This window comes from Manduca sexta, chromosome 20 (genome assembly GCF_014839805.1).
Source record: "Manduca sexta isolate Smith_Timp_Sample1 chromosome 20, JHU_Msex_v1.0, whole genome shotgun sequence".
NCBI lineage: Eukaryota > Metazoa > Arthropoda > Insecta > Lepidoptera > Sphingidae > Manduca > Manduca sexta.
In genome coordinates, this window is record NC_051134.1 from 1,145,181 (window position 1) to 1,217,269 (window position 72,089).

The following is a 72,089-nucleotide window of genomic DNA, read 5'->3' on the forward strand; positions in this document are numbered from 1 at the left end:
CGTTGAACAAATTGTTTAAGATCATAATGTAATGTTACAATTAAAAGCTGAAAGACCTAGCTCGTGTCAAAAGTTGTATATTCCAAGGTGACATACTTTTTTTATGTTATTTATAATGTAAAAGTATTGCAAACTCCTACCACGCTACCCACGCTTTTCCCCGAAGTTTCTGAGCAGAAATCTAAAAAAAAGCAAATCGGAATTCGAATCTACCTATAAATAAAGTTTCATAACAAAATAATTTAAGTATTCAATTGACAGCGAAACCCACAGAAACATTCTATTATGATTTATTCATTCCATATTATACTATAACCATTACATAACATTATTTATTAGTTTCAATATTCATTAAATAATTTAAATTAAATACTAATACATATAATATCAAAGCGACAATATCTATACTAAGAGATAAAGCTGAAGATCTTTTCTTTGTTTCAAAGCGCTAATCTCAGGAAGTACTAAACCGATTTTGATTTGTTCTCACGAACCGGAAGTTGCATTACTCCTGAGTACTATAGGCTAGTTGTTATCCCGGAAAAACTTTGAAGCAGACGGAGCCGCACGCAAACGCTAGTATAAAAAAATAAGCTAAAACGAAACAACCTCGGTAAATCTAGAAAAATCTTGGATGGCCCAGCCACAGGAAAGGATTAAATATTGGGAAAACCTAGGGATTCTGAACTTCAGGAATCCGCAGCAGACTGACATCATTTTTGTTTCCTGGGAGATATTGACGCTCTCAGGAAACAAAAATGTATCCAGCCGGCTCATTAATAATTCAAGGTTTTGACAAACATGTCTACAGTATGTCTACCACGTCACTTTCGTAATAATAGAGTTCATTTTTCTAAACTTTATGCAATGACTTTAAAGTGTTTATATTTTTATTTTAATAAAAAGTGTACCGAGCAGCATACACCTTTTATAAAAGTTTTATTATGCGCAATTAAATAAAACATTTACCCCGACCACATCAGACGCTTCATTGCATTATGAAACGCGGTTACATACTTCTATTATAACGTTATAAACTTGTGAGCACTCAAAATACAATTAAAAGTATCACAATAACATTTGTTAATTATTGTGTCAAACAGTTATATTTTCTGTTGCCAGTTTTTTTAGCAAGACTGCAGTTTAAAGTATTTCTAGAATGGAAAAGGACCAAGTCTCCAAAAGATCTGACAAAGTACCTACCCACATATTTCCATTGGAGCCAAAACATGAATTAAAAAGAAATTGGCCCACACCTACACGTCTCATCTCCAATGCACTCTTTGATAACGTGAATACATATTTAGTAAAATAGATTAATGTATTTCCAGCTACCTTCAGGACCTCATCGCATTAAAAAATTGGCTCAGTTTTAACGCCCTGACTGGTGCCTGACGATAACACAATCTGAGATTTAGTGCCGCAAAGATGTTTTTATAAAAACTGACTTGATATCTGAATTGGGTATTGAACCCGGGAGTTTTAAGTGCACAGCCCATATCATTATCACTAAACTAAAGAGACTTTAGTTGTATAATATATAGAAATGTATAAGACCGACCGCATACTACATACTAGAACAAATATTATGATACAAAATCAAATATATTTATTTAATTTATACAGTACAAAAAAATGGCAATAAAATATTATAATAAGGAAAATAACTGCATGAATGCCAAAATAAATTTTCACCCTGTAGGCCTGCGATTTATGAAACGAAAATACAATGGCCCCATTTTTGGAATCTCGATTAAATACAGTGTAAATTGAAATAGTAAGCCCTTTAGTCAGCTTTAATCTTTCGTTTTCAATAAAATCATTTTTACTTATACGAGAAGTAGAGATTATTATTGAATACATGATACGTATAAAAAATTATAATGAATTTTACGTAGGTAGAACTTATCACATAGTTATATTAGTTGTTTCATTTTATTAGAGTATAGAGTTTCTACAAACTATCTCCAAAAGTTTACATGCTTTACTCTTCAAATTAATTAAAATGAGTAGGTTATGCATACTATATTAATTAATTTCAATCACGTGCAGATAGATGTACTTAGTATTAATACGTTATTACATATTAGCAAATGCAGAAATATTCAGTTCGAAAAATAATAAACTTAAAGTAGCATGAACAATAACTCTTTCATTTTAATACATAAACCTAAGCGTAAACATAAGAAGTCATTATATAACTTTCTTTTATTTAAAGTGTTAAAAATAATCCCCGTAGGTTTTTTCCTCCTTCATGCGAAATTTGCTTTAAGAAAGTTCGGATTGAATTATTTATTATTTCCAATATTGGAGCGTTTAAATAAGCTACCTGGGGCGGAGGAATTTATTATTATTGCTTCGCTAGGACATTTTACGCGACATTATAATGACAAAAATATTGACCTTATAATTTGTTGACCTCACAGAATTATATGATCAAAAACTATACCGCATTTCGAAAATTCGCTTTCACTTATATCAATTAAATCTAAGTTACAGTTAACTACGTCAATGTCCACAGGCCTTGTCTTTAAGAAAAGATAAATGTAAGTGTTCCATCAACTGCCAGCTTGATTGATAGCTCAGATGTTGGAACAAAGACCCCGAACATTTCCAGAATCTCTTTGTACCCATATCCAATTATTATGACGGTACAGGCTCAATTAAAACACAAGTATATTCCTTCAACGTTATTGTTTTTCAATGTAAACCACTCCATTGTTGCTTGTGGCCAATTAATTAAAACAGATAGCTAGATTTCATTTGTTTTATAAGTATTCTTGATTATCCTCCTCTAATTTGCCTTAATCAAAAGAAAAATCGATACGGTACCTTAACAAACTGCCAGCAGATGCGATTTTAATGAATAATCCCTCTAGGTAAGTAGGCATTAAATATATTTTTTCTGCGGTGTTCACAAGCATATTAAAGCATTCCTCGAAACCTTTGCTGGTATGTTAATTTTAATTCTGGCATCGAACCAAAACATGCGACGTTTTAAACGAATTCTTGTGAACGAACATGTAGGAAAAATGTAAGCTCTTGCAGACTTAACGGACTTCTAACGCAAGTTTTTAAAAACACAATTTGCTAATAATTTCTCCAGGTATTTTAGTTTTTAATAAGAAATATCCCATCTCAAATATACGCATATAACATGTATAGGGTATAGAAGAAACTTCGTCGCCGGTCGAGACTACAATAACGTCATTGTCCGGAACATTAAACTGAAAACCTTTTTAGCGCGCTAATAAAAATAACAATGTAAAAAATAATAAACGTTTAGTTGTATTTTGTATTCAACAAAGTTTTTCTCTTGTAGATATTTTCGTACTAACCGACGAGTCACAAACAGGGTCCGTTATATCAAATTCCGATATAACACACATTTCCAAAGTGTTCATCATTATTTACACAAATTCCCCCTATATTTTACGTGGAATTAGTCTTATTAAAACAATCGTTATAACCTGTCCATAAAAATTTTAAATCAAGATAAACGAGCTAGTAAAAAAATCTAAAAATAATAACAATTCATGCACAAAACATCCAATTGTTGAACTAGGTGAAATCACTTGGGTACCATCATTCACTTAAGCACATTACGGCGGACTGGGTTGGTCCAACTTTAGGCCCGGAGAGGTAACAGCGAAAACAATTGTGGAGCCATGGGAGCTAACTTACGAACCGCTACTGCAATAGTTCGGTGAAAATTGGCATAGAGTTTGTTACAAATTCTTTCGTAATTAGAATGCGGGAAATTAACCGAGAGAACTGTGGCTGAGGTTATATCTGCTAAGATTCTTTACGGCCTCATTTAGTTTAATGTTGCAAGTTGGTAATTGGTATCAGAATTCATCAATAATGTAAACGGTTTTCTTCAAAATGTCAAGAGTCTAGAAGATTAGTTGCTTATACATCCTTCAAGTTTCACAGGCTAGCCTCCATCCACAATGGTAATACTAAATGGACTTACTTCTCATTCGGTTTCAATGAGCAACTACAAACAACTACTCCAGACGAATCGGCAGGTTGATGCTATATTTGAATACTAAGTCAAAAGTAAATTATTTGTCATCCGTGACAAATAGAAAACTTTTCTTTCTTTATTTCTCTCCTTTCAAATGCCTACAACATTATTTTCTCACTATAATTTGCATTCGTAACTTGTTTTAAAAGATGTTTCAAATTAATATACTCAAATGTAATAACATTGAGGTGTTTTTCATAATATTCTTCGTACAAAGTAAAGATAATGCTTTACATTCAAAGAATGCCTGAAATGCATTTTATGAACCTAACTGACGCTAATGTATATTTTTTACGAAGTTAATGCAATTCGTCTTTGTATTTATGTCGCCATGTTAATCTGAATCTTATTGTCATATTAAGTAAATAAAAAATAAGAAAATACAATAGGAACATTAACCTCAAAAAGTTAAACCGCAATACCGTGAATGGTTTAATGCTCGTTTAATTTATAATTTTTTCTATGCAATTAATCACATTACGCATTTTGAATGCGTGGATCTTGGAAATCAAAATCGCCTTAAATCCTCAACTTAAATATTTATACCGTTCGACTACATTATTTTTGTTTAATTGTAACTTTTTTTTTACTTTTCCAACCAAAGAAGCGCTTTCAGAACTGTTTTCGCAACAAACTTGATTTAATACCCATACTCGGATGTCGAATCGCATAAATGCTATTCAAGTCTTGTTTGTACGGAAATCAAAACCGTGACGTACGGCTTTTCAAGTATACGCTTCTGCATTGTAATAAGAGAGCTCGTTGATATGATGTCAGATTTAGGAAATATGATTTTACAATTATGATAGACTGACGAAAAATGTAGACCGGCTATATTTTGTATCCGACTACATAATAAACACCACATACAATAAACAACGTAGATAGTGCCTTAGTATTTTTATTGTATTGCTGGGGATAGGATATATTTTACATTCACTCGGATAACGACCACCTTACACAAAGTGTTAAAACCCGCTACAGTGGCCCATGTAAGAGTATCGCCTTCCGGGATCGGCCTGTGTATATCCAGTTCCAATAGAACGGCATAATTGTGTCGACGACCAAGGGACAAGCATCTTTCGTCAGTCGACACTCTATTGGACCTCACTCCACTTACCACCAGGAGCAGAAGGGTCATTTTGCTGTGCTCGTATAAAAAAAAAAGTCAGTCAGTATACATACAAGGACATGCTTGTATAATTCTGGCGATCAACGATGCACGATATCTCTTATTCTACATTATATATAGGCTTTGTTACTAAGCATTAGTCTAGTAAGGTCACTGTACCGCGCCGAAATAAAAAGGACTCACTATCGGAATTCCATAGTTAAATCACGTTTCAACAAAAGATTGTTCAAATCAATACTATCCTCTAACGAAAACACTCCTATTAGATTAATAAAGAACTTCCTTACAAACTGATACACGCTAGCGAGGCCTTGTAACCGCCTTATTAATAACATAAGAAGTTATTTACTTGGCAACTATTAATTTGTTTCGGGAAACATTATAAATGGCGCCAGTGATTTGTGAAATAAGGTTGACGTCATGCAATTCTTTCTATTTATTTTTAGGTATTTGTGTTATAAAAAATCAGGACGCCACCGAAAAAGGATGCCAATGGAGAGACAGCGTTTTGAACAGATTTAGATAAGAAAATTCATTTAACGTCCTATCAAAATCTGAATTCATTATATTATTATCTTTGTTACAGTACTAACAATGGTTTTGTCTTTTTGAGGTATCTATGTATAAAATTGCTCTGTTACGTGAACTATTCATAGATAATAAAGTCGGTCACTTCTTCACGGATCTTCGTAATTGTTTTAATACTTAACAATCAATTTAATTGTTGAATATAAAAAAATATATTAAATATATTAAAACATATAGACATTATATATTTATTTCTACATCTAGTAATTGTTACATTATAATTTAGGTATAAAAATATAACAATAAAAACAAAATTCAATTCACAGCATTCTAAGGTGTCAGTGGCCACATCATGACGTTTTATGCACATTATTATAGTTATCATATACATCGTTAGTATAAATGTAAAGCAGTTATAATTTTAAGTATAAATAGTAAATATGACATGTGAACGTTACAAACCGGTTGACAATTTCTCAATTAATCTGAAACAGTTAATCATTTATTTTGAATATCCTTTGGTATGACAACATAATAACTTTGTTATTTCGATAACAATTTAATATAATTAAATAAATCCATCATGTGGAGATAACAATATTGCACCCAATATCATTATTAATTTATTTCATATCTGTAACTAATTATGAATATGCTGATGCCACGATGTAATCAAATTTATCTACAGTATGAATGCATAGGCCCCATCGGCATAGCTTCACTATGTCAAAGAAAACCCATAATTTCTTTGAGGTTAAATATGTTCACGGTCGGAAGTCACCACTTACCATCAGGTGAATTTAATTGCTCGTTCTTCCCTACGATTGATTTTCACAATAAAAGAACCCTAAATATCCCCTAAACTCACCTGCTTATCTGTACCTACAACAAACTATCAGATTATAAATAATAAAACTAAAATCTTCAACCAAGGATAAAAAAACAAATAACCATTTAAATTATGATTCACAAGTATTTCGAAAAAAGGAATGAACAAAAAACTAAATGCTCCACCTTATGTAATGCTGGCATCGCGTGACCAAGAACGAATTGTAACTGATGCCTAATGGAACGAGAATCATCACATTTACCGGGAAACCGCTTTTTACCTATCATCTTTAGATAAATGGGCGAAATAATAATAATTTCCTTCTGTAATGTGTTTCTGATTATCTCATTTTGGAAGAAAAATATCAAAGTGGACAAGTGCGTGCCGACCGTGCATTAACTTACTTTTCTGCTCAATTTAATACAACTTTCTCGAATAATCTTAATTTTTTATAATTTGTTTTGCCCTTTAAGTTCCACTCAACCTCAAATTGAACTTCATGCTTTTAATTAACAATGGGTTTTATGATTAAAAATCTCGAAGCTGTTTTTCCAGAGTTATTAATTTTAATTTATATCGCAGTAGTTAAAATAACTTTATTTATTGAGAGGTTCGTATATTAAAAGATCGAAATGAACCTGCGTATACTATATTAAAATTTATATATAGATGCTAATAAGCTAAAGTTTTGTTTGTTTGATTAATCTTTAGAGTAACTGTCTCGGAAAATTTTGATAATAATAAACACAATGCCAACATGATGGTCTAAGTCTCACTAAGATAAGAGTCTTGTGCTCACATAAAACAGACACAGCGCTTGTTTTCTTTCAAATACTGTTATAAAATTGACGTATTATATGCATTAAAGTCTCAACAAATGACTAATACAGCTAACGGCTTTACATGGCTTAGTGGAGAAACCCAAAGTAAACAGATGAATTCGATGAAAATCCGTGTGAGTTTACCTAGATCTGAGTAAAATGCATGGAATACTGTCATATTTTTTTAAGAATTTACTATTATAATTGGTAAAAACGCTTTATAAAGAAACGTAAACGAAATATATAACAATTTACTGAAATAGGAAACCACAACGGAAAAAAAAATCTAATTTTAATCGTGGCAAAGATTAGCTACTAGTCTATCTAGGTTCTGGAATCGTTTATCAGTGTTATAATTATTTTAATAAATTTCAATTGCATTAATCTGATCTGAATTTGTCCTGACAGAGTGGTAGACACCTGAATGTAGACTAGCCGGAATTTCTTTGCGATATGTATAAGTTTTTATGTGCCTCTGCCTACCTTTTCTTCAGTACATTGGACTTCGTTACCCAAATACATGGAATATGAAGTGATTATTCGAGTTAAACCTGACCGTAAATCATATTATACTTACTGTTGGATTTTTAAGAAATACTATTAAGCACTATGTAACCACTTAATTTGTATGATTATGAGACGGAGTATGGCTTAGTCCACCACGCTGACCTAGTGCAGACTGGCAGACTTCACACACCCTCAAAATTCCTATAGAGAACTTCTCAGATGTGCAGGTTTCTTCACGATGTTTTCCATCACCGTTAAAGCATGCAATAATCTACAAAAAATACACCCATAATTTTAGAAAAGTCAGAGGTGTGTGCCCTGAGATTTGATCCTGCGGACATTCGTTTCGGCAATCCGATCCACACTCACCTAGACTATCGCCACTTTTTTAAAAACCACACTAAAACAAATACAATAGTAGTAAAAAAATTAAATAAATCACTAATAAACAAGCGGAATATAATAGTATCAACATTTCAAAGTGAAAACCGAGAGCGCTTGCTACGAACGTTTTTAAAAGTAAAATGCGCTACCCCCTGTGGATTCAGAGTTCTGCGTATATCAATAGAGCGCAATCACAACATAGTTACGAGCTTTTGGTACTTTACTTAGCACCGGGAAGTATGCAAGTTCAATATTTTCATACAGAATTTGAACTGCATAAAAGAACCTTGTGTGTGAATGTTTCCGTATTTGCATAGCTTTTGGTCTCGGTTTAAAATCTTTCTTTATAAAATGTTATAATTTAATAAAATTTGGCATTTTTAATATTTGTACAATAACAAAAGAGGAAAAAAAATTGTTGTCGACAATCATTTTTATATATGGAATTATTGATAAGATCGTGATTCACAATACTATAGGTACTCATAAATTCCTTTTAAAGAAAATAAGATAAAAACAAACTAGTGGTTTCAGTTAAAATTGTGAGCTATATATTATGTATTACGGTTAAGTTTCAGTTACTTGTTACTTTTTCTAAACATCAAGCGGTCCGTTAAGAGTCGGTTTTGAAAGCACCCTATTAGTCTTAATATGTCAGTAGAACGAACCTTTCAGCTGTAACTATTCCTCTAATCTTATTATTTTCCTCAGGCTAGAGTCCTACGCCTCAAATAGCCAAGGGTCACTGCTCCTTTTGATTACGTAAAAATATTCAACTATGCCCAATATAAAAATAATCGATCAACCATTTACCAATTTAATTTTCGAACAATAAAATCTAGAAAAGAACACGTGAAAACCCTATTATAATAAATAAAAAAAAAACAATATAACAATGTCGCATTGCCGTGAATAGCATTTTGGGACCAAAACGGTTTGTCGGCCAGCCGGTGATTTCGATATTCTACACCCACGGCAATAGACATTCGTCAGCCGCTGTAGTTTTACTCCACTGAACTTACTTTTAAAAATAGTTTTAGTTCCATACACACACACATGCTTTTTTTATCCTTGAAGGAGCATCTAGGCAATATGACGTTTGTAGTCAGTTCAAAGTGTCGATAGCCTAGTTGGGTGTGGAACGGACTGCGGAGACGAATGTCCGCACTTTCAAAACACAAGGGCAAAACATCTGAGTTTTCCAAAAAAAAAAAAAATATGTAAGTATGTATTCTTTGTGAATTATCGCTCGCTATAATGGTGAAGGAAAACATCGTGAGGAAACCTGCATACCTGAGAAATTCTCTATAGGAATTTTGAGGGTGTGTGAAATCTACCAATCCGCACTAGGCCAGCGTGGTGGACTAAGGCCTAATCCCTCTCAGTAGTAGAGGAGGCCCGTTCCCAGCAGTGGGACAGTATGTACTACAGGCCTGATACTGATGAGTCAGTTTAATGATGCAAAAGAATCGAAACTATCATCATGTCGGGCACATATTCCAGCCTGATGAACCCCTAAAACCAAGACCTTAGCATAAAAGTCGTATCCTTATACAGAGGTGTAGTTGAACCACCAAGGTTTAATTCTATTGTGAGAGAATATTACAAAACTAAACTAATATAATAAAGCTAAAGATTTTGTTTGCTTTAACGCGCTAATCTCGGGAACTACTAAACCGATTTTGAATTTGTTTTCACTAATAGGAAGCTATTATTCCTACTAAGTGTTAAGTATAGGCCACTTTGCCGAAAAACCCTTTGTACGCGAGTGGAACCGCATACAAAAGCTTGTATAATATATATAAACCTCAAAGCAATTAAAATATGCGGCTGCGAATTCAGGAATCTTAACTCGCCAAGTTATGTGTAAGTACCTCAGCATTCTCAACGATGTAAAGCAAAAACCATGTCGTGTGTCTTTTCAAGCTATTTGTGTAAGTGAAGGTAAGCGAAAAGCAATGCTCCCGCAATTTCGTATAGGCTTTTCTTTAATGAATATTCATCAGTTCATTTGCTTGAAGAAGCGTCATACATAACGGTAGCGAATGCCGGGAAAATATTAGAACTTTGTCGTTTTCTACGTTTAATTCAAATGAATATGTATAAAGTGTTACAAATACCACTATACATATTATAGCGGTTAACAAAACTCGTGGGTTTTTTACTAGTTATTTGTTGTATTTTTTATTCATGGTTATCGTTTTAACAATGAAATAATTTCGTTATAGGTTTGCTATTCATATCCCATTAAACGACATCGATTAGAAATAAGATTAAGTTATTTCTTAGATATTACTTATAGAAAACACGAAAACTAAAATCCCACTTTATATAAGTGTATATTTTTAACATACAAAACTTAAAAAATATATACCTATGTGATTCTACGATGCGTAAAATCAAATTCAAACATTTTCGACTTTCTTACAGATTGTTTACAAAACTATAAAAAAATATTTGACTTATTATTATAATGACATAGTTCAAACAAAAATCAAAACATACGAATATTTTATAATTGGCAAATATTTTATGAACACAAATGTAATGGGCAAATGGCACGAAGACTCTTTTAGCCTTTTCTAAGGTACTGATCGAAGGCTACGGCTCATTATAAGCCTTGTTATATGGATAGGGTTATGCAGTAATACGTAACAGGTTTATAAGAATTAGCTTTAATTACAATTTCATAGTTTTGATATTTATGTTATGTAAAACAGGTATTTATTAACACATAAATTAATTCTAAAACTTCTGCATTTCGACAACCGTCATTATGTGAGGTATAGTATATTATACATATTAAAGTTGGTCATTACATGGCAAGTATGGGAAATACCACAAAACCTATAGACATAATTTAAGTTATGATTAGATATATGTTTAAATTTCTGCAATTGGTTGGTGAATATACTATAGTAAGTCAATTACGTATATAAATATCAATTCAGTACGTACATAAAATGTACCCTACATTAGTACATATTTTACCTCCTTGGTTTAATGGCACCATTCAATCTATAGGCTACGGACCAGAAGTTGCTGATTCCCAAATTGATAATATTTTGTATGGGTTTTGAAATATGACTTAACTGGGATTAAATCTTTCTAGAAAGATTTGACGATCAAACGGAACAAAAAATATAAACTAAAATAATTCTACTTCAGTGTTTCGCTATTGAATTTGTAGATAGAAGATTACAATTTTATATAGAGTCGGCTTTATATTTTCATATTAAATAGAATTTGACTTTATCATGTTTAGTATAAAAAAATGATTTTACCACCTGGCCTCCTTTAAACAGTTAAAGTATCATGAATAAATTTTAGAATGAAGTTTAATAAATGTCAAGAGAGATAAAATAAATAGAAATCACGAAACTTACATTTCGTTATTTAAATTTCACAAATAATTTAAACTAAATGCAGTAAAATCTCATCAGATATGTTAAACCAATTTATAAAACTATTTTTATACTTTCTTTTTTGTACTTTTACAGTATCAATTATAAGCATTTTTAATTAATATTTTCGTTTGGAAACTTTGTGAATTATTTATCTCCCTAACAAAATCGTATTATACCTAAAATAAAATTCCTACAAACACAAATAAACATAGGTATAACACTGCTAGCATGTTAATTCATGACTTTTGTGTCCGTTTGAATAGAAAATAACTATTTTAACTATGTATGTATTTCATTTCATAAATCTTAATCTTGTCTGCTAGTTGAATAACCTCATTCCACGGCAAGTGTGCACCGAAGCGTTGACCCTTGATTCGGTCTCGATAAAACCCAAAAGTACTTTGTCGACCAGCATACCACAAAATTGGGTCGTATAAATAATTTTATTATGTTACCTCAACAACTAACAACCGACCCTTATAGTTAAAACCTTGCAGTAAAGCCTAGATCATACATGATAGCGGGTTGAAATGAATATTTCTTTGTAAGTTTGTAAGTTCGAGGGGATTTATCAATACATAAAATACAATGGTATTGGTCTCTAAAGATATATGGTTTAATATCTTGTTACCTCACCAGCGGATACTAAGATAATATTCACAGGTTTCAAATTTTCTTTTGTCTGTCTGCCTGTTTTTTCATTCAAGCGAAATCGGATCTGGTTTACTAATTTTGGGTGTTTTAGCCTGGAAATGGGCCATCTGGTCGTTAAGTAATATCACTTGCAAAGAACATACCTTAAATTGGTTAAGCATGATCGTCATCTTTGACGAGGCAACCCCAGTCCAACGTCTATACGCTTAGTAAAAAGTATACACTTTACGATTCCACAGTCTACAATCCACATCGAGTGAGCATTTGCCTCGAGCTTAGAATAGGTAAAAAATCCTTTTAGGAGTAAAAACTCTACGTCGAAATACGTTGTGGACTTCTTCCAAAAACAGCTTTTGATTTCGATGACATACAATCCTGTGACACTTATCTACCTTAAGCCTTACCTAAGGTATAAATAATTAGTCTTGTGAGTACAAGAGGGGGAGGCACATCTTTTTAATTAATATATAGATAATATTGTTAGAGTTTTAAGTCATAACGAGATAATACATATTTAAATTATTATTATCATTAATTGATGGGACGTTCAATAGATTGTTGATATGACCTGGCCATCACGCTATATATATTCTTCAAAACTATGGCTGAAATGCTTTGTTTGAAACCTGAACACAAAATAATTAATGTTGAGCTGATATAATTTTATATTACCCAAACAATTTCATAAAGTTTTTAATTAATTAATAATATAAAGCGATGTTTATTTTTCAAGAAATAAACACGACCATACAACGTGTACATTAAATGCCGTTCATAAAACAATTTATACGTTGAAGAATGTTTTATATATTCCTTTGTAATACGAGTATTATAAGCCGAGATACTATTTTACGAGTCATAGCAAATATGCATAACAAATTTCGAAAGACGGACGCCTCACATTACCATAAAAAGAAGTATGTAACGTATAAAGTTGGCTTAGTATATCTTCGCATATTTTCACGAACATAGCTCAATTACTCGGCCTGGCTATTTTGCATACAATTTCTTTTCCTGAAACATAGCGGTGCACTTTACTATTAAACATAAAAACGAATCTTTTGTAGGAGTTATAATGGCTATAAAAGAAATAAATTACACAATAGTTATAAACACGATAATAAGCTACGAATGTTTCACGTAAGAATTATTGATTAAACTATTAAAGGTGGCAGTTAAATGAAATTTACGCACATACCAACAGTAATGTATAAAAATGTGAAAGTTATTAGTTTTAATATTCTTAATTGAATTTAAATATTCTCATGTCATTCTATTTCTGCCGCCAAGCAGCAGTGTGTAGTCACTGTTGCTTTCCGGTTTGAAGAACATTGTAGTCAGTGTAACATACTAAGACTTAACATCTCATGTCTCAGGAGGCGAGCGCAGTAGAATACATAACAACTTTGTAATTCAAGGTGATTGGATGGTGTTTCTACTGTTTAAGCTTACCATCAGGCGAACGGCAAGCTCGTCTCGTCATTCAAAGCAATAAAAAAATCGATTGCAGAAATGTTGTTTTTAAAAGTGTTCGAAGCTACTAAATTAAATTATGGATGCTGATCCTGTCTGAAATGTTAGAACGTATTTATAGCCTGACAAGGAAAATAGATTTTTCAATGAAAATAGTTGCCGAGATTGTTATTTAAAAAATGTTGCACTCATTTCGTTATTCGTTGTATTGTTGGCTCTATTCTAGTCCTAGATTAACTAATTGAATGAATCTTACTTGACGGGAGAGGTAATGTCCGATGCTGCTGAACCGTATTTTAAAAGTATTCCACTAACAACAAGCTACATTATACCTAAAACCATCCCCCGAGCAGACAGGTTTGAGCACTCATTCCATACATTTACGGCACACTAGTTACGGGTGGGAATATGCAGATTTGTGAATAATTTATTCAAAAAATCATTAAAATATTTTAATCTATTAAAATGTTTCTTATTAAATTGTCTATATAATAATTTTGGTGGCAAATTAATACAATGTGTACTTTAGAAGAAGATGCACGGAGTTAACAATTTTCATGACATTTTAATTATGAAACTAATGAGACAATCCACATTATAAAAGACGTTAAACAATCAAAGTAAAGATAACATATTGTAGACATGATTGTTATTTTTTTTATTATTATAAATTTCGAGTAGCTTCTTAAAATACGGTTAACGCTTCGTCTTACCGCACTACTATAGGTAACAACTATTATTTTGATTAGTTATATGATAGAAAAATATTGTAATATTAGCACAACTACAAGCAAGACCTGGTAATTTATAACTTCTTTATCCGTCTTCTTTTAATCTTTTTCCTACGGATTATGTCCTTTCAACACGATCGTATGAATAAAACACCTATACCTGATTGTCGTAAAGGTCACAGTATAAAATATTAACTAAATATTTGACGAAGATCAAGGAATCAAGTGTTACGATCTGATATCGATGTTAATAAGTCAATAAAATGTCGGCGGACTGGAAGCAATCTCTTTTTATGAGTCCCGAGACGATAACTGTTAACATTCAGCCTCTCAAAACACATACTAATACGTTATTTGATGTATGTTTGAAAGAGATCACTTACAGGAATCTTTTAGTATTGTTAAAAGGCGTAATTTCATGTCATCTATACATGTAATCATAGATAGTTTATAAATTTATACAAACTCAAGATAAATATTCAGTATAATTTTATAAAACTTTGTATTATTAAGAGTTAATAAAACGGGCCTAAAATGAGTTTACCTCAATTAACTTTTTATTACCGCTTACGTTTCTTGAATTTTTATTTATTGCCTCGATATTTAACGAGACAAAAGTTTACCGAACAATATACAATCCGAGCAAGTCCAGGAGCGAAGTTCGTCAGCTAATTAAATGTTTCAGTCAATTGACCTACTCCTTTCTTTATGAGACTGCAAAAAAAAACTATTTGAATTACCAAAAAGTCATATGCCTCCTAACCTCCCCTTTATTTTCTGAAATGTTAGGAATTAAAGTTTTTTTTTGTTAGGTATTTGTAGACGGCAGTGATCGGTTATCATCAAATGATAGGTATATGTGGTAAGGCTTGTGTGCAAAGATTTGTCTCAGTACGAGCTATCACAATGTATATTTCCTTCGATTTGCAGACCATTTCAGCCGGCATAATTACTGGGCATTATGAGACAATTTGGTTTCAGAGTAACGAGTGCAGTGCTAAGCAGTTCTTTGCAACTCACAATTCTGGTAGATATAGCTACTGTTAATATCTTATCGCTTATCATCAGGCGAGTGGTATGCTTGTCTCATCATTAATTTGTATGTAAAAGAAGTTGAGTTACATGTTCGACCTACTGTATACTATAATGAAAGATAAATAACAGTAATAAGTAGTAGTCGTATAATATTCGTTGAACACGTAGAAGACGCCCGAAGAGCAACTAGCGTAATAGATTTTGTAGACTCGCCGCTGATTCCCCAGAAGAAAATTGTAATTTATTCATCCCGTTAACAAATTAATGTAACCGTTGTTTTTACCAGGGAATAATTGAATTTCTAGCGCTCTTAATTTTTTTATTAATCAAACTCGAATATTGTTTACTATATAATACCTAAGGCATAAATTGAAATATATTAATTTGATAAAATATCAATTATTCGTGCTTCGGAATTGTTCTGAAACATTTAATTTCGAAGTTTATTGATATTGAACGTATGTGTGTATTTCTAATCAAAATATTAATATTACAACTTTACCAAATTGATCTCTTAATCTGTATATTGTTTGTACGTAGGCACAAACCTACGTGGAGAATGTTGGATATGTTGAACATATAACGAAACAATATCAAGATGTTGGACATTGGATATGCATGTTCGTACATCCATATGTTAATATTGACAACGCAGTTAAGCTCTGTAATTAATCGAAGCAGGGATACAATTTGTCTTCGTCAAGGAGCAAATAGCTAATTCCCACACATTAGGAACACAATGGTCCGACCGCCAGCTCTTATTGATTACCACCTATTGTTCGCTTTCGAACGCCTTAAATGATACACTTGGCACGATTTACGCGACAACCACTGTCGTTTATAGATTAATAAACTAATTAATGACTGTCGTTTCTAACTTTGCCGTAAATAGATGTTGATCGACGATATCTAACATTTATACGACAATACATGTGATTTGCAATAGTTTTGTAATGATACTCGAATTTCCGGATACAATAATTTTATTGTAATATAAAAGGATACTTAAGAGCTCGTATTATTATGTAAATAGGCATCATACTGTTGAAATTACTTTAGACATTTTCACCGTCACATCGCAAAATTCACGCCTTTCCGTATTTGGCCAATTGTCTTATTTTATGATTTAGTGCCTTTCCCTTCATCCGTTAGTCAAGAATTGTATTATTTATACATTTTACTGTATTTTACAATTTTACTTGGTATTCTTGCACAAACATTGTAATCTTACTCATAACCATGTTTGGATATTTGTTAGAAGTAAACGCAGAAACCGCTACATGGTTTCAAATTAAATTTGATACATAAACATAGCATATGTGAAGATATTAAGTATACTATATTATATTTTAAATTGATAGAATACTAGCTTTTGCTCCCGGATATGCCCGCCTAAAGGAGGTTTTCGGGATAAACGTCCCTGCTATATAATATTTTCCCATGATATAAAGTTGCCTATAACCTTCCCAGGGTATCTCCATACAAAATTTCATAATATACCGTTATGTAGATTTTGAGAAAATCGATAACATACAAACATGCAGAAAAGGGGATTGTGTTTTATAATATGTATACAAGTAGAAATACGGCAGTGTATATCTACAACAAATACAATTATAGTCAAGGGGCCCCATACCGTCTATTATAATATCAGCCCTGTATTATATACTTGCCCACTGCTGAGCACGGGCCTCCACTACTACTGAGAGGGATTAGGCCTCAGTCCACCACGCTGGTCTAGTGCGGATTGGTAGACTTCACACACCTTCGAAATTCCTATAGAGAACTTCTCAGATGTGTAGGTTTCCTCACGATGTTTTCCTTCACTGTTAAAGCGAACGATAAATTCACAAAGAATACACACATGATTTTAGAAAAGTCAGAGGTGTGTGCCCTTGGGATTTGAACCTGTGGACATTCGTCTTGGCAGTCCGTTCCACACCCAACTAGGCTATCGCCGCTTATACCATACCGTCTATGTGGGCATATTCATCTTTTAGGAATTACGGGTGTTTTAATCGAAGGACAACTTTTATAGTCATACGGCAAAGAGTTATAAAATCCCCTATTTACGGCTATTAGAGCTGATCTTCAATTAGAATGATTGTAATGGTAAAAATACAGATTAGCCCCTAAGACGGAATAAGGCCCTGTGACATTACCTATGGCAATCAAATCCATGCAAAAACAGATTTTCACTGTATACCAGGGCTACAATACGACATTATTTACCAACAATCAACGTACAACATCAATTAAAACAAAATTAAAAGAATATAACCGTAAAAATTCAACGCCGTATAATAGTAAGTACATATAGAGTACGTGCCGCGTAGAAAAGCTGTTTATTTAGAAGAGTGGCACGGGCGTGCAGGATCACATTAAGATGACATTATTTTGGAGCGCCACACCCATGTCATGGCCGAAGCATCCGATTACAATGACGTCAAGACGTCAACACGGCATACATCGTGCTTAAATATTTCATCGTCAATTAAGTTATATTTGTCAATGTAAAATCGGTAGCTTAGAGTTTCTTAGAAAAGACCGCTTATCAGATTGATTTACAAACAATTGAAAAGAAAACAAAGATATATATTATAATCTAGTCATAATTAAAATTATAAAAATATTTCTCAAAAAAAATTGATACAAAAATCCTCCGAGTGCCTTCCCACGATCACATCTTAAATCACATCATTCCATGTAAACTGGTGAGGTCTGCCGGCGCTGCGATTTAATGGTTGAGTGCATACCCAAGCGAAAAGAATACTCAGCATTCTTCCTACCCGAAGGTTCCGTAACGAAGACTTAGTAAGTGTACCTTAACTCTTATTATTGTTCGTAAGCGTGCACACAGATTAAGTGCCGAAACATAAATCACCGTACATAAGTAACTTGTATTCGCAATACTATTTATTTATTTGTCCGACTCGATACAACTGAGTCTTGGAGAAGTAGAAAGTCTTATCGTGCCACACAGCGACCCTGATCAAACTTTATTAACCTGCTCACGGACTATTTACCGGATTTATTTGTCCTTACTTATGGTAATGTTGTGTGTTATTAATCACTGGATATTAAAAAGGGGCTGTTTTTTATTTCTCTAATAGACACATAAAAGTAAATTAATAAGTTGCTATGTACATAATTATTACATGTTATATTTTGTAGCAAGTATAAATTACAATTTAACGCGCAATTCTAGCGACTTTTATTAATTAATGTTCATTGTTTAGAAAGTAAAATAAAATTAGAGCCTAAAGAAACAGCTACAAAGAAAAACTATTACATTTTCTCAGTAACAATGGCAAAGAAGACATGCTTTTATAAATATTAGTCGAAATAAGGTGAACTGCACAGGGAGTGTAATAAGAGCAGTCCATTTTTCTATGCACTACTTTGAAAATATCTAGAACATCGAGGATACTTTAAATGGTTCTTTGAACGCTTGTGAAGTTTAAAACTCTCGCGGACTTTTTCTATTTAAAAACGGCCCTTGTCTAACGGCACGTGAAGTCCTCGTTTGTACTCTTAATTATAATGATGGAATTGAAATTAAAAGTTGGAATAACTCGATGTTAAATGTTGCCTTAAACAGCGGTTGCGGAAGAGTTGCGACAACTCGGGCGTGCCATTCAAACATTTCCAACACTTTACATTTCAACGGATATAAAGCCGAGCAATTTACCTTTAATGATCGACCGTGTAGACCTTTTTTTCCCCAATATATTTCACGGAATCCCAAGTTTTTATGGCAAGTGAAATACAGAAGGGATAAAACGGAATTTTCATTGGTTTTTACCTCATAATATTCATGTTGCTCAGTCGAGCAATTCCAAGTTGATAATCCAGGGTTTTGTTTTAATGAGGCCCGTGTTAACCCCTCAGATTTACAACTGCGCTTGCATGGTGTGTATGATTCCATTATATCCCTTCTGGTTCCGGTGGTTTAGGAATGCGTGCACCAAAAAGCGACGGAGCATTCAAGCATCGTTGGTTTATGTAGTAATCATCCTGTTTGTATTTAATAAACAGTTTAGTTGCGCGAATACGTAATCACTATCAATCTATATTTATTTGTAAAGGAATCCATTGGGAAAAAGTTAGTTCCTCAAGTTGGCAAACTAAACTTAACTAAGTGAATGGATGTGGCCCTGGGGCATCAAAACATCAAAACCACATTACGTCACTTAAATTAAACCAAACATAACCATAAATAGGTCGCTGACATCCAATAAATTTAATTAAAGACGATCTTTCGACTTCCTTGCATACAATTCTTCTTGAATAGTATACTGGTCTAGTTAAAATTTAATAAAGTTACTAAAAGTATATAACACCTTCTAGAAACAATGTGTAAGTACGTGATAAGGAAGTTTTTAGTGTTCAGTGTCCGCAAAACTTATAAGTCATTAGCAATACAACTCGACGCGACGTGAGCATTGACGTACTAGTTTGCCGTCTTTTGATGCATCACGTAAAACTACCGCATAGAATTTGTTATTATTTCATATTTCCTTGGCTTTGTTTGGTGCGATACCGAGAATATATAATAGAAAAGTAGACTGCAACGAATATTCCGTTACTTTTCGGTATTTGAAATGTTCGACTATTTTTATCCTATTCGGCCGAATATCGAATACGTATAGTAAACAGTTAGATAGTAATTTTTTTTTATATATAATAATTATTTGTCTTATAATGACTAAAGTAGTTAATATAATCAACAAAAAAATAACAAAATAATATCTATGGATTAGTGGGAAATAAGACTGGCAAGACAAAGGTCTCGGGTTCAAGTTTAGCACTCACTTCTGATTTTCGAAGATATGTGCATAGTCATTATTAATTAATTCCTTAGGTACTCCCTCAAATCTTAGGTCTTTAACCATTTTTAAGAACACATCTTGAGGAATTTTGCATACTTGAGAATTCTGAATATTTTATTTTATACCATCGCCATAAAATTGGCAGTAGCTTCAACTAAATCGGTAAACCACTTTGTCTTACAAAAACTATAAAATAAACCGATAACTGGAGATATTAGCGTAAAATTGTTTAAATCTTGTGTATATCTTGATATATAGTATAAACAATCTTTGAGGTGTAATTACTAACTATATTGAGGCAAAACAATTACATGTTATGGCCTAATCGTCTTACCGCAGGCACGCCTTCCACACACGTAGAGTGAAACACCACGATTCACGAATAATTTGGTAAATCAAAATCATTTGGCTTATTTGACGGATTTGTTATTTATGACTATATTTAATAAATAGAGACATAATAATGACAGATCTAACCATACTTAGACTAGACTTAGATTGCCTGGTGGCGTAGTTATATTACGGCACTACTGCAGTGCTGAGTTCTCGGGTTCGATCCCCGAGTCGAACAATGTGTTCTTCTGTTATGGCGATTGACTGTTCCGATATGGCGATAAGCTCGCACCCTATCACATCACGGAACGTAATGCACACAGCAGAAAATGGGTACACCAGTTGCGCCTCTGCCTACCCCTCTGGAGATGGGCTTACGCCTTTCATCCCCGAAGCCTTTAATCGTCTTCTATCCTGTCTCTATATTTTTTTTACTAATAAATGTCACTATGAATAAATTTTGTTTTTTAATCCAATAGACATAAACCACATAAGAGATGAGGTACGTACAGAACAAATCTGTGATTTTTGTATGGACTGGTTTTAACTGTGGAATAAGCACAATAAGATATTTATTCCTGAAAAGTTCTCGCTGACAAAACCGCGAGCAAATGTACATACCGTAAGCGATCCTTTGTGAAAAAATTAGTATTAGGTACCATATATAAACATATTAACGACACAAAATTACCTACGCCGAAAGCCCTTACTTGTGGAATTTTTACATGTTTTGTACAAAAATAATTTATGGATTTGTATGGTGCTTCAGGCACGAAATAAGAATAGGTATTGTTATTGAACCAATGAATACGCCGCGCGTTCCGGGCACCTTGCCACACGAACGAATTCTCCGACTTACCTACTACTTAGTGATAGTGCAGCTGCTGTCGAAATTATTTATTGTATCGTGTAAAAAAATATTTAAGTCAACATGTGATTTATAATATCTTTATTTGCACGAGCGTGTTAGTTTTAGAGAATTATTTGTGACCGAAATCCCAATGGTAACCCTTCGGTGGGATTTTTTAGTTGCTGCTGAAGTTCTGAGTTTCATTCTACAACATTGCATTTCATGTAGTTTATGCTGTAAATATGCATGACATGAGACATCCATTATAAGACAGGCAGTTGATTTAAACTTATTTTTAATATCAATAGAATGCAGATGCCGAGTAATTTAAAAAAATATTTTAACATATATACAAAAACCATTTACATGCTCATATATATAATTTCTTTGAATTTTCTTCGTCTTTATATTTTTTACCCAGAAAACTGCGTTCGTATCTAGGTCTTCTAGTTCTTTGTAATTGATTTTTCGGTCACCCCCGTATCCGATTAGAGCTGAAATAATGAAAGTATTTGTGGTTCGGCTGACATAACTGTTTGCTGCGCCATTGACGTAATTTGATATTGAATAAAAAGTTGTTAGGGTGCGTACCAAAGCCTGGGATTTCTTACTCGCAATGAATATGACAAAGGTTATTCGTTATTTTACTTCTAAATTATTGTCATTTAAAAGATTTATTTGTTTTCTTGATGTTTCTGTATAAAATTATACTTACCAATATATCTTGCCAAAAGTATTACTTTATGTAAAGTCAAGTAAACCGCGGCACGTTGGTTTATTTTTGCGTTGCATTATCGTATTACAATGATGTGATTAGTCAGTAAAGAGTTTCATAGAGGTAATAATTTTGATAAATTAATACATACCGACATGAATTACTAAGTTACTACCAGACCCGTTTAAACAGTTTTATTTACAAGTATCCGCCACAAAAGGTTTACAATCTCTGTGTCTTCTCTACATTAATATGTAACGTTCGCTAGAAAATCCCAAGTTATATAAATAGAAAATAGAAAAATACACTTTCCATGAGTAACATGTGCATGCTTTTATTTACATTAAGTACTACTTTTATTCTAGAAAAGAACAGAGCAAAGTCAAGTGCAAATGTGACTTACTTTTCTATAGTACATTAAACCTTTCTTATTGTCAAGAACACATTTTCTAACACAATTTATCAAACTGCAAATGTTATATTACGCAATCTGATATACGACTCCCTAATCCAATAGTTGACGTATCTATCACAGATCTGTGTTCGACATGGTATCGGCTATTAGAGGTTATATTACATTCCAGTGTCGTGTCGATTTATTTTCGTCGCTATACGACGGCTGAAATATGTGGATTGTTAATGAAATCGCTACGGCCAAAAAGGTTAATGTATATAAATCATGATACAAATAAATTAATTTAGAAATGTATGTTAGACAATAAATGAAGTTCGCAAAAGAAAAGTCAAATTAAAATTACAAGTGACAACCACATTTGTTACAAATTTTGTTTAAGTATATATAAAAAAAATATGTAACAATATAATGTATTGGCATGTATTTAATTAATAATTTTGGGAACTAATTAAATGAAGCCGAACACGAATAATATTCAGTGCGTGTTTATAATAGTGATATTGCGTACTGCTTTTTCGTATTCAATATGGCTAATAAATTTTGTTTCAAAGGTTATTAATAAAATATTATCAGTTGTGAATAAAAGCATAATTACTATAGATGAGTATAGATAGCTCAATGCTTTTTCAATCTTAGTTATGAAACATTAGAATTAATTTACAGATAGTTTTAACAAGGGCTCAATCCGGCTAATATTGTTTAAAAAAACCGGACAAGTGCGAGATGGACTCCCGCACTGAAGTTTCCGTACACACTTGCAGATAAGGTATCTAATTATATAAGTTCAGACTTGACAAATTTAACTTTGTCAGTTGATGTCTAAACATGGTTAATGGACCAACCGATAATGATAAGTTTGTAATAGTATTATTTTTTTTTTTGTTATTAAAGTACATATTTACAGTTTATATTTTTCCTTTACAGGTGCCGTAAGACTTGTTTCTTGCCAAACTTCACCCTAAAAATTAACTAAAGATACTAGTTTTGCTACTTTTAAATGGTAAACGAGCTCCCCGGACACACAACTTCCTCCTTATACTTTGTATTTTTGTATATTCGTCCACGCCTAAACTTCTGTGATAAACATTGTGGGTGTTCATGGCCCAATACTCACTTAGCATAAATAAAAAATTACGTGTTTAATAGTTGCTAGCCTTCTTTGTAAAAATGAATATGATTAACCCCACGATAACCGAATAACCAAGGTAAGCGAAAATATTTTTTCTACTATCAAGACACTATCTAAAAAGGTTGCATAGCGATGTCTCCTTAGAAAGTTATGTGGACATATTTCTTTTGAAACCTTTTAAGAAGGTTGCAGAGATCCAAAAGTAAAAAAATACATTACGTACTATGCAACTATACCTGAATACTAATCATTATTATACCTAAAGCCTATAGAAGTATCCATAGAAGAACCACTTTAAGATCCTAGCCCGTGAGGTAGCTGAATGTTTGCCGGCAAACATTGACAGCTAGGCGTGTTACGGAAAAATAACCTTATTATGTAGTATATATTATGTAGTATATAAGGTTATAATCCCGTGACACACGCAAATGTCATGTAGCTGTCTTGGCTCGCCGGCGAGCCACGAGAGACCAAGAGCTAGTTTTAGTTGTTGTCAATTGGTAACAATAATTTATACAAGTTTGAAACCTCGAGCAAAAGTCCAATTGGCCTGCATAACAGGGTTGCTAAGTGACAGATTGTCCAACCAAACCTAAAATAAAACCAAAAAACACAAATTATTACTACCACCGACGTTTTTTCCATCAACAAATTATTTGTGTGTGTTGCGTTTGTTATGATTTTTTTATATATTATTATGAATGTGGCTGTACATAAATAATACTGGCCAACCATTAAAAATCTTATGCGAAATTGAATTGTTTCAAAATGCACAGCATACAGTGCCTAAACACTTCGTAACACAGTTAAATATTCTGTGTTTGGATAACAGCCCCTTGAGATCAGTGAAACAAGCTGAGACCACATCTAACATGTAATTACTAATTACCTATTCCCATTATACTGTTCCAGATCAATTAATAAATCAAGTTCAACCAATTTAGATCTTTGATATTCTGAGAACTTTTATACTCAAATAAATCAACACTGTTTAATTATTATTTGCATTTATATTAGCCTCAATAACCTTATGTATTGTTAGTGTAAAACTGATAATATGTATGCTATTGGTATACCCATTGCATATTTAATATTTAAAATCATCGCAAATAACTTGAGTTAGAGAATTCTTCCAAAATTATAATGTTTGCTTTCGATATCAACTACAACCGATATTGCTTGATATTAAATATGTACACTAATATAATTTGTTTAATTATAGTTGTTCACCAACTTAATGCAAATAATTTAAGTTTGTTATTCATAAAAAAAAAAAAAAAAAAGATAAAAAATCCAACCGAAATGAGATAAGCTTTTTGGGTAGCATGACATCACGATTTTCTATTATTTTTCAAGGTACAAGTAATAAAGTAACTATTTTAATATCTTTAAAAAAACAGGCGCTGCTCGCGAATCCAGCCTCATGAAAAGTTTTCCCCGTATAAATGTCTCACAAGGCCACAATATAATTTTCTGGGATAAAAAGTCTGAGACATGGAGTATCAGTGTGTCAAATTCATCTAAATCTATTGCGCGCTTAAGGCATTTACTTCTAACAAACGTCCAAACATGTTCTCAAACTTAAGATCCGATTTAGACAACAAGCGTTCGACGCGTGTTAGCAAAACATGCAACAACTAGATACCTGTAGCAGCGCGCATTAGTATTTGAACGCCCCTATACAAAATAGGTGTAGTTTCGAACGCGTTTTTAAACGCAAGTCTAAAGTTTGTCATCTGAACGTGATCTAAGCTTTAATACAATTTGCAAGACTGCCATATTTTGTAATATATTTAATTCATAGACCCCATCCTCACATTATATACACCCGCATGTCACAGACCGCGTAATACTGGTACACATAATGCCATACAAGCTCACACGGTCCTCGTTTCCTCGAAGTTCCATCGCGTAATCCGTTGTAAGCAAATTGATAAGATCAAAGAGATACACGCTCCGGTTACGTGTAAGAAAACTAACTGTAAACAAATCTTTAACACCTTGAAATGACGGCGGTCTTATATGCAAAGTTCTTGTCGGAAGATATTTTCGAGGCCATGTTACCCGATGCCCAAAGAAAGATATTTTTTTCTTTATGCCTCTTGCAGGCCCGGGAACCTGGGCGGTTGTCCCTTAAGACTACCCCTGCCTTTAAATAAACCTGGAGTTCCATTTCAATGTTTATTGCTAAAAGGTTGATTACGTAAAAATTAAATTTGCAGGCTCAAGATGTTAATTAAACACAAATATGGATGCAATTTAATTTATTTTGGGAAGCAACAGTGGTCCGCAATTGTTTTATCGACAATATTGTTTAACAAAAGCCTCATTATGAGAATACTCATATTACATTTCTAAACGTTTATAATAATTAGTCAGCTACAAAAGCAGTATACAGGTTAAAGATAACATGAAATGTTACCAATATTAATTCCCGTGCTGGTAATATATTTGCAAAAGCAATGAAAGCCCACTGATTCGATATTTCCCCGTCATTATGTTGATATAATTGACTGCCATTTGCAGATTTTCCCGGAACTTAAAAAGCATGTACAAATCTATATTGATGTTACTACATAATTCTTAGTCACATACATACATACTATGTACAAGCTTAATATCTCAGAACTCAGTCTATATTTATTAATACTTTATTAAACTTATTTAGATATTAATAATTCTAGATTTATAAATATCTACATTTTGTTACCTTAGGTGTATCAGAGATCTAATAGATATGTCATTTCAATTACACGTTTCTAAAATTCTAATCTAATTTACACCATAGTTAGGTAAGTACATCATATTTATCAAGAAAACCTAGTTACTATTAGCATTAATCTATACATTTTCCTAACACCTTAATTATTTTATGTATTTCCTAATGCAGCGTCACATTACTAGGAAGATATACTAAATTGCACTTATTCTATTGACTTGCACTTGTGACTCAAATTAGTTCTATAACATGCTTAATTTAAGCTCAACTGTCTATTCGATATGTTGATTAGGTAAATTGAGTATTAAAATTAGCATCCGCGCCTAGAGTATTACATAAATTATTTACAGGCAAATAAAACCATATTATTATGATCAATCTCGATAACAGCGGAACCAGAAAGTTGCATAATTTTATGTAATGACATCTGAATAACCGCCATTTTCAAAAAACGATCCCATTCGTTGTCTTCGAACCTATATCAAAAACTGGCCAATCTGAGCAAAGATTTTGTGACATTCTTATAAATGATTTATTTTGATTGGTTCATTCTCGAAATTGGAATGAAGATTGAGATTGGGATAGTTTATTGAAAATGCAGTTAATAATTTAATAGTTTAAGCGATGTTGAATTGAATACGTTTTTTTTCCATAAACAAAATAAGAAATTATATCTGTACAATTAAATAGTTTATACATAACACAAAATATAAAAGCAATATTTGCATCTAGCACTGATCATTTAGATAGCACTGTACAGCCACATATAATGAATTTATTATTTTTTCAACAGAAATAACGCCCTCAAGATGACATTATCTTGATTAAAATTACTAATGATAACAAAAAACCGTAACAGAACTGATCCTGCGAGACCGCCCTGTTGTAATCTTGTAACCTGAAATCTGAAACATTTTACTAATTAGCCCGTGAACAGATTTTTTGTTGAATAAATGCGCTGGAGTTTCTTATATTTGATAATTATTAAAAGTTACACAGTGCGTGTCTTTAAGAAAATAACCTATCCTTGTATTCATAACCATTCATAATCTATGAAAATATCTCAGAATACTGAGAATATGTTTATTACTGCTTAACAATATGTATCGTAAACAATTTTGATCCAAATCCTCGAATGTATGTGAATTTGAACACGTGCACTGCCATTAACGTTTCTATTGTAGTTTGACACTAATCATACAAATCACGATTGGCGGGCACTTACAACGCAAATGCATCGCGATGCAATGCAATCTGATAGATACTATCGAAGCGGCCACGATTACACTTAATTGCACATCCACATTTACTTACCCTGGGTGCCGAATGGCGTACTCTCCGATGATTTATCTGCCACGATATTTAGCCTCTGTACAACTGTGAAATTCATTATTAAAATATATTCTTAATAATAAAAAAATTGATACGACTGCGATGGATTCTCATCAACAAAAAAATTGAGGTGACATGTTTTAATATCAAAACTTCCCAAGGTTAAATTTTGTATTATGCATTAATATGAGTAGGTTATGCTATAAACATAAATCGCTGTACTATTATGTTTTAATAGAACGAATGCAGATGTAGTTTCAAACGTACCATTTCTGTTTTCCATCGGCGGAAGTGGCATAGCTGTAAACAAAATATTGAAATATATATTGAATTATCGCTATGAATAGCGAGTGTATTGTAACTTTAATTATACCTTTATAATTAAGACTATAACTTAAGTTTTCTATTTTATTAGACGAAAATTAATTACTAACATCTTCGAAATAAGTCGTAAAAAGTTATTAAAAGGAGGTCGCAAAAGCACCAAGCGTAAAGCATAGAAGGCCGTCTGTCTAGTGTGAAAATATAGAATTAATGAGACCTTCAGTAGGTTTTATGGTATTAGTATGCCAGCTTATGCCTGAATCTATTAACGTTCGTACGTGGTATATAAATTTAATTTTATGGATGCGTTACGGAACCCAATAAAGCTTTTTAAGCAGAAATCGGAACATCCTAATCTATACTATTATATAAAGCTGAAGAGTTTGTTTGTTTGTTTGTTTGTTTGTTTGTTTGTTTGAACGCGCTAATCTCAGGAACTACCGGTCCAAACTGAAAAATTCTTTTTGCGTTGGATAGCCCTTTGTTCTTGGAGTACTATAGGCTATATATCATCACGCTATACCTAATAGGAGCGGAGCAGTAATGGCTAATCTCAGGAACTACCGGTCCAAACTGAAAAATTCTTTTTGCGTTGGATAGCCCTTTGTTCGTGGAGTGCTATAGGCTATATATCATCACGCTATACCTAATAGGAGCGGAGCAGTAATGGCTAATCTCAGGAACTACCGGTCCAAACTAAAAAAATATTTTTGCGTTGGATAGCCCTTTGTTCGTGGAGTGCTATAGGCTATATATCATCACGCTATACCCAATAGGAGCGGAGCAGTAATGGCTGATCTCAGGAACTACCCGTCCAAACTGAAAAATTCTTTTTGCGTTGGATAGCCCTTTGTTCTTGGAGTACTATAGGCTATATATCATCACGCTATACCTAATAGGAGCGGAGCAGTAATGGCTAATCTCAGGAACTACCGGTCCAAACTGAAAAATTCTTTTTGCGTTGGATAGCCCTTTGTTCGTGGAGTGCTATAGGCTATATATCATCACGCTATACCTAATAGGAGCGGAGCAGTAATGGCTAATCTCAGGAACTACCGGTCCAAACTAAAAAAATATTTTTGCGTCGGATAGCCCTTTGTTCGTGGAGTGCTATAGGCTATATATCATCACGCTATACCCAATAGGAGCGGAGCAGTAATGGCTAATCTCAGGAACTACCGGTCCAAACTGAAAAATTCTTTTTGCGTTAAATAGCCCTTTGTTCGTGGAGTGCTATAGGCTATATATCATCACGCTATACCTAATAGGAGCGGAGCAGTAATGGCTGATCTCAGGAACTACCCGTCCAAACTGAAAAATTCTTTTTGCGTTGGATAGCCCTTTATTCTTGGAGTACTATAGGCTATATATCATTACGCTATACCTAATAGGAGCGGAGCAGTAATGGTTAATCTCAGGAACTACCGGTCCAAACTGAAAAATTCTTTTTGCGTTGGATAGCCCTTTGTTCGTGGAGTGCTATAGGCTATATATCATCACGCTATACCTAATAGGAGCGGAGCAGTAATGGCTAATCTCAGGAACTACCGGTCCAAACTAAAAAAATATTTTTGCGTCGGATAGCCCTTTGTTCGTGGAGTGCTATAGGCTATATATCATCACGCTATACCCAATAGGAGCGGAGCAGTAATGGCTAATCTCAGGAACTACCGGTCCAAACTGAAAAATTCTTTTTGCGTTGGATAGCCCTTTGTTCGTGGAGTGCTATAGGCTATATATCATCACGCTATACCTAATAGGAGCGGAGCAGTAATGGCTAATCTCAGGAACTACCGGTCGAAACTGAAAAAATATTTTTGCGTTGGATAGCCCTTTGTTCGTGGAGTGCTATAGGCTATATATCATCACGCTATACCCAATAGGAGTGGAGCAGTAATGGCTAATCTCAGGAACTACCGATTCGAACTGAACAAATCTTTTTGTCTTGGATAGCCCTTTATTTGTGGAGTGCTATAGGCTGTATATCATCACGCTATGACCAATAGGAGCGGAGCAGTAATGAAACATGTTGCAAAAACGGGGACAATTTATTAGTTTTGAGAGCTTCCGTTGCGTGCGCTGCGTAAACGGTTAAAGTTATGCAACAATGATGTATGACGGGATTGTTCCTCTTAAAAAGTTCTAAAAAATCTATACTATTATATAAAGCTGAAGAGTTTGTTTGTTTGTTTGTTTGTTTGAACGCGCTAATCTCAGGAACTACCAGTCCAAACTGAAAAATTCTTTTTGTGTTGGATAGCCCTTTGTTCGTGGAGTGCTATAGGCTATATATCATCACGCTATACCCAATAGGAGCGGAGCAGTAATGGCTAATCTCAGGAACTACCGGTCCAAACTGAAAACATCTTTTTGCGTTGGATAGCCCTTTATTGGTGGAGTGCTATAGGCTATATATCATCACGCTAAACCCAATAGGAGCGGAGCAGTAATGGCTAATCTCAGGAACTACCGATTCGAACTGAAAAAATATTTTTGTGTTGAATAGCCCTTTGTTTGTGGAGTGCTCCAAGCTATATATCATCACGCTATGACCAATAGGAACGGAGCAGTAATGGCTAATCTCAGGAACTACCAGTTTGAACTGAAAAAGTCGTTTTGTGTTGGATAGCCCTTTATTTGTGGGGTGCTATAGGCTGTATATCATCACACTATGACCAATAGGAGCGGAGCAGTAATGAAACATTTTGCAAAAACGGGGACAATTTATTAGTTTTGAGAGCTTCCGTTGCGTGCGCTGCGTAAACGGTTAAAGTTATGCAACAATGATGTATGACGGGATTGTTCCTCTTAAAAAGTTCTAAAAAATATATTATAAAACAAAGTCCCCCGCTGCATCTGTCTGCCTGAACGTGTTAAACTCAAAAACTACCCAACGTATTAAGATGCAATTTGGTATGGAGACAGTTTGAGACCCTGGGAAGAACATAGGCTCCCGGGAAACTACTACTTTTATAACGGAAAACTTTAGCCTGAAAAACTTTATAACGCGAGCGGAGCCGCGGGCAAAAGCTAGTTTATAATAAAATAACAGACCCTACAAAGTAAGTGTGAAAAAATAAAAGAGAAGATTTATTTTAATTTTGCCTGAGCAATGATTGAAGTGCTTATTTAGTCTTTGGCATACTATTTGTATTATAATAAATAAGTACAACACACCGACCTAAAATAATTTTGGGTATCAGGAATTGTCTCTTTTAGTCTAGTGGACTGACATTAAATTAAAAGAGATATACACATAAACCGATATGTGGTGTTTGGATCTCCCATTTTTGGGTTTGTATTCTAGGTCTGACAACACTTTAAATTTTTGTGTGTAGCACGATTTGTCTAGAACTGAGTACTCTATAAGGAATTGACGTCAGTCTAGTGGCCGACTATAAAAACCATTAAGCCAAATTTTTCATGTATCATTCTTTAAAGTGCCAAAAGATTGAGAACTACTTATCTACAATGGTATTTTGATCTTTCCAAGTACAAATATTCACAACATTATGTAGGTCACTTATACTTGTAAACGAATTCCCGTAACCTAATACCTACTAAAGTACTTAGTACCAATGATAACATTACGACCTCTAATGTCTTCATTGACCTTTATGGCATTACAAGCCATTTACATAATATTATAATTTGCCCAAAAATACGAAGTTTTCTAGAAATTTATTGCTACTAAGGTTTACCGCTCTTGTTCCAGAAATGGACTTAAAAAAATGACTATCTACTTAATAATTATATAATATGTCTACTATATATTTTATGTTATAGATATACATGTGTAGTACTATACCACACATAGGTAACTTTTAGTAGAGGAGAGAATCAATAGGTTCAAAGTGGTATTCATTAAAAAGTGAATAAATATTTGGCTACATTTCTAGTACTGTGAAAACGTGTTAAATTAATTCAGTATAATTATCATCGAACAATAAAACATTAATTATCATTACATTCACGACAAAGCATTATTTTATTCATTAATAAAAGTATCATGTGAGTGACGTTAGATGTACGCTATTTATGTTCTGTACAAACATGAAAATATATTTTAATATACTTGTTTTAATTTGAGGACAATTAATTTTAAAGCATCTACTAATGTCTTACCAAGCCTTATATCTTTTAAAACCATGTCCATTAAAAATTACGTATTAATGCTTTGGGAGTATGCATTTTATTTGCTTTACAAATTATTATATCTCATTAAAGAACTTTTTTTATAATTCTCTACTGTGCAAGAGTCCATCTGTAGATATGTACTATCGTATAATCTATTTTTGCTACCAAGCGAGAATGTATTAACACTGCATACTTAGGTTTAAAATACATGCTAGCCAATATTGTGGTTAGCCAAACTTGTAACTAGGGATTTTAAGACATTTGCTCCTGGGGAAGGTGCGCAGTATGTAGAAATATAGTACTTTAATGGTAGCTATTGTTTATGTGTCGTACAATATACATTGACGCTCATGCATACGTCGTGTCCTCCTCTTTTAGTTATTTAAAAACACCAATAGGTATTTTACTATGTGAACAAAATAAAGACACAATGATACTCACGATATAACTTTATAGTGCCATCTGTGTCACCAAGCGAATTTTTTGAGACACATTTGTAGGTTCCGTAATCGGAATCCGCGACCCTTCGTATGGCGAGACGTAACACTGATCGATACGCCCCATCGATCTTCTGCGGCTCCAATCCACCACCTACAACAAAAATATAATTCAAAAACTGATAACATCAAGTACTATACTAAAAATAATTTGATTGCACCTTCTTAAGCCCTAGTGGCAACAAGTTACAGAGAATTGAGGTCAAAAACAAAATGTCTTTACAACCGTTCACTTTAATAGAAAAAATAAATATGTATGGGAATGACATGTACTAACGATAAGTCTATCGCTAGAATATATTATTCTCATACAAAATATTAGCGTAAACAATAACAGAAAAGGCATCTTAGCTACAGCCAGTGGATCTGATTTCTAATCAGACATAATTATGATCTATTTGCGATTTATTTTTTCATTCTAGACAGTTGATGGCCCGAGATCGTTACTTGTAGCCAATATGGCTCTCACTCACTCTTATTCTCTCATTCTCTCACTCTTTCGTATGAGATAGAAATAATCTCGATGAATCTAGAATGCACAGATTGCTCTTAATTCCTTTCTTAATAAGAAGGGAATTTAAAAACCCCTAGAAATCTCACCGTACTCGAAGAAAAAATAAGATGTAATCAAAGAATACAGTCCTTTCATAATCCCCTTTTGTTCCTATCGATTACACCGAATTAGATATAGTTGAAATAGAGTTAACTGTAAACATTTGAATTTTTCGATCTCAGAATACCCACCGGTTTTTGAACGAATTTGGTGCCAGTCAAATTGATTATTTTTCACTGTAGTCAAATTTGTCCTCAGCTTAGCTGTGTTACTAACGTTCATTATTAACCTAAGCTGTGCGTAATATTGAATAAAAACGATTAGTCAACGCGCAAGCGTTAATGTGCATATATTTTCGTGGAAAAATATTCGGATTTGCAGCGAAGTCATTTACACCGCACGCAGCGCTTAACACACGACATTTTTATAGATATGAACGCTGGTAAATACTCTTGAGATTAAAATGTTAAATGTAGATTTTTAAATATAGCATTTAAATATAAAAATATATTGGGAAAAGTATTTCTCCGGATAGAGACCCATGAGGAATAAGGTAATATTTTTTATTTTATATTAAACTAGCTATGGCTTACACTAATATTAATGTTCCTTCCATGGATTAACATCATTATCCCTAAGCTTTTTGTTAGTGAAAACATCGGAATAGGAGTTCATCAAGGTTGGGCGTACAAAGGAACTCTTCAGCTTCATACAATATAATAGTAAAAATAAATAAAAAATAGTATTGGTGAAGCATAGTTGCTTCTGTATACCAAATGGACAAAGCATTTATAATATAAACCTTGAACTCTTCTAATATAGCTGGTTGTAGGATATACTTTATATCCGCCCAGATAGCGACCACCGTACACGAGGTGGTATAACCCGCTGTAGGTCCCGCGTAAGTGTATCGCGTTCTGGAATCACCCTGTGTATATCCGGTTCCAATAGACCGGCATAATTGGGTCGACTTTCGAGTGGTAGTCGTCTCTCGTCAGTGTAAATTCAATTGGACCCTATTACACTTATCATCAGGTGTAGTAGGTAACCGTAAAAACACGGACAGAGCAGACGATAAAAAAATCTTTTAAAGTTTCAACATTAATCTGCTAAGAACACACAAACAAAGCTAGATGTTATGAAATGCATATTTGCAGAAAATCTATTGCCCAGAAACCGGCAGGTGATAAGCACTAACAAAAGCCTTCCACAAACAATATGCATAAACCTTTATCGTCAATATGTATGACGTTAACGTATTCTTTGTTCATAAAATTCCTCAAATGTGAGCTGCAAATACTTCTATGAACGAAACACGATAATTCAAATTGCTATACGCTTATTATATCGATTTAAAATAGGAGTTATAAAGAAATAAACTGAACTAACTGTGATATTAGTCGTTCAAGGAAAAGTAGAGGGCAAAAGAACTCGTGTACACGTTCCAAACCGTTAGACAGACCATATCAAATCCATGACACACTCCTCTATAAACGAATACTTCTACTCCGCCAAACATCGAGGCATATCGCGAAGCATCACGAATACGACAGCTTTTAAACAGCCCAAATCTGTCAATAGTGTACGACTGCGTAGACTTCTTCTTCGTGTAATGTGATATGTCTTGCTTGTTGTCTTCCTGATAACTTTCCAGGATAAAACTGCCAATGTTTATTGTTTTAATATAAATTAACTCCCTAATAACAGGGACGGGTCGTACAAGGCAGCACCGCGTAACGGCGATTGCAAACGACAGCTATACACTTTCCGCCAGAGGAACCCCGCAGCTGCCCCTAATGCGCCGAAGATGGCCACCGCCTAGTTTTAGTTGGTATTGCCGTGCATAAGGTGTATACAAAGCTTGGAACTCAGCGTGGTGGCCCGACATTTTCTGTCAACGCGAGATCATAAGGCCGGCGAATACAACATAATCATCCATTCGTCTCTATTAAGGCTGGGGGTAGGCATGGGGGATAGATGTGGTGGGAATGGTAGCTATGCCTTTAATTATCACCCGTTTGGCTGTTACTGCGTTTACATATAACATATATCCAAATATGGAAACATTTCAATTTCTCTTTTTATATATAATATTGGTGAGAAATAAGATTTAAGATTAAACGAGCGGGCAAATAGCTTGATCGTAAGTGGTGTTTGCTCGTCAATGGAGGCGAACATCGTAGAAACTGTCGACGCGTTTCCCGTTTGAGGGTTGTGGAGCCTTCGGCAATCGCGCTGACCACAGGAAACGCGACGACAAACTTGTTAGTTCACATAAGTTTCTAGGAAGACAGTAGTACTAGCGAGCATCGCATGCAAAACTATCGAGTTAAAACTACATTCCAACACTACCATAATGTTTTAATGATCGATTTATATAACTACTTACGTGCAATTTATAACAGTTATATTTATATCTTAACGAGCTTTATCGTTAAATAAATATATAGTGAAGTTTATATTTGTCGATTCGTCTCTATGTAATTACCAAATAAATTCGTAGAAATAAGGAAACTTTTAAAATACAAACGTGCAGGGAATCATCTCTTATGTACTGTAACTTTTAATTACCCCTGGTTACGATAACATAGTTTGTATAAACTTATTTTGAGTATGTCTACTACCTATGTATATTTAATATGTATTGTGTAATCATTATATGATATGTATATATTTCATCAAAGAAGCCATAGTCTTACGTACCGTCTTTATATTGATAACTACATTTCAGTATTTGCATACCTAATACTCTTAACATTGATGTACACATCTGCAAAACAGCACCCAACATAATCAAGGTATGTTTTTATAGACAGTCTGGCAACAATATTGACAAAGAAACGTAAATGATTTCAAATACTTATCAGATGTGTTATATCACAGTTCACCGCTATTTCGAGACGGTCAGCATTATAATTTAATGTGATAACATTTAAATTTTACCGACTCTCTCTACTAATTATCAATTTATCACATATGAACCCGATCCAGGCCATTTCCAGTTATGGCCAAATTATTTATATGCTCATTGAATACAATTTACCGCTTGAAATATGTTACCTCGCCGTTTTGATGATAAACATGTCCCACATTCTCTAAAATTGTCATAGCATAAAAATCTTGTTTTTAGATAATACAGATACTGTGCATTTGACAGGTTTTTCGTATTTTGTGTTTCGAATTACGAATGCTTTTACGCGGATTTTATTTATAATTCTGATAAAAACTCAAATAAGAAAATACAATGCATTCGTGGAAAATAATCTAGTGCATTAAATTATTACATAATTCAACAAAGAGACAAACATTAGCCATTCTGAAAGAGTCCAATACTAATCGGGAAAAGTAAAATGGATTCTTACCCACAGGAAGTATCTCTCCACTCTCCCTGCTCCAGTAACTAACTGCCTTCGGGTAGGCCTGAATTTCGCATTCCAACACCAAGTCCGTGCCTAGTGCCGCGCCAACCAGCTGATTCTTTATTGAAATCACAGGCGGAACTGTTAAGAGATGATAAGAATTACTGTTGATTAAAGATTTACCGCATATATAATTATATTTTGTATTATGTACATATCACTACCATACCATACCATACCAGTAATTTATATAGTAGCAGTGTTCCAAGTAAATTTTAAGTATCACCCAAAAACACATTAGGTATACCAGTGGTCTCATGTAAGCATAAAAGGTATTAAGCCTTACATAGTACTGAAATTTTAGTCATCTAAGCAACATATACTTACACTCAACAGTAAGCATAATACGCTTGCTTACAGTGGGTGGCACGCCATTCGACGCTATACATAGATAAGCTCCGGCATGCTGTCTGTTTACCCGACTGATATTTAATACCGGACCCTCTAGTGATGTCACTAAAAATAAAACCATAATATTGTATTTGTGGCCACACATCTTATTCTATTACGTTACACGCTCCGGCTAACCGAACTTCAAAAAGCTACTAAAGGAATGCAGGTTTCAATATGTTCTACATTAACATTGTGCTTTGCTTAAAGTCTCTGATATTATGATTCTACTGTCTTCATAAATTCTATTTTATTCAAAATTATGTTTTTTTTCTTCAAGTCATTCACAAAAGTAAATACATATATTTTTTTTTAATCTCTATGTATGAAGTAATATTGTTTTTTATCTCTACCTTATTAAAATTCGTGAAGCGTGTCTTGTAATTCTCTTTCATGTGTCAAAATATATATGGCTATGCTCATATTTTGTAGAATATCTGCAATACGAATAAGTAAATTGAAGCATACGTTGTCACCTTGAATTTCGTCTGAGACGCTAATAGTCTTTGAATGTTCCCTTCGCCACGTGATTTGTGGATGCGGCGAGCCAGTAGCGGCGCAAGTTAGACTTATCGAGGAACCTTCACGTACTGTCTGATCCGTGCTGGTACCACGATCCAGTATATCAGGCGGCACTAATGGAACCAAAAATAAATCATGTCAGGGGTATAATTGATTAAAAGCCAGCTAAATTTGCTCTGCGTTTGCACATGTTGCTACATTTATATTGTAATGAATGTTTAATTTTCTGCCTCGTTGACGAAGTTTTATTATGTGGACGGTATGTCTCCTGCGTTGATGTTTCGGGTTCGAATCCCGGTCGTACAAAATTATATTGGTATTTTTTGCTCAATATCAGCCCGAAGTCTAAAATTATACCCGATAATTAACAATAGCCTCCCCTATTACATGATACGAAACATAGCTGCCGAAAGGCCTACCTCTAAAACAGGAAAATCTCGTGATGCTAAGTATGTATTGTTAATTATACTCTTTCATTATCATTTCTTGACACCTAAGGAAGCCGTAACGGATCTTTTAAATACAATTGAAAGCCAGTGAGATAAACTGCATATTTACCGACAACATCTAAGTATCCAAGTTGACTTTTCATAGGATCAGTGTTGATCTGACACATGTACCATCCTCTGTCAGTCTCCCGCAGTTCTCTGATGTGTAGAAACCAAGTCCTATGGTCGCTATGAGTCACGCCTACTCGCCGACTTCTCGAAATTACTTGTTTGTGAATTGTGAGGATTGTCTGCGTATCCACCCGCAGCCAGGCAACCTGGTATAAAGTATTAAAATAATAACGTATCTCCGTAATCCATATTCATCTAATATGGCGTTAACACCTATAGAAATATGGTAATTTTTATAAAAAAAATTGCAATCCAATTAGTTTGTTACATAGCAATTGCTAGTATTTACTGATTAAGCGACTTTTCGCCATTCAGGCTATTTCGAATAGCGATCAGGCGCCATTAAGGCTACCTAGAAAGGCTCTCGAAGTAATCTCTGTTTTGAAATCATTTTTAGCTTTAAGGGGGAAAAGTCGTACAGAGATCACTTTCCGCATAGATAAATGAAAAATTGGGGACCGATTTTAGCATCCCCGCCTTTCTGCAGGATTGAACGACTTTAAGCTTCTTCAAATTATCAGCGACTGAGACTACCATCTATTGCCTTTTACATAAAGAAATTGGAAATTAGAGGACAATTAGAGAAACATAGTGGTGTTCTGATAATCATGTTGTCGCCGCCTTACTCTTTATGCTTGAAAACTATTCGAAATTTACGTCACGCAGCCACACTAAAGCTAGCCTCATGTATCTTGATGTCATAATTGGAAATAACCTCTTATTTCCGCCTTGTACGACGGATCGCTTTGATGACTATCGGACGTTAAAGCTCTCTATATTAAAGTCACTAGAACGTGATTTCAATATTGTCAATTGAATTTAAAACCAATTAGAGCAACTAACACTTTTAACATCAACGATTCCTCGTTATTGTAAAGGAAGTAGCTCCGCACCGTTTTTTATAAATGTTTAAAAACTAAATGTAAAAACGTTTAAGCAGCAACTACTTAAATGTTAACAGTATGAGCTAAAGCTTTACACAAACTCGTAGTGTTCAACATGTAGTTTGAAATCTCTTTGGTAGTGATTTAAGAACAGTAAGAAGTTTTGAAAGCAAACAACAACTGCGGTGAATTTGTAACGCTTCGTTGTATTCAATAAGAAATTTTAAAAACTTCGAACATATTTCCTTTTAACCTAGCTCACATTGAAATATCATTGAGATCATATGAAATGTTTAAATTCGTTTTTAAACATATTTTCTCTGCTGTTCTCAGCGTCATTTATAGCATTGTTGATCTTTTACATTTCCGTACATGACTTCTGTGTTTGTCAGCATGCGTTTACATTTTAATAAATATCTGGTATAGCATGCAATAAAATATATTGGTACCGCAATTTGTTTCAAACACGCGCTATATTTTAAAAAAGAATATGCGTGAGTGGGAATATAACTCGGTTCATTCTATTCGTGAACAACAAACGCCCTGACCTTTTATGGAATTATTGTGTACCACTTTGAAGGGCAAAAGACGTATAAACATTGCGTTTGACAGCGGAAAATATCATAAATCAAGTCGTCTTATCACTTCATTTTATTCGTATGTAACGATGAGGGGCCTTTATTTAATATCAAACTCTGCTAGTTTTCATGTCGGGTTTGGCGTACGTGCCGCCCGTGCCATGGAAAGGCGCAAGTTCGGTATTTTATATTGTGATATAAAATATACTTTTTTACCGTAAATGTGATAACATTTAGTGCTTTATATTGCTAATAAACATGGCATAGAAACTGTTCTTTGATTTGCTTTTTGACATAAATAAAACTGTGACGAGAGAAAACTTTTGTGCTGAAGTACGAGTATTAAAAATTGAAGAAAAGAATCGTACAAACTGTAAACAACATAAAATTCTTAGTTTTCAACTTAAAATTTATCTACACTTCAGTAATCCTCCCATTTCATTATTATCTTAAGAAATATACTCTCAGCATACATCTGTATGAAACGATACAGATCACATTTCTTCAAACGCAACGACTTTTTAGATATGATTTACTGAATTGTAAGATTATACGACATCACTCTGTATAATTTCAACACAATGGCGTTTATTTCTCATACCTTGTAGGTAGAAAGGTTGTGCACTGTGCAGGCCAGGATGGCCTCCCGGCCCAACGGCGCGGTCACGTTTGCTATGGGCGCGCTGAACCCCGGCTCATCTGAAACAATACTTTGTATTAATATATACACATATCACGCATTTATTCCCGAAAGGGTATGCAGAAGCGCAACTACGGCACCCACTTTTCGCACAAGAGTGTTTCATCCCATTATCTGATAGGGGGCGAGTCTATCACCATATTGGGCACAAATTCCAGACTCCGGGCTGATACCAGCAGAAAAACCCAAATATCACTTTGCCCGATTCGGGATGCGAACCCAGGACTTTAGAGCGCTACCGTACCGCGCATGCAGTACAACAACGCCACCGAGGCAGTCACGAGACAGTTACTTGGTACTAATTAGAAGTAATGACGGTTATATCTTGGCATCATGTTTTACCCCTTAAACCCATATTCAAAAACAATATATTCGACACGTCCTGAATTGTCATAGGTTATGCATAGCCTATGCAATCACTACAGTGATTTGAGGACATTGATAGCGGGAAAGGTTTTCCACGCAGACGAAGCCGCGAGCAGCGGCTAGCAATAAATCATACAGATAAATACATATAAATTTTCAGTATAATATACCTATCACTGGATATTGCTTACCAACGAAGTGAATTACTTTCGCTTCATTTTTTATTATATCATTCTAGTCCAAGAACTAATCATATTGTAATAGTTAAGTCCGGTTAGTTACGGAATTAAATGATTCCACAAAATAAAGTTTTTGGGTGCAATCGTGCCGGAACTGTTACGTCGGTATCTACGACTAACTTTATTCGCAGTTGCAGTATGAACAGCATTCAACCTGCCGATATTAAATCTATTAACAGCAATAATTAGAGATCCCGAATTTGTATCGTTTTGAAAGTCCAATAAATTATCAATAACGTTTTAGTAACTTATCGTTTACCAAATTAAAACTAATAACGAACAATAACACTAAAATAACTACACAAATTTAACAATTTGATTGTTTAAAACAGTTGTAGGCGTCCCTCGTAAGATAATACGAATTTATACAAAAATGTTTATTTTACTTTAGTTTTTAACGAGTGTCGGCGATTGAAATACGTAATAATACTGGTTGCGCTATTGAACCAAATGAAATTATCTAGTTCATAATTAGGAAAAGTCTTTTATCTTAGTACCGATCTTAGATTTATAAAAAAAAGCTATATTAATATATCTGACTGCCTCTGAGGCGTAGTTGTATTGCATGCGCGGTATGACACCGCTCTAAGATCCTGTGTTCAAATCGTGGGCAAAGTGATGTTTGAGTTTTTCTGCTCAATATCAGCTCGGAGTTTAAAATTTGTACCCAATATGGCTATATATATCACAGGACGGAAAACACATGGCGAAAAGTGGGTGCCCTGGTCTCACCTCTGGCTACCCCTTAGCGGATAAAGGCGTAATGTGGATATTAACTATATTACTTTACTGTTTAATTGAAATGCCTGTTTTAATACTAAATACAACTATTTATAACTCATTCGTTTATTGGCATATAATTGTATCGACAAATTTAATAAATATTTATCTCATTATGTGTATATTTGAAATATGAAAAATTGTAATAAATTAAACTTCCCACAGCTACAGTTTCTTATTTCAGCTATGTGGCCTAGACTAAGGAGAAGACAAATATTAATTGCCAGTGGTAAACCTAAATTTATACAATTAAATTGTAGACAAATTAAGCAACATTAGTAATTATAATTAGGACAGCTCGATACATTGCTTTATCCTTTTAGTATGATTGTAAGTTTGGCTGGCGGTTAACTTAAGACCCTTCTACGAGCAAGCGGCCTTGAGCATTCATTCCATACATTTTCGACGCACGAGTTACGGCGGGTGAATAATTTCTTTAAAAAACAATGCGAGGTCTTTTTGAAAAGATTAAACTACCAAAATGTTCCATACGAAATTGTCTTTTTAATATTTGGTGATTGAAAATTAAAATGATGTGTACAAGTCTGTGATATTTTTTTTTCTACATATTTTTCAAATTACAAGTAAATACTTTCTAAAAATTCGATTAGCGCGAAGTTTGGCCGAGGATGCGTCTTAGTTCCAACCTAACCCTTTTTCTTTTGTTTTTAAGATACCGCAAATAACCCTAATCTCTATTTTCTAAAATTCTGTTTCAAGAAACCTCGTGTCACAATACGATTCTTTTTCGGACTTTCTCTACCTCAAACGATCTTCAATTTATTTAAAGACACTTAACCCAAATACGTTGTTCGATAAGTAAATAAATTATTAAAGAGGTTTACACTTTGGTAAAAATCTACAAGCAATTAGTAATTTTCGAATGATTCAGCAACAAGCACTCAAAACTTATTCACATGAAGTATTGTGTACACACAAATGCTCGCAATACACATACAAATTTTCTTCTTTATTTTTAAGGACACGTAGAGATCCTTCTGTACTTGATTGTAAGCGGAGTGGATAAAAGTCTTAAGTAACGTCAGATTGATATCCATCGCAAGTCGACACAATTATGCCTTTTTTATACACAGGCTGATCCCAGTTATACACAAGTTAATCCTTGTATTCGGCACATTTAGGCCATCAAGGCGGTATTGTACACCTTATGTATAGTTGCCGATATTCAGGCGGACAGAAATATCCTACCACCAGCAAAGTTCTACACACAAATATTTACAACAATCTTCTACTTCTCTTTTTCTGCCTGTTAGTATCCAAATCCAATGTCATATTGCCGTAGCATACATTGTTAAACTTGTTGCAGAAAGATTCTGACTTAGGTTTAGCGACAACCTAATAACAGCCCTGTATTATATACTGTCCCACTGGTGGGCACGGGCCTCCTCTACTACTGAGAGGGATTAGCCCTTAGTCCACCACGCTGGCCCAGTGCGGATTGGTAGACTTCACACACCCTCGAAATTCCTATAGAGAACTTCTCAGGTGTGCAGGTTTCCTCACGATGATTTCCTTCACCGTTAAAGCAAACGATAATTCACAAAGAATAAACACATATTTTTTTAGAAAAGTCATGAGTTGTGTGCCTTTTGGATTTGAACCTGCGGACATTCGTTTCGGCAGTCCGTTCCACAGCCAACTAAGCGAAAACCTAATTAAAAGAAAATAGTATTGCTAATTAATTACATTATAATAATATAAAGGACTATTTTTATGCACATACAATCATAGGAGATGTAGGTCAAAAGATAACACTTTCACATGTCTGTTGTTGTTGTTCAAAAGGCAGCAATTAATAATTCATTATTACACAGAAAGTTTCACCTATTTAGTAATTACAAATCTCGTCTTAAATGTAAATCATTATTTTGAAGCACTTCTTAATGCAATTTGAAACATTCAATAACAGAGAATGTAAATTTAGTTGTTATGCATCTAAATAAATACTGCTGAAAAAATTAAATACCTACAGGTGCAGTTGTTTTAATAAAACACTGTTCGTCATTTAAATGAAAAATTCTTCTTCTAAATAAATTTTAATACGCATATTTATATCACCCTTCAAATACCCATGAATAATAACTTTTTGATCTGTTTCCAAACGTCATTATGTTGCGTGGATTTCTTTTATCGATTGTAACAACACTTGTTTGGTTTTCCTTTGGTTGTTTCCATTGTTGATTTTCCTTTTGTACTAAATTATAACAAAGTGTATATTTTGCCTAAGAGCTAACGTGTTATCAAGTGTAATTCGATAAGGTGTTTAACTCAAGAACGTTGGTGAGTGACTCGAGCTGAGCGTTAATGCCAAAATACCCTTTAATAAACTGTATTTTTATTAAATTAGTTCGGTGGCACGCGACACACGAAACTCAAATATACTTACAACATTTAGGTCAAACTAACATTTTTGTTTTGAGCTATACGCTGAAACAATTTTCTACATTCAATAAATATTATATAGTTTTCTCATGATGAAGACAAATATAATGTAATAGCCAAATATTATTGAGAAAATAGATTCCAAACAGAACGACAGGTTTTGCCATCAATCAAGTTTATAAAATAAAAATTGCGGCGAAAGATGATCTACCTCGATTAACTTACCCAATATAGTTTAAAATATAAAATAAAATGCTAAATTATTTATTCCCAAAGGATTTTTGAGAAATCTATTCAAAGAAAAAAATAAAGTAAAGTTGAATGGAAGACTGTTTTTATTTCCTGTTTTATCACTTACATGTGGAATCAGCGCAACATACTGCTTTAGTTTATTTCAGAAACGATTTAGCATAATATAACCGGCCAGTTGCCTAACGTCAACTGTCTCTAATAAACTAAGCTGCAAATCGTGTTGGAAAATCTCACACAAAATGTTACGCGACTTGAGATTTAAGCCCAGAACATCCAAGTAAAACTTCAAACACTTGCACACACACCACCTCGCCTCATGATCAATAAGGTAACGAAAAGATTGAAGCATAAATTAATTAGCACATAAAAAATTACATCCACAGAGTGTAAATTTCCAAAAACAATTACTTATTTCCCAGTATTATACACACGATTTTATTTCTTTCTTCTTTGATCTTCGCATATATTTTTTTATCTTAGTTCTCTAGTTTTATAACTCAGACTTGGTCTTAACGATATTCAGTTTATAGATATCTGTGGTTGTATATAGACGCAGGAGACTAATTTACTTTGACGTTAATTCAAACATTGGTTATTCACGTTTGTGTCACTTTCCTCCAAATTTACGGCTTTCAGTTAGTGTAGAATAAATATCCTTTATATACCTTTGACAATAACATAGAATTAATCAATTTTTCTTAAAAGATGGACAGGAGACCTCTAAAGGTCACAGGAACCCGCTGGTTGTAGACCTTCTAAACAAATAGACCTGGAAATCTTTTGCTGAAGAAGAAGAAGAATTTTACCTATTACCTATTTACATGAGTATATAATAACACTAGCAGGATAATTATATGCTTAGATAATATGACTGAGTATATTGGTATTTCTAAACGAAATCTTAATGATTTAGACCGTAAAACTAAATAATTTCCCAAAGACTTAACAAAAACGAGAATTACTTAAACATGTTTATTTAGTGCATCACGCAACCGTTCCGCAATATACACAATGCCTAAACACCGCATACAGAATATATTTGTACATGTATATTAAAGCAATACATATCTTTGTATATTACTGTTTACAAGTTTGTTCATAATGTTCATATCTCAGTAAATGGGGCGTTTTGGGTATTATTTACAAACATTCAGCAACGAAGCTTAAATTGGATTCTTTCCACGGCATATTACACGCTTAGATACTTAATATAAATATAATGTGAAATCATAACCTGTTTCTTTGTTTATATTATATTATACATATAAGACGAAAGGTAGATAAATAATCAGACAGAAGAAGAGTATTAATATTAATAAAAAAAACTACCCTTAACCTCAACATTTAAATATACTTCTTATACTGTAGCAATTAAAATGATAATTCATGTAACTATACAATGAAAATATTTGAACATAATATGCGATATATCAATTTCGCTTGACGTTTTCTAAATAGCATTATGACGGCATACTTTTAAACTAGGCTTGTTGAACTTCCGATGCTGTCACTAACAAATTATAAGCGCACCCCGCCGTTCCTTGTCCCTTCTAATTGACTGCACGTCAAATTTGGTCGCAACATTATATTAGATGGGCAGAAAGTGATTCCTTTTAACGAAATACTAAGAAATTCGGCTGATATTTATTAGATCTGGTATGTCAACGAAAAAGTTTATACGTAAAGTAGTCCTAAAGTCATTCGGTTAAAGTACACAAATGAAATCTCGTAATCTGACCTATTTTGGATATTACGTAGGATTAGCTTTGATCTTTAGTGATAGTACAGGTATGACAGCACGTCATAGTAAATAACAGCAGACTTCGTGCTACGACGTCTTAAAGCTTTAGTATCCGACAAAACGCGGTCTCTCACTGCACACTCATATCGAATCTTTAGTAGTTCATAATATTTTAACAAGAGAAAATAAATAAAAAAAACTAATCATTTCTTTTGCCATGTTAATATATAGTTATAGTAAATATTATATTTATTGAAAAGTTTTATTATTTATATAATAATACCATATAATAACGTGACGATCACGAAAGAATTTAAAAAGTATGTCATTTTTATTGTCTCATAAAGGATTAAATCACCTCCCAGTGGTTTTCAATAAATGGCATTTTATTGATCATTGTAAAAAAGGCAATAGTTTATCAGAGTATATTATTATATTGTAGACCGTTTTACTTATTCATTCGTCAGTATGAAGAGCAATTGACTTTATATAATAAGAAACAGATATTTAGCAGTGATAAATAGAGAGTGCGTGCAAATTATATTGATTTTGATGATTCCTAGTACATGATGCAATAAATAGATACAACTCCGTACGACCTTATATATACCTATCATGTTATGTACAAACATCTCTATACTTTATCTCTATCACTTATAGAAATATTTAACCATCATACCAGGTACTTTATACAACTGAATGTGTTAGAATTCTGAAGACAATTACACACCTGATAGTAAAAACAAACCCTCGTACACAAATAAAACAAAACTATCCAAAACATCAAATAAGAAAACTGCACAACATTACATGAACAATGTTATGCTAATAAGATCAATGGAAAATCCAACGTAGTTAATTGGCTGTCTAAGACGGTTGGTGCTGAATTGTATTATCGGGATTCAACTTCATTACAGTTACACGTTTAATAAGAACGAGTAACGCGATTAGATAACCATCCTAACGAAGCGACGCCTGCTTTTGTTGCGTACTTTTTGATTTTGGATTTTACTAATTAGAAATATCAAATTTCCAGATACTGAGTATATTAAAAAAATATATGTCAACAATCTTTCTATCTTATAATCATGAAAGTTTCTATAATTTGATAATTCAATTATCCTCAAGCTGTTGGTCGTGTTTGAATAATATTCGCTATATAAATGGATAATATCCCTGATAAATATGAAGTCTGCCTTTTATTTCCCAGCATGCAATTTTATTTTTATAGCACATACCTATACATTAAACGTAATACAACAAAGAAAACACACGCAATATAATATGTGAAATATCGCATGTGTAGAGTTGAGTCTTTATCCCAAACTAGTTTATGATACATGACGAGTCTTCCATTGTTTTCCGCCCAAATTACGCGCACGAATACAATTATTATTCCAGTCGTAGGCGTGTTTGCGCCGGCTGTTTTCTTTAACCCTAGAGTGTGTTGTATGAACATACACTTAATTCGTTAATTCCCTTGCCTTAATATTACTTGCAATTAGATATTCGTTACGTGCGTTTTATTTATTTGTAAATATTATAATTAATTTTAATGTGGTTGAGCTTTAACATGTTGCTGTAGCATGAATGAACCGCCTTAACCGGAATAGTATCACTTTCTCACTAAAACTAAGTAGAAGTGACTAATTGCTGTTACATTTCCTGTTGTATGTAAAAATTGTAGAGTTGCACTAACCCCCTACCCTTAATTCCTCCTTAATACTTTTCTTAAGGCCGGCATCGTAATTCATGTATGCTCTGGATACAATGGAATCTAATACATTTTGATTCCGCCAAACTTCAATACATTATTGGTTAAAAAAAACATCTTTATAATGATGTTAAATAATAATTGGATCAATGAACATTTTGAATTATTGAAGAATAACATACATCAAAACAGTAAAGTAAATATGAGAAACGAAATGAATGAATGAATAGAATTCCATACTTGTTGAATTTTACTGATAACCAGCTAGTGCGGCAATGATTAAAAGGTGATAAAATTAGTATTCAATAATCGGTAAAAAGCGGTCAAAATTAGAACCTACCTGTAATGCTTTGTAAAAAATATGCATGTATAAAAATCTCTTATTCTTTTAGTTCATGAATTTTATAGTTGTTTATTTAGACTTTACAACTCGAATGTATTAACAGAGTACATAATATATACTATATTTTAAAATTTTCATACTATTTCAACATTTTATACTTACGCATAGTAGCATCCGTAGTACTTGTCAATAGCAAATCCAGCACAAGCAATCCTAATATCATCTTCCCACTATAATTCAGTAAATTAAATAGATAAGATCAAACCAAAACGCATGTTATATATGCGTTACCTACAGGAAATATAAAATATTTTTGGGTTACTTAATTTGGTTTTCGTTGACGTTAATTACATGTCAAAATGTAAATTGTTGAAAGATATACGACTACATGATATACCACGTTGGGCGCCAATAAGTAATCAACGTTGATTGCGTTAACAAAACTGTCATATTTGATAAATTAGTTGTGATTATAGGAAGTATCGAAATAATCACAGAAATTAAATTATATTCAATCTCAAAAACATACTAAATCACATGTTAAAACATTCTTCAAATTGCATTCAACACACGCAAAATAGTGATTACGGAAACGGTCGACTTCTAATACTAATAATACTTTCCCGAAATCCCGTGAAAAGTTTTATACGTGACGGGCCGCTGTCGGGCCGCACGCGACCGTCACAGCTGACGGCTCGAATATAACTGATGCAAGCAACATGCAACCGCGACGACTGAAAGCACCACCCCTTTATATAGCCATCCCTTTCATTTGAACCAGACACGCGTGAAATTCATAGGAAGCCTGCGTCTTAACCTTTTGATTGTAACATTTTCTTATAATACTGAGTGAAATCCGAGCTTTGATGTGCTTCTAACGTAATGTAATATTTGTAAAAAGTTAAATTAACACATTATTTATTAAAGCATTACATTTACGGTAGAGTATGTAGCCGGTACCTAACCACATCAAACCCTACAACTAACTCAAAGAGAATTTCCTTCGTCAATATTAATATCAACAATATTACAATATTTTGGCTTTTCAATGGCTTCAATGGGTGACCTGGCTTGTAAGTAATTTGAGTATCAACTTCCTAACGATCTTTGAATAATATTTCATTACAATCACACTAACCACAACGGTCGGAAGCCTAACAAATGCTTTTATATCGAACATTGATTTTTTTTTGTTTATTTCGACGAATGACGTAAATTTTCTCTTTGACTGTGTAAGCTGAATTATTAAGTTAATGACACAACGAGGTACCGAATATAAAATGCGAAAACTAAATTATTTCTCGAAATATGTAATTTGATTTATATTACTATTGCCTATAAATGAACTAATTATGTTACTTTAGTTGAATTCGTCAAAATATTCCGCTAGCATACAGACCGATTCTACAAACATGCCCATAATTTATTTTGCTTCCAGGTAAATAATATCCGACAAGTCGGCGCCATAGAATTGAGTTCTGCGAACCGCGGGGTATTTCCTTGCAATTCCCGTAGGTCACCCTATCGGCCTGAGAACTACCATTAACATTTATACAGACATACGTCACTTATATTCACCCTAAGCTGTTGCAATTGAATGTCGATATTTAATAAAGTTTCTTTGTTAGAACCTATGTTGAATAGCATAAAATTGTACGTCAAGAAGCGAATATGCAAATTTCTTAATAAACTCCTTTTTAATTATAAACTAGCTTATGATCGCGACTTTGCCGATGCAAAATCGTGATGTCTTTTGCCGGAATATAAGACGCCCTTACCATTTGGGGATACTATAGGAATAAGGACACTAATAGGAATATTAGTGAAATAATTCTCAGAGTGGTTCTAGTTCCACAGATTAGCGCGTTCAAACAATAACAAACAGTTCCGCATTATGCAATAAGTAATATAGATTTGTGCACGTCTGTTTGCCAACTGTGACGTACCGAAGGAGTCGACCGATTTTTGCCTCAAGGACATAATAAAATAAGTAGCTTATCTACATAAATATGCCAAAAGTAATCGGAATAAATAAGTAAACTGGGACAAAATTAACTATAGTTATATGCTCTATTACACGTGTTAGATACCGCTATTTATCTTGCTATATTTTTATTAACTTTACGCAATAATTAACAAAACGAACAATTTCAAAAGGAATTCTAAGCATCTTAGCAATATTCAATTAGAAATAAGGATGAAGCCGTGTAAATGTCATAAGTCATAACAACTGTACGATGCTAACTGACAAATGTGTTTAACTGGGAACGGTATTGTTCTAACTTGATTTCCAAAAGAAGTAAATGGGACATATTTTATATAAAAGAAAAGTAAATTCACAACCAATATGAAATAAAAGATAAACTTGAAATACCTTTGAAGTTCAACTGAAAGTACATTTTAAACAAGATTGTATATGTACTTGGTGGTAATTCTCATATAAGGGTCAGGCGGATTGTCAATTTTTCCACCAAGCAACAGTGTACAAACCCAGTTTCATTACGATTTCACAGACATTGTAAACATTATGCAACTTAACACCCAACGTCCCAGAATAACAAATGCCGTGTTACGCAGTGTTTTGTAATTCAAACTTCAAAGTTCTAAGTTATATTCCTACTGCATATGGACAGGCTTTCCAAGTAACCGGCTTGCCAGTCATTAAGTTGTTTAAAACCAAACTCATTCTCTATGCCCGTGGAATTTTCACGAGCATGCGGCTACATATTTTAAAACCAAATGATAAAAAACCTTAGCAATTAAGTAATGCTAGAAACTTTGAAATGTTGCCTTCAAATACCTTGAATGAATGATGCAATGAAACACTTTATTTATTCTACGGTTATATGTAGCATAATTCATCGTCATCATCATCATCAGCCGCAGAATGTCCACTGCTGAACATGGGCCTCCCCAAAAGATTTCCAGATCGACCTATTGTAGCGGTCCACATGCAGCGATCTCCTGCGACTTTTATAAGGTCACCTGTCTACCTCGTGGGTAGACGTCCGACGCTGTGCTTGTCAGTTCGTGGCTATCACTTCAAAACCTTCTTGCCCCATCAGATCTTATTAGTAAGCATAATTACCTGAACTAAAATTATTTTCATTTTTAGAAATCTATTTTTTAACCTGATTTCTCTAATGTTATAATATGAAATAATAAAACGACAAACCGACATGGAGACACGCTATGTGTATAATATCTATAGCTGAAGTTATGAAAGCCAGGCCTCGCCCATGTTATAATGGGTGAATCAAGCTGGGTTACGGTTCCTCATCACGTTTTAATTACCTTTGTTATCAGATCTACGATTTTTATGAATTACGTATATTTCATGTTAATTTCAAGATGAATGTTCGTGATAAATGGCTTCAAACCATTTTTGATATACTATGAAAGGTTTGGTTATATTTAATGTTTTATAGAGTCTGTATAAGTCATTTTAAATTATGTCATTATCACTAAGGTATTAATTTATTTTAGTTACCTTATTTATTTTGTAATATTGCTAATATTTTGATATCCTTAAAGGTTTTTAATAATTTTGTATTTAAAATAATGAACCGAATCCTTAAAGGCCCATCTAGTTTAAAAATCGTTCTATGAAAATATATAAAAAAAACTAATGAAATAATAAAATAACTAAAAAAAAAAACGTTACTATATTTTTGCACTAAAACACAAAAAAATTCAAACATATGGATGGTAGACCTTGTTAGAAACCGGGCTGACTTCAGCTATACTACCTTATAATTTAATAATGCCAAAAAAACCGCAGATTACATTATAAATGTTTTATTGCCCTCAAACGAGACTTGATATATTTTACCGGCGACCCGCTTGGATGTCTTTAAATAACGTTTAAGGTCCAACGCATTGCCTTTTGACTTTCCGACGGAATATTTCTGACATTCTTTGTACGCAAGACTCACGTTTCAACGTACAATCAAAAACCAATTATAGAAGTTAAGGTATTTCTCACACAGGTGCTTTAAAAGATCTACCATAATACCACGTATTTATGCTTTAATCAATATTACATACATACATTAAATGAAGGCTACATTTTTATACAATTGAATGAGATAAGAGCGATTTGAAACTCTCGGTTGATGGTAAATGACACGATTGCATTGACAGTAGCAGCATCAGGAACTCTAGAAAGCATTGCGAGGAATTGCACTGCGCTCGTCATCTCGATACGTAAGATGTTAAGTCTCATAATGGCCGGTTATTGCACTAGCTACAATGTCCTTTAAAATAGTACGCGTAAATGTATACACAAAAATAGCTTTACTTTTAATAATATTATCTAATAAATATACTTTTCTATCCACAGTTAATGTTCTTGAACAAGATATTAAATATTAAGCAACTTATCGAAACATTTGTAAATAACCTAAAAGAGTCCTTAAGATTGATTTTATAAATATAATTATTATTCTATACACTACAGTTTGTCTGAGATTCATAATAGCCTCTAAAACAAACCATATAGCTAGTTTGCAAGCTTTGCCACAAAGGTTTTATTCCTAACACTAAAATACACATATCCGTAGCAGCAAGCGTTTGAGGATTTATTTGTACATGTAATTATGATGCTGTGAACACAACGTGTTCTCCACGCCGTTTGCCGGGAAATGTTTCTACTGCGAATATATTTAGAGTACTTTTTATATAAGGTAATAACAAAACATCAGCTATTTGTATTAGCAGGTTTTTCTCTAAGCATGTGAACTTTCACGTTATAGTTTTTAAATAAAAAAAAAATATATAAAACCAAAAATACACCTAACGTTAATATACATTATGTCTATTATCTCGTGTAATTTATTACTGGAATTTGACACCTAATAGTCTTTTCACCCCTCCTACTACGACGAGCGAATTACCAGCATTTTTATTCAAGTTGCGGAAAACTTTAATCGAAATATATTTTTTACGAATAAAGTCTAATCAATTATTTTCTCTTATTAAAATAGCTAAAAGATTTTCTATTAGTATTTAGCTTGACTGACTTCTCGATTATTGAATCGACGGCAAGTGATATCGTAGCTCTAAGCTAACGCCAGAGATAGAGAAGTGAGGCTTCGCGTTGCGAATGTGTGACATATTGCTTGAATCTGCTGCGCTCTCAAATCTGTCAAGCGTTATTAAACTATGACACATGTGATTTATGTACTATCACGCGGGGCTTTATTGCCGCGCAGAAATGCGGAATAGATTATCTGAAACAAAATATTGAATTTTCGTAACTGGGTTTGTGATATTTTATAATGTTAGGATAAATTTTACTTTAGTGTAGACAATAGCAAGTATGATTGAGTTGTAAATTCTAAATTCTAAATTGAACATTTAACATTTTTATATATATTTTTTATTTTTATCCTAAACGACACTAGGCTTGCCTAGTTTTTTAACATCAGCTATTAAACTCTGCAAACCGCTGATTTACCTGGAACTCTACTTTTTTTTTTTGCACCTACACTTTTTTCACTCCAATCTGCGATTAGATTAATTTTTGTAACTGGCAGACAAACTGAGGTCAATTCATCCTGAGTTATCCAATACATGAGTAAAATAAAATCAAATAAAATAAGCCTTTATTGCTGTTTAACAAACATTATATAGCATCTAGGTATGCCAAAGTAGTATAGTATAGTTTTTAAACACATACATTTTTCCGAAATTAAATTATAAGTCTATTGCTATTCGCGCCCACATTGGACCCGTTACTTTTTTAAATGTAGTACATGGGTAAATTGCATTAAAAATCCAACTTCACATTCAAACCGTGCTCTGCCTGGAGTACAATCTTTATACGCTACCGCTAGACCATCGCAACAATCTTCTTTTTGCAGCTGTACCTACTATTCCTGACAAATGTCCCATTTAGTGAGCACTATTTAAAGAATGCGTCCCGCCAGCTCTTGCAGGGAGATTCCTAAAATAGGAAGGATTTATTTTAGTGGGCAATATTTCTCCTGTCCTTTGAAAAATCTACTTATTAATTAGAACCTGCATAATTTACTCTTTCGACATTACATCGACTAATATTTTGATAACTTAATCAAAGAAAATAAAAAAAAATCATACTTCGTTAATAACATGAATTGTAAATAAAATATTTTATGATAGACGTTCATAATTCTTAACCAGGAACTTTGAATACACGCAAATATTTGTGCAAAGTCGAATTAATCAAAATGTTTCAATTAAGAGTTTGCAAACAAAATGGCCAACGTTGTGATACATCTTTTGTTTTAAATTACCTATCAAACTTTTGTTTATCTGTGTTACAAATCACGAAGCAAGTTGTGGAAATGAGTTGTAAAATGTTTCGTATTTACGATTCATCTATTTCTCGCTTTATTGCCTTTATGTACGGTTGCTAATTTACCCTACCAACGTGTTTAGCACGCAACTTATATAACACCGACCCTAAATATCTGAGCAGAAGAACCTTACAATTAATTGTATTACATAAAGCAATGCATTTAACAGTTTCTTATATACTTACGGTCAGTTATTCGAAAGAAAATTAATGAAATATACTTGTTATAAAGTAGTCTAACTCATTAGTGACTATGCAGGATACTCGAGACAGAGCAAAATGAATGCATTTCAAGGAAACACAGAGGCATCAAAACGGAAAACTACAGAGAAAGAAAAAGATTGAATAAATAACACTGTTATGTAAACAATAATTGAAGAAAAACTGAAACCAAAATACATAACGGAACGTGCAAGAACTTCGTACTCGTAAATAAAAAATGTTTCAGTTTCCATTATTAAATACAAAATGGTATTAATGGTTTTTGTTTCTTATGTATATTATAGCAAGGTATTAACACATTTCCAGACGCGCTAAAATTGCAAAAGAGCGAGGGAGTTTAAACAATCAAATAGCTGCAAACTTAGGGTCTTTAGAAATGGCGAAGCAATTCTCAGTTTATTTGGCATTTAAGCAAATTTAGAGGATCCCTCTTGTGCTGGCATTTTGTTTTATGTGGCTGCTCGTTACCGGCGGCGGCCGCGCGTGAAGTTACGGACGCGTTGGGCCGACTCAACTCGCTACGCACTGGCATTCGCGCCCGCTGCGTTTATTCAATAATAAGCTTACGTACATGCACCCCGTATAATAAATCTACTACTTACAAATGTTCACTATGATTTTTCTTTGTATATTATTTATTTTTCGCTTGATATGTTTTATTTGTATAACTCTAAGGGCATTTCATTTATAAGAATAAGCATTAAGTTTATAAACCCAATTTTCAATTTCCCACATCACAATTTAGTCTTAGATGGCCTCAAAAAAATGTAATCCTATATTTTTAACTTTGCAGTAAGCGAGTGTATTCGTTAATTCATTCCCCAATTTTGTAGCACAACTAATGCAAACGTGAGGTACAAATTAATCAATACCATACACTATTAACACTGCGCCAAGATTTAATCGGCTTTTAACATTGATGTAGCAGACAATAAAAAACAATGACAAACAAATCATTTGATATATTGTAGTTTCCATAAACCTTATAATAACCGCACTATAGAACATAATGCTATGGCCTAATTTAAACTAGAAACGCGGCTGTATTAACCGTTAGTGCGTGAGGCCTCCAAATCGCGCCCAGAGGGATACGATGCAACTCGCATCTCACTACAGACAATATTTTTATATTTTCACTGCATTTCTGTTCTGGTTGCGCAAAAGGCTAGTGTTTGTCGGCCGTAAAACAAAAGTAGATACGTTAAATAAAAATATGTTTGTTAAACTCTTCCGCATTTCCGTGTTATATTACTTGTTGCGTTTGATGTTTTTGACAAGAATTCTGTGATAATTTGAAGTAAGCTGATAGATGGAATAGAATAGATCTTGAAACATTTTACTAATACATATTACTAGCTATTTGTAAAATAAATACCGGCTGGAGCCATTTTCCGATTTCAATTTCCCAAGATTCCACTAACTCATACAATTCGGTCCCTTGTCCAATAAAAACTTTTTCATGTATTATCGAATCAATTACATTAATGGACATGGGCTATTTTATATCTGGAATCCGACCTCTATTTTTCATTATTTTATAGATACGAAACGACACATTTACAAAATGTCAATCCTCCCCCAAAGAACATTTTCCATATCTCTACTATTTTTGCGTACTACAAAATTGAATCTTTTTTGGCGGATGAACAATAATTTTCAACCTTCTCTAAAAAAACAGAATAACTAGAAAATTTACGTTATCAAATAGTGTTACAAAAATTATTGGTTTTTAAAATGACATGTATCCAGCCAGATCAAAAGCAGAAAAGCATTGCAATATCCAACATTGGCAAACTTTTAGGTATCAATTTGCATAAAATCTTTTAACGCCTAATACCCACAATCCGTAAGGTAGCAGTTTACAAGATTTTAATTTTGTAACTTTACTATATTATAGCATTCCTGCATTTTGATATAAATTTTAACGTAAGACAACCACGATGGTACTCACGCAGTGAAGTAGCCTGGTCTTTTGCCGCTTGGGACCGATAAGAAATATGCAGCCCAACTCTCTCACAATTAATAAATTCTTAAAAATTCAATAAGCTACTTTTGACTTTTATGTGCCATTATCAAATATTATAAGTATTTCAATAAAATTCAACACTCGTCGCCCTTTTAAGTGTCCCGTCGGGACCAATGGATCTAGATCCTTTCCCCCAAAGCTACGCCGCTGTACCCGCGATTTAGTAGATTTTTGCAACCAAAACGCAATGTGCCATTTCTGTTTCGGTTTGAAAGACATTAAAGTTAGTGTAATTACCGCTTGGGCCATTGTGGGCAAACGTGGTGGTAATCATCAGAGGAACGATTTACCTATCGTAACTTAAACACACACAGTCACGTCCTTAATCCCCAAAAGTATGGGCAGAGGCTACATACTGCACCAAGTTTTCGCCATGTGTATATCATGATATGATATGTATAATGTATATGGAAAGTATTTTTCCACATCGGTCATATTTTTTTATTGCTAATGCCAAGACAAGCTTGCCATTCGCCTGATGGTAAGCTATACAACCGCCCATAAACAGTAAAAACACCATCAAACCCCTTGTATTACAAAGTATTGTTTTGTATTCCACTGAGCTCACTCACACATACACTCGTCATACTGAAACATGAGATGTTAGATCTTATTATGTCCAGCAGTTACACTGACTACTATGTCCTTCAAACCGGACCACAACAGTGACTACACACTGCTGCTTGCCGGCAAAAATAGACATTGCGGGAGTACCTACCCGGGCAGACTCTCACATATGAGAGATCTACACCAGTATTTTCAGACTCCGTGGTGACCCTGAGAAAAAATAAACAAATATTTATTTACACGACACGTTACCGAACCCATGACCATAGCATGACAGCCATACCGTAATACAACTACGACATTAAAGAATTCACAATAAAAATAAATATGGTACCTTCGCACCATAAGCTATTCTTACGAGTTACTGTTTTTGCTATTGACAACTTGGGAGCATTTTGCTTGTTATGCCTGTCAAAACTGTTCCGATATTTATGCACCCCAAGGCGAAATAATTCAAAGTTAACCCGACAAATCAACAATAAAAATATTATTTCACTCCCACACGAGCGAGGGGTAACCGAAATGTCGAAATATTACATTTGTTTCCTAATACTGAACGATCTGTCGGCTCGATATTAAAAAATAATACAAATGGACAAAATATTTGGGGAAAGTTTAGGGGTACATGTTGACATGAAGCTACAATTTTAACTGTTATCAATTCAACTAGGTTTTTCAGGTTTCATGAAATTTGGCACACTGATATACAATGCCTTAGATTAAAACATAGGCTACATGTTATCCCGATAATTTGTTCCCATGCGAAATAAGTTGATTTAATAATCATTTTTTTAAATAGATGGCGCTGGCATCTTGCATATTTTGCAATGGATTGCTAAAGTGATTTAGGGATATTTGTAGTGAGAAAGGCTACTCACGCGGAAGAAGCTGCGAAAAACAGTGTTATTATTATAATTAGAGGTATTCCTCAAACCACTCTTTATTAGAGGTTATTTTGGTATGAATTGATAATTACGTACTTATATAATCAGCCTCTTCAACAATAATAATTAACAGTAATCACGCGTAACAAAGGATAGTTCAGACACTATTACAGTCTATAGACACTAATTGAAATCACAATGGGGTTAATTGAACTAATAGCAGATATGATTGGGCACTGCCTACTTCAGAAATAATATTGGACTAAGTCTTGTAACTTAGTTTAAATGTAGTATCAAAAGGAATATATTATATTACTTTTGCTTATTAAGTAGAAATTATAGTTTTAAAAAGTCGCCTAGCAAACGTCATACCGTCAAAATTAACTAATAAGTAATCTATTAGTCGAGTTTAAAAACTCTTGTAGTAAATCTTTAAATAATTTTAGAATTTTCTATTTAAAAAGTTTTCCTTCAAATTGGCAAATTATATTTCTTGCACGTATTATTCATTTCCAACATTACCTGAGTCACAGGAAATATACAATAAAAACATATCTCTAAAGGTTCCCAAAGTTTCCCAACTTTGACATATTTTTATCATTACACGTTTAATCCCAAAACTTTGTTAAACATTTTTAATTAAACTCCGGTGTATACATTATGATACATTATACAATGGCGGTTGTCTGCGGCCACCGCGAACAGCGTCCTCGCATATACAATGTAAAACAATTATAAATATACGAACAATTATTTACTTAGTTAAAAATATACAATATCATAATAATAATATAAAATCGGACGCACTAGCCACACAGACACTAAAAAAAGAAGATACAATTTTAATGTGATAATAAAATAGCGGTAAATATATGACTGGACCTTTAAAAAATGCTCATCAGAAAGTATAAGGTCGAAATAACTTATAAGACAAGTAAAAAAAACCTATCACCACCAAGTCATCCTGTTTGACTTACCATGCCGTTACTTCAAGAATTTGAGAAAAGGATTTTTTGCATTCTAGACCTACATGTTAAGTTTGAAAATATGATAGACTCAGATATAACTACTTGTACATAAGCAAAACATAACTTAAATCAAAATATATTCGAAGGGACGAAATATACCTTTGCAGGTCAACAAATAGGGACGAAAACATGAATACTCTGCCCTACCTTGGCAAGCTTATATCTCGAGAACCGTAAAATATTTTGCGAACGACTCAACCTCTACCCGACCACCGGATATACTGTTAACTAGAAGAGGCATCGAAAACATGATAGAATATACGCATTATATAAGAATATGAGTGATCATCAAAAACCAATATTGTTTCAAAAACCTGGTTTACATGAATAAAAATTGCTAAATTACATAGTTAACGAAACTGTCAACTAATACTACGACTGTTATAATACTAATACGTTGGTTAATTAAAAAATTGGTCAAGTTCATAATAATAAAAAACCAAACATAACAGCCCATAATCCATAACCTTATATTTTATGACGTGTGATGCAACAAGTTGACAACTACGATACCAAGCGGCGTTTAAATGTCATACATGAGAGTTTCTTCTTCAAGATTAATTAAAGACTGTAAAAGAACTATGAAAATATGAATGTAAAATGTCGAGAAACTGCCGATACTTTAATGTCAGCACATGTACTGGGTAATTCGTAAGTGATGAAACACATCTAGATTGATTATGTTCATGTCATCTGTGAGCAAGGGAACTCGAAAATGGTAGAAGAGCCCAATTTACCCTGTAACTGCATCTGAATGTTACCATATTCGTGGAACAAGTGAAGATTGAGCTCCGAATGGTTTTCTTGTCGTAAACTGCGTGTCTTGTTACGTTTCCCTCTGAACAAAGGCTTAATTTATGAAATCGTTTAGTCCTGCGCTAGTACATGAAAAAAAAATCTTTATTCACGTTACACGGTGTACCTTATAGTTTGCTTATAGGACCTAAACTATGCTAAAATGCCTGTATTTTTTTTCTTACTTTGAAATTACCATAACAGAAACGGCCTTGGTTAACAATGGCATTAAAATTATTTATCAAAGTAAAAAAAATACTTTTGCACTATCACAGAGTCTGTCTACGGTATAAACTGTATATAAGTATAAATCAATTATGGTGATACATCACTCTGATTTAACAGTTTCATAGCAAAGATATACATTTAATGACATGATATAAAATAAAATAACAAAAATACCGTAATTAATAAACCGCAAAATCAATCTACATGAAATTCCACAGTACTTAAAGATAACTCGCACTCAATTTAAAATTGCCGTGTAGGACAAAAATAAAATGATATGGCACGGTCAAAGTCCCATAATTCAAATAAGAGGCCGGTACTTTTATCTCGACAGTCCCGGGGCAAAGTTAAGGCCGCTGTTCATTTTGCTCCTTTCTAGAGTATTCCGTGAAAATGCAGCCAGAAGCAGTACTCATAGGATAATATTATAAAGTACACTTTACCTGTAAAAGCAAACGACAAACTCGCCTCTACGAAACATTTTATATTACCGCTTGAGTTCTATTTCTCTTGTTAAAAATCCGCTTAATGTACTTAATTGCGCTGCGATTTTTAAGTCTTCTTTAAATTGAGGTTAAATGGATGGAAAAAATATTTTTAGTGAATTTATTTTCTACTAAGCTTTCGTCTTCCGTCGTACTTTAATATGAGAAAGATACGACACACATATAAGAAATACCCACAATTTTGGTTTAGTTACTTAGTAGCCGGCTACTTGGTGGACATTACTCTGGAGATCCATACTCAAGCGCATAGTGCTAGGAACCCGGACATAGTCCGGACTCTGGCTCTCCCAATATAGACCAAGAAGACAAAGGCATTGGTTAATTAAATTATCCTTCGTCCTTTGTCCTCAGGAAATCTTCACAATAAGTTCGTTGCAGTTTCCCAATATCATACCATCAAGTAATCTGATCGGTAATCTGTCGACGTTCTATTATTATATCTATAATATTATAAAACAAAGTCCCCTGTCGCGTCTGTCTGTTTGAAACCGATGAACTCAAAAGCTACCGAACGGCTTTAGATAAAATTTGATATGATGACAATTTGAGACCTTGATTGGACATAGAAATGAATTTTAATAGCTTACCCAGTTTACTATTAAAATAAAATAACTCTAATATATCAACTTTTTCAAGGATACCATTTCGAGGATCCTAACATCGTTAATATTTTACAGTAAAACTTTTCTAATTAGCAACTTAACATCTAATTTAACAACCTCCATAATTTAAAACTTAAATGTAGGCCTTTAACGTGGTTCATTTATAATATTACTATTAAGAACAAATATTTATACGCAAATATTTTATCCACGAAAACTTAGATCTCAATTGTTTTGTCGACATGAACTTTATTCAATTTCTAGAACTGTATAATCTCTACCATAACAATCGGTGGAAATAAATCATTTTAGTAGTACAATTAACGAAACCCACTACCGGCTAACGACTCACAAACGTCGATAGGTAAGGGTCAACAACTGAAAAACAATAAGAAATACAAAAAAAACTCATTAGTCACGCGAACCAGTTTTACTGCTGTTACGTTAAGGACTTTGAATTGGATACAATTAGAACTTATATTCTATTTACAACTGGCGTTAGGAAAGGATGGTTTGCGTGATGATATGCGTTAATACAGCCTGTATCGGTAGTGACACTGGCTTTCGCTTCGAATTGCAACACTGCATGGAACTACACTGCAGATTAACAAGCCCATTAATGTTTTAAAATGTAGAACATCTCATCAAACTTGATTATTGGTAAAATGATACCTGGCGACAACCAAATGTTAGTTTCTGCCGGAACGGACACGGTAGTAAGAGAGACTCATCACATGATAAATGATAATAAAGCATTATATGCCTTCTTATTAGCTGGTTTAGTTTTAAAAGATATTTAAAAAAATAAAGAATATTTATACAAAACCTGCGGATTACGAGAACGTATACAAAATTGCAGCTTGCTTTTTTTTTTTTTTATTGGATCGCCAGTGGGTACATTAAGAACAAAAGAAAGCAAATACACAAATCAAACTACCCAGTTACAGGCAACCACAACTAACATTAACGCAACTAATTTCAAGTATCCATTACATATAACGTAATGTGTATAGATATATTAGTATAGTGATATTTGTAAAATCTGAAACAAAACTATCGAATCGATTAATCAAAGGTTTTGCAAAGAGTTTTTTCATACAAAGATTACGATTCTAATCCTTTTTACCATGCTACGAAGTTTTCTTCTAAAAATGCCCCGGACGATTTTTATCCTAAATAGTAAAACAAGATATTGCGATACCTCGCAACAATATAAAAATCTCATTTATAAGATAGGTGAAAGGTAAATTCATAGTATAAATCCCCATCAAAAGAGCCAAAATTATTAAAGTATAATATATCCAATGCAAACACCGTAGTGAAATATAAAGAATGCTAAGGGAAACTATACAGTTGGGTAGATATCGGAACGACTTATTTATATCAAATTCCAACATCAATTTGATTTCTGGCGCACAATGGTTAACGTTGCACTTAAGATGTTTATTAAAACTTACTCCTAATCATTTTTATTATTTTAAACTTAATAATATAATGCAGTATATTGCATATAACAAAGAGATTATTAAAACTATTAATCAACGGCGAAAACATTAAACTTAACTTTTAATTTTATATTTTTCTCATAATTAATTAACACGATAAAGTTTGCCGGCTAACGAATGGCTTCTATATACTACTGCAGGTGTTAGGCCGCCAGCCATGCCATGCCCAGACAGCTACACGCAGTGAAAATCCAGGGGTCGCCAACGGTATTCGTATTAGGGCTCTAAACATTTTATGAACTAATATAGCACATATTGAATGTTTAATGAACGTCATTCACTACTGATTCGAATGAATTATTAATAACACTATGTGTTAATCGCGGTTGCGGCCGCGTGGAAAGCTTTTCCCGCTATAAAAGTCCCTACAAAACTGTAGCAATTCACAGCACCAATTGTACGACGTCAACGCCATCTCTTTAAAAATCTTATGGGAACAATTTAGCGGGATAAAATGAAGCCTATGTACGTGCTAAATTTGACCAGATCCATTCAACTATAAAAACGTAAACGTAGAGTTTACTTATATTAAACATCATATAAAAAAATAAGATACGTATTATTATGTATGTAAAACATACTGACCATGTAGTAGAAATTTTTATAAATAGTAATAACGTGATCAATGACGCACATTTTATATGGAAAAGAAAGTTTATCGACATTGAAACACGCCACTGCGAACACACACCTAGTTAAAGCCGCTGAACAATAGTAAAGGCTTACGTTAACGAGGTTTTAATGTAGAAAAGAGCAACGAATCCCGGCTTATCGTTATCTACACCAGTATAACTCATATGATTCCGTAATAGAATGACTGGCTCTGCTGGTCACTGTAGAACGAGCGTAAAGATTTTTCATAATATGAGGGCAGATAATAATTGCTAGAGTTTAGACCGCCAGCGAAGAAAACTTGTAAAGTCTTACGAGTGTTTATAAACTAGGTAATACACTTTACCTATACAAATTTTCAATATTACCTACGATATACTTTGTTTTACTAAGAACTTTGTATGAGCTAAGTACATTACACGTACAGACAGTGTCTCGACGAGAAAACTTCTTTGCTAGGACCACCTCTACACTTTGATACAATATTACGACGGCCTTTAATAAATACAGAGAAAGTTTCCAACAAATGTCCCGCATACGTAAATGTAAGCTATCTAAAAGCAATATCGAGTATTGATCATTTTACTACGTATAAATAAAGCGAAAGTGAGGTTTTATAGGGTAATACGAAATTGTTACAGCTATAACTTAGCGTTCTCAATCTCTCTGATATTGGAGTGGATGAGTTACGGCGAAAACATTCGACATCGCACTTATGTAGAGGGCACGCGTCCTCGGTGAATACTGATAAAACATTTTATTGCCAAAAATGTATTTAACGTGAACGATGTGCCAACCATTTGAATAATAGACAATCAATACGACAATCGTTTAGGTCTGTAAATAATGTAAATACGACAAATAATAACTTATTCCACGTAAATACAATACGTGGAAATGTACGTTGATTTATAGACATTTTAGCTCCACAAAAGGTAAGTACATACATAAAAAATAAACGGTAAAAACAAAATCTCGCAGATCTCCCAAATCCTCAAGGTGAGTCTCGGCAAAGTCTGTTACGGAAAATTTGTTTAACTTCAGTTGAAAAGGGGCAGATACCTTCAAAACAAAGTAAAAGATTTGAGGGACAGCTTTGTACGAAAACAACGCGGCAAATCTTATTTCGCGGCACTTATCTCTCAATTAACATTTGACGGGAGTGTTCTTAATGTCGTGATTTTGTGACGTTTTTTCGCTCGATTACCTGTAAATTGGACAGCGAAATAGTCGTAAAATTAATGAATATAATATATTGAAATTATATATAGAGAACATGTTGATTTGTCAATTGTGCTGAATCTGTTTTGAAATATAAGTTATAATCTACACAGGTATAACACTTATGGTACAGTAAACATTAACAATTTCACTAAAGTTTCACACACTAATCAATTAATACAGAGGTTTAGACTCGAAACTTTTCAGTGATTAAAGTTTTGGCTTTGTGGAACTTTAATTTAATTCTTGAAGAACGTAAATGTGCAATGATATATACGTGAATAATACATAATATGTGTATATATTACATTTCTTCTCTAGTAATAGAAAAGAATTGGTCAACTTGAAATATTTATGATAGTAACAAATTCTTACAGGTATAATACGAATTTCATAAAACTTTGTTTTGCATGAGTTATTTTATCCCTAATTTGAATATTCCTAATGCAGACCCATATCAAGTAAGGCATCTTTACTTACGCTCTACTTACTTATTACATACGCGTTTATGCATTTCACACAATTTATTAGGATATATGAACTTGACATGGTAAATTATTTAAAATAATATTACAGCGCAATAAGAGAGTGTTGCCATATTTCGCAAATGGTATCTCTAAGCCATATTTCATAGGGAGCGATCAGCGCACCCACCGCCGTATCGACCACAATTCAATTTCAAGAAAATCTTGTTGGAATTGGAAATGCATTCAAAGAATTTCCCAACTTGGGAGTCGAATCCAGTTTCTCACGTTACTTTTGAAAGTATTTCATACAAATAAAATACACATATTCTTAGAGACACGACTCCGTAGCTCAGTGCGGAATCTCCGCCTGTAAGCCGCCGACTCAATTCCTGCAAGGTATCATAAAAATTAATCAACCTTTTATTATTGGTAGGTCTCCCATATGTGAGAGTTCTGCACTCAAACAGCAGTCTATAATCACCGTTGTATTCCGGTTTGAAGAACATTGTAGCCAGCCTAAGTACTGGACATGATAAGACTTAACATCTCATATCACAGGATGTCGAGTGCAGTGGAATATCAAACAATACTTTGTAATACAAGGTGTTGGATGGTGTTTCTACTGTTTTTGAACGGTGCACACCATCAGGCGAACGGCAAGCTCGTCTCGTCATGCAAAGGAATAAAAAAAAGAAAAAAAACCTAACAGGCATACCCACAGTCGGGGCCAAGGAGTACGTACTTTAGGTCTTACAACACCGTATTAAATATTCGCCGATTTATGATTATTTCCTTAGTGCACAATTTGAAATTTCCCTACCTATCATGTATAGTTTTTCTACTTCATAGAACTTTAGACATTAAATTATTTAATTTCTATTACATATAATAAAATTGTAATAGATTTGTGTTTGTACATTATAGATATTGAAGAAAATATAATATAACTATAATAATTATATAATTAATCATATATTACTAGAGGTGTAACTTAAAATATAGGCTCCATTTTATCCCTGGAAAATATAAAACGGGTCTTTTATAGCGGATAAACCTTTTCATGCGGGCGGAGGCGCGACCTAAACCTAGCAGCAAATATTTCGAATAGCAGTTGATAAAAGCAGACAACTTATTTAAAAATAAAATAGTCGCTAAGATACAACTGTAGCTCTCTTAGGTGATAACTTTAATAGTTTTTATTTGGCTCACAGATAACTCCTCGTTCAAGCTTAAATTAAGATGCGCGTTAAGCTGAAGTGGATGAAACAAGTCTAGGAACCAGCTTTAAGTGCACATAAAGCGGGTTAGCTGACGTCGCTAGACTAGCCAACGAGTAATACTAGATCGTGTTCTTTTTAACGACTCTCCCGTCGCCCATATTTCATAGGGTACAAATAAAAACTGAACTTGTAAGTATAGGTTTCAAAGACGCAAAACAAATTGTCAGCCTTACTGTCTTAATAATAAAAATCACTTGTGGCGCCAGTTGTTTATGCGTACTTGATTAATGGTATCCCAAGGTGCATGCATAGCTTAGTATGAGTACCCGTGGTAAATACTTACTTTTCGTTTTTAAAAAAATGTTTTGTTATATCACTATCTGTAACTGTAAACATTTTTTAATATTTCAATAAAAAACTTTATTACTGTTATTATTTATCAATTTAATAAGAAATGGTTCAATGTAATTTAAAATAAATATTTTTGAGACCAATTATAAATGTTAAACGTAGCACTGGCAAAGGGTGTCTAACGATGTATTATTTTGTCTGGAATGTCGTAGGTACTGGTTCTTTATCCGGAGGTAACGTGTACGCGACCAAAGGAGGTAAGCTTATAATCTTCGTTGAGCTTAGTGAATGGACTCGGTTTGGCTCCAGCCCAGACCGGCTCCAAACAGGTCTAAAGCTAAAAGGTGAACAGTATTATGCAAATTATCATACTCTTTGTTCCGTTCTGTAATACTATTTGGGTTTTATTTATTTGCGACAATATAATGGAAGGGTTTTCGGCTACCTGGCTATTTAATTTATAGGTTTAAAAAGAGATTTTGGGTATTAATATACATTTAAGGTATTTTTAATTTATAATTAGTTTGTACAATTGGATCATTGAACAGAATATTACTCGCAAATAATGATTTATCAATGGTTTGTGAATATTAATTTCGACTGACCGGATATGTTTTGAGGCAGTGTGGCAAGTGACAGCAGTACGTCACACGCTAAATGTTGCACTATTTTATTGTATTTAAACGAATCCTGGCATTAACCTCCGTCACTGTGCAAAGAAATTGCTTTTCTATTCCATTACACAACTATCTAACCGAAATAATAATGAACGTTATAATATGATACTGTGTTGTGTCTGGGTGTTAAATATTACGACTTTTAGAATCATTCATTTCAGCAACATAAAATAAAGATAATAATTGAAATGTCATTATTCATATCTTCCTTCTTTTAATGTAAGCTATAAATATAAAATTTTATTATAATTACCTAATACTTACAAAATCGTCTCAACGTGCTTCCATGTTTAATTAAACATATTTTTATTTATCTAATTTAGTAGAAAATATATCAGCTAAGAGGCCGTAATATACCCACGAATAGATGTGCGTATCCACAAGCGATATATAGGGACACGCAAGATAACATCTACTAATAATTTCAATTCATAGTCTCTACTTTGCCCTTATGGGATATAGGTGTGTTATATATAGGTATATGTATGTAATTTTAAATGTACTTAATCTTCCGTAAAAAAGGGAAAGGAATAACGGAAAAACCTTACGTATTTTAACAGCATGGCTACACATCCATGCACGATTTATCTACCTCCCATATCTTAAAAACGCACGCTAATAGTTGAGCTGTCCCACTGTGATACGAATGCCTTCTGCCACATCAGATAGACATAAAACCTGGTGAATTTGTTATATGTCTGGCGTCAAGTTCAGGACCTCGCTATTTGTATAGTACCCACCGTTGCGATACCAATAAGCTATTTCTATTCATTCTGATTTGTATGTGGAATAAATTCGCTGTATAATTTAATTGGCATTCTTTTTCATATAAAAGTTGGTTATATATTATTTGAATTTCTTAATGGTAATTAAAATTTATAACATACGCCATTAATCATTGAAACTCGCCCTTATACCACACAAATCGTAACGTTATAAGGAGAATGAGTATAACAGAAGTGAATAAAAATATATAGACACGAGGACATTGCAAGCTACTTGTTATAGGTACAATACGTCGTAATAAAGTTTTAAAGATAATAAAAACCGTAACTCTCCAAAGATTCAGCTCAGTGAACTTGTAAAATCATTAATCTTTCATTATCCATTATTATTGCAAACAAGTTTGTGAACACCAAAACTGATCGTCGACAAGCCCGATCCCGCGGGAAAGAGTTCCGACGCTCCATCTTATAGAAAGCGATCAATTCATTGCATCCCTTCTTCCGACGTATCGGCGTGGAACGTGTCATTAGTTCACCTAGATTTATACAAATCAATTGGCTACAATGGCTTACATTTGGCGATAGCTTATCTGGGAGTGGAACAGACTGCTGAGACGAAGTTCACGCACGGCATGGCACGCATCTCTAACTTTTCTTAAAAGTTATTTACACTCGTAAATACACTCTTACATACTCATGTATTCTTTGTGAATTGTCGCTTGTTTTAACGGTAAAAGAAACCTGTTTACCTGATAAGTTCTCGATAAGAATGTCGAAGATATGTGAAGGTAGGTCTGCCAACCCGCACTAGGCCAGCATGGTAGACTAAAGCCTAAACCCTCCCAGTTGTTAAGGACACCCAACAGTGGGACCGTATATAATATAAAGCTGATATGCTTACATTATAAAGTATTTTATTTTATGTCCCTTATTATGAATTATATATGGGACTATGTCCCGAAATTTAAAATATACCTTGGTTATTTCTACCGGCTCCTTCTGTTCAATATCAATCTCTTTTAAGTGATGCGACGTCGCGAACAAACAAGGAGTTGCCTGATTTAAAAATCTAACCCACGACTACTTATAAATAAACGCAATAATTCATACAAACAAACATAAGTTTCTTGATATCTTAAAGCTTTTCCCATAACATGCTTTTTTAAAAATTCTATATTCAACGCACAATTGAATTGCTCAAGCCATGCTTATTCATTCAATCTTAAAATGTATAATATGTATATCTTCTGCTTTATATATTTAGGAGTGTTTAGAAAATTGTTCATTAGTGCTGCCTAACAAATAATACGACCCTTTTTATGATAAGAATATAAATTTCATCACAACAGGCAACAAATAAACACATTAAAACAAATAAACACACATTAGATTCGGGCGGTAATAATATATGATGAATTAATATTTGGTATAAAATAATATATACAGACTGTAGACGATAAGATATCGGTATCCGTCTATGATCAAAATAATAACTGTTAAAGTGAATTTGAAAGTATATATTGAAGATTAACCTTTTTATTAATTTCCGCCAGCTTACGGGTAGAAATGAATTCCTTTAGGATATAATTCCAGATAGTACAGCAAACAATTTCAAAAGAACAAAATTCCTAGATAACCCCGACATTCATTTTTACTATTATAACTTTATAATTACACAACAAACTGTCCGGCAAACCATTTTAAAACTACAAAATCTTTTTTATTATCTTTTAATCCCAAGGAGCAATGTTAGTGGCACCTATAATATAATTGTGCGATCATATAACTGAAGAAGCACGAACTCCTCTAAACATGAAACTATACGACATTACGAGTACAACAGAGGAGGACCAACTCCGCACAAGCATGTGAGTTTAGTTCACTTGAATTCACAAACGAGCGAAGATCCGCTCTCACGTGGCGTTCTCGAAAACCTGAAATTACCATAACAAAAACAAACACAAGTGTAGAAACGAGCGTTGCCTTTGTGTGGATCCGTCTTGCCAGGTGAAGGAAGCTAAACAATGGTCTGTTGAGTGTAACACTGCGGGCTCAAGCCCCTAAAGTCTACTGAGCGAGACAATGGCAGCGCGAATATGGGCTCGAGAGAAACGTTCTTGTCTTGTTACCACGAACAATATTGTTAGTTTTACGAGGAACTGAAAGAACCCTTTGTGCGGACTTTTTATAGTAACGGCGCAACACTTAATTTATTTCTGGGTAACCAAATAGCCTTATTATCCAAAGGACATTCGCATATAGGCATATTTAATGACTCTGCGCCAGATTTAAAACAATAAAATACATTACAACTCATTCTAACAAACTTCTAAAAGCATTTCAAATTAAAAACTGACGGTGTACTTAATTAAATAAACAAGTTATAATTACAATCATGAAATATATTTTTTTCATACGATATTGCGCCGCGTACCTTCTATTAATATATAACTGTAGCACAAACTAAAATTCAAACTACAGCGCAATGTGGATCAACTTTGTCAAGCACATTTCATAGGTACCTATTTCAAAAGTTGCAATATTCGCCGACAACATCTCAGCTCACAACTAGTAATAGACGCCAACATTTCAAGTAACATACATTCCGCATAGCTATATTATATCAAGGTTTATTCACTGCATAGATGCTTATACATGCTACATTATATAGTCGAATTGAACTGGCATTACATTATCTAAACACAACATAGAAGGCTTGATCAAACGCTGGACGGATCCATGATTGAAAGGGGCCGGGTCTAACTGTTAGCAAGCAAACACCGGAGTTGTAGACAATAGACCAAAGCCTCTGTTTGTGCTATCGAGTGGATACACTTTTGCAATTAGCGTAACAATCGCTGGCCACGTGTGCATAGTATACCTACCAAAAGAGATGCATCACTTGGACATTACATCAACGATACAATGACATATGCAAACAAATAAATTGAACATTCAAGAGTATTGCAAATATCGTTTCGAATGTAACTTTAAAAGAATATTAGATGGAATATGAAATGTTAAAATACACCTCGGCAAACAAGTTGTTCCGCTACTATAAGTAGACTCAATACATCGTCGCGCATCGTCGGGAACTTGTAGCGGCGACCCCGTACACACTGCACCAACTAACGAGCCCTTGTGGATAGGCTACTAATAAGCTTTGCTACCTAATTCTGTTTTTATAACACGTACTTTCGCCTTTTATCCCCGAATGCGTAGGCAGAGACGCAACTGGGGCACCCACTTTCCGCTGCGTGTATTCCGTCCGATGATGTGATGGAAGGCGAGCTGAACACCATATCGGGCACATGTTCCAGAGTCCGAACTACTGGTTAGAAAAACCCAATATCACTGCCTGACCCGGGATTAAACCCGAGACCTCAGTACTGCAGTCGTACCGTAATACAACTACGCCACCGAGGCAGTCATAAGTAGAGCAGAAATATAAAAAAAAAAACAGTTCTTTTTAAAACACAATTATATTTGTATTGAAAGTATAATATGATGGTTTCATTACCATATATGAACGTATGAAAACGTTTATAAAAAATGTACTAAAATATTTTTCTATAATCGCCGTGTCGTTTCATTGCATAATACCTAAGTACTACTTTGCACTAAAATCAATTTATACAACGATTTTCCAGCTTGCAACAAGCCTTAGAATTTCCACATTAATATAAATTTCCAGATGAAAGCACAAACCTAACAAGGCTGTAGATTTACACCTTCGTATCTGTAAGGGAAAATTTCATGTAAGTATATTCTATAATACAATTTTAAAACCACCATATA

General features: G+C 33.6%; 1 protein-coding gene across 1 annotated transcript; it reads right to left on the bottom strand.

Annotated features, from left to right (window-relative positions):
• Positions 1–26,054: 26,054 nt before the first annotated feature.
• Positions 26,055–48,705, bottom strand: LOC115444072 (opioid-binding protein/cell adhesion molecule homolog). The gene is made up of 10 exons (XM_030169705.2): positions 48,481–48,705; positions 40,382–40,479; positions 38,257–38,464; positions 37,653–37,811; positions 37,114–37,242; positions 36,730–36,867; positions 32,759–32,908; positions 28,124–28,156; positions 27,839–27,901; positions 26,055–27,429 (listed from the first exon to the last, which is right to left on the bottom strand). Exons 1-10 carry the CDS (start codon positions 48,539–48,541, stop codon positions 27,329–27,331), a joined length of 1,140 nt encoding a protein of 379 aa, XP_030025565.2. The 5' UTR covers positions 48,542–48,705; the 3' UTR covers positions 26,055–27,328.
• Positions 48,706–72,089: the final 23,384 nt, after the last annotated feature.

Bases quoted from the DNA above. Each gene is read 5' to 3' on its own strand.
- LOC115444072 (XM_030169705.2), bottom strand. From the start codon at position 48,541: ATGATATTAGGATTGCTTGTGCTGGATTTGCTATTGACAAGTACTACG. The intron at 40,480-48,480 runs GTAAGTATAAAA...GTATTGTTTCAG, and splicing joins TACTACGGATGCTACTATGC to ATGAGCCGGGGTTCAGCGCG. The intron at 36,868-37,113 runs GTAAGTATATGT...ATCTCTTAACAG, and splicing joins TATTATGCTTACTGTTGAGT to TTCCGCCTGTGATTTCAATA.